The 72,089-nt window shown below is 32.8% G+C and overlaps 2 protein-coding genes across 2 annotated transcripts; both read right to left on the bottom strand.

Moving 5' to 3' along the window:
• Positions 1-26,805: 26,805 nt before the first annotated feature.
• LOC114302987 (nucleobase-ascorbate transporter 6) lies at positions 26,806-34,658 on the bottom strand. Its single transcript, XM_028248132.2, has 15 exons — positions 34,468-34,658; positions 33,978-34,340; positions 32,587-32,684; positions 32,298-32,474; positions 31,904-32,004; positions 31,490-31,565; positions 31,019-31,078; positions 30,703-30,887; positions 30,063-30,159; positions 29,343-29,429; positions 28,625-28,683; positions 28,433-28,524; positions 28,170-28,247; positions 27,402-27,562; positions 26,806-27,281 (listed from the first exon to the last, which is right to left on the bottom strand). The coding sequence occupies exons 2-15, from the start codon at positions 34,081-34,083 to the stop codon at positions 27,066-27,068; spliced, it is 1,593 nt and encodes a 530-aa protein (XP_028103933.2). The 5' UTR covers positions 34,084-34,340; positions 34,468-34,658; the 3' UTR covers positions 26,806-27,065.
• A 3,459-nt stretch (positions 34,659-38,117) lies between these two features.
• On the bottom strand, positions 38,118-60,836 carry LOC145824131 (uncharacterized). Its single transcript, XM_082923726.1, has 3 exons — positions 60,735-60,836; positions 60,484-60,636; positions 38,118-38,933 (listed from the first exon to the last, which is right to left on the bottom strand). Exons 1-3 carry the CDS (start codon positions 60,834-60,836, stop codon positions 38,118-38,120), a joined length of 1,071 nt encoding a protein of 356 aa, XP_082779852.1.
• Positions 60,837-72,089: the final 11,253 nt, after the last annotated feature.

Genomic DNA, 72,089 nt, shown 5'->3' with positions numbered 1-72,089 from the left:
CTTGAATCATAGCATAATGTCACTTGTGACATACTTGAATCGTAGAATATTGTCACTTATAACATACTTGAATCATAGAATATTGTCGCTTGTAACATACTTGAATTATAGCATAATGTCATAAATGCTTGTTATAGTTGGTCAATCATTCATATAATGAAACATAGCATCTCATTGAACAAATCTTACTTCGTAGGCAGAAAGTATCTTATGTTGAACTTAGCTTTACTAAGTTATTACTCACTGTGTTCAAATGCCCGGTTCGCCCTTGTAGTTGACCCTACACAATTCATAATACACATAAAAATTGGGTCACAATACAATTTATTCCGTTCTTTAACTTGTTTAACATTCTTAGGCTTCTCTTATGTTCTTTAATTCATTTAAAATGTTTAATGCATGCCTAAGAGTGCTTTGGAAAGAAAAAGAACGGAAAGCGAAGTATAGAACAACTTTTTAAAATTTTCGAAACAGGGCTCTCCGCTCGAGCGAACCCCTTTGGTCTGAAAAAGTACTGGTTACTTGCATTTTACGCTTGAGCGAGACTTTTGACGCTGTACACCTCCCGAAACTCTCTCCGCGGGCCCTCCTTTCGGAGATGGCGCAAATTGGGTTCTAGTTACTACAGTTCGGACTCCTGTCACGATTCTGAATCTAATCTCATAAAGTGCAATGTAAGACTGATAAATCACCAAAGAGTCCAAATCCAACAAATTATTTTGGAAAATCGATTTTAATCAAAAAGCGTCAAACATGGACTGCTTTGCCAGAATTCAGAGTCACCACCTAAATATTTTATTTTTGGCAAATTTAGGAAATCCTGACTCGTGCCAAAGGCCACGTGTCCGTCATCACCAAAGTTGCCTTGGCTCAGGAACATAGGTACGAGGGGGGAAGGTCATGAAATGAGCACCCCCGCTCGCCCGATCAAAGGATCGACCTTTACTATCATGATATGTTGTTTTATAGACACATGCGTTCTTATTCCGATTATTAAACTAACTTTACTATGTGATGCATACAGTATACAAGTATAGACTCAATCACGATAATTGGAACAAAATAACTTATGTTTGTTTTCGAAAATGGTTTGAAAGTGCTACTCGCAAGTAGGCTAAAGCGCGGATTTGCCACCCTCAAGTGGGCTTAAAACAACATGATTTTGCCACTCCGCAAAGTGGGCTTAAAACTCATATTTGATGAATTATTCCAATTCAGGCAATCAAGCCTTCACCCACAGGCATTCATGCAGTTAAACACTTAAGCAAACAGTCTCATGGCAAGCATTCTAAACATGGCAACACTCACACTCATGCAAGTATGCTAAAGCGTAAACATTTACAGTGTACTCCGAGCCAAAACAGAAAACTAGTTAGAAATATGCATGATCCTAACTATACAATATGCCTAATGCAATAATGCAACCAAGTAGGCTCGGCTATCTAAGATGGCATATGAATGCAACACTTGATAACATGTTTTGAAACACGTATTCAAGTAGGTATTAAAATACAATGCAGTTTGAATGATGCGCCAAGCTCGGTGTATGCAAGACAAATGAATGATGCACGCATGCAAGCATAAGGTATGCTAATTGAAAAATGCCTTAAAACTAACCATCGAAAGCAGTTAAGTAAAATGGAGAAAGAAGTGAGGGTTGGAAGACATGCACACACACACGCACCCTTATTACAACAATGTGCCCTCTCGACGGAGGGTCCGAATGAATTAGCTAAGCTAATCTAAGCTAAGCTAACCAACTAATCTAATTAAGCTAACTAGATTAATTATTACAAACCAATCGAATAACTAGCGAACTACTTACTAATTATTACAACACTTTAATTAATTAACAAATTAACTAATCATGTAAGATATGTAAACTAGGCTGCCTCAGCTCTGTCTTGAATAATGAAGGATGCATGCTCTCGGTTGCTACCTCAAAATGCCTTCCGGTTTGCTCTTGAGAGGCTCTGTTTGCAGTGTGTCTTTATGAAATTTCTGCTCCACCTTACCAAACCAACTCTGGGGAATCCACCAGTGGCCTGCCGGCCATGAGGAGCTTCTGTCGGCCACCTACCGGCCAATGATGTGCACTGCCGGCCACTGGTGTGCTACACCACCATTCTGCAACAGAGCACAAACTAGAGGAAAATGGAGGGTCTCCCAAGGGTATGTACGTACTATGCCACTCCATATCACCTCAAAACATCAATGGAGAGGCATCATTGGATCCAAGGCCATCAATCAAGCATCGCAATGCATGATGGGCAAAGATCTAACTTGCACGAATTCGATGAATGCACAACAAACAAGACACTAAGACCACGGCCTTATCATGGGTGATCAAAGGCAATGGAGACAAAGGGGATTGACTCACTTTCATCACTTTAAGTATGAAGTGGGCTAATCCACCTTGTGTTCAACATAACGTTCGGTTGAACACGATGCAATGCAAACCAACATGCTCATCGTGGCATGAAATGCACGACTCTAACATGCAAACAACGCATGCACAACATGTTAAGAGACTTAATCATTAAAACTAGTAAAGAATACACCACTAGGACCATGCAATACAATGCTCAATGGACTAAACCAACCCCAAACAGACCTCATGCATGCCAAAACAGTGGCCAAGACGATCTGAAATGATAGCATGAAAGACAAGAGAATGATGTTCATGCATTGACTCACAAACAAGGCATAAGGCTCAATTCTCAAACACAATTAAAGAATGATAAACATGAGAGTATAACAAAGCTGTATGCTCTGAAATTATGTGTTAAATGATGCCATACCACATAAACATCACAAATAAGGCATGCTAGAAGGCTTAAAGCACAAGGCTAGTAAAGAGCACTCCACAATAAGTATGCAATACATAGCCCAAACAACCTGTAATAACCCTCACCACTGCTTACCGATAAACATTGATTACCGTTGAACTGAACTGATTATGACTAATAACTGAACTGATTATGACTGATAAGTGAACTGAATAAAGTACTGAACTGACTGACTGAAAACTGGAACTGAATCGACTAAGTATGTATGTTAATTTGTATTCTATCTATTTGATTGTTTATTTGATCTGTTCATATTTTATGTTCAAACTGCTAATTGGAGGCCTTATCGGCGGCCGAACCGGGAATTGATTGATGTTTTATGATCATCATAATTTATGTGATTTTATGGTATATTTATCTGAAAACTGATTAGGTATGATTAAAGTAGATTAAATATTGATGGATTGCAAGTTTTGGACTTAATTACCAAACTAACCCTTAGTGGACCTCTATCTCACTCACATTTGAGCCTTATACTTGATATGAACATTTGCTCAGCCATTTCTTTTGAGCACATCACCGACTAGAGAGAGGGAAATAGGGAGTTAGAGTGAATTCATCTTGAATTGCTTGGAGAATTGAAGTATAGATTACATATTTGAGCTCCTAGTCTCCTAATTCAAGACTTAGGTAATGATTTCATCTTCTCATTCTTGTGTTTGAGCTAATTCTTGCATGGTCCATGTTAAATTATAGAGCTAAGCCATGTTTTAGTTCATACATGTTGATATAGAGCATAATCCATGCATGCATGTTTGAATTGTTGGATTTTGAGTTGAGTTCATGGCAAATTGTTACATGCATGTCCATGATTTTGTAATAGTCCATGTTTTCATCTTGTTTTTGGATCAATTGGCTTCTTAGAGCATCAAATTGAAGCTTCAAAGTGATTTGAATTCATGCATGCTTGCATGTTCATCTTGTTCTTGAAAAATGGTTTGAAATTGAGTTTGAATTAAACACCCTTGGACTTTGATTTCTCAAATTGAGTTTTGAATCATGTTTAACTATGTGTTTAACAAATGTTTTCTGGAAATTCAGCCCAAGAGGTCGAGTTTTGAGTTGTTAAAACTTGGTTTTTGGCTTGGAGGTGCAATCTGGGTTTTCCAGATTTTGCACTCCCGCTCGAGCGTGGAAGTGGCGCTCGAGCGTGGAATCCGAGCATCCAGTATTTTCTCTGCACTGTTTTACAGTCCGCTCGAGCGCGCTCGAGCGGAGGATTGGGCGCTCGAGCGGAGGCATATGTCTCACGATCGAGCAGGCGTCGAGCGCCCGTCGAGCGGAGATTTCACCCATCCAGTACTTTTACAGTACGCTCGAGCGGGAGAGTTGACGCTCGAGCGTGTACCTTTGTTGCATGTCCGCTCGAGCGGGTAAACCTGCGCTCGAGCGGGACTCTGTTTTTCTGAAACTTCTGAAACTGCTTGTTGAGTACATCTTTGCATCCTCATCTCATTCTAGGCATTCTTAGGCCTAGTTTAAGGCATCTTACTGAGGATATAGATGTAGAACACACCGAGGCATTGGGGGTTAAGTTACTATCTTTCCCAGCTGTGTAGCTTAGTGTGTTCAATCTGTTAACTGTGTAGGGTTGGCGACTGGGGAGGCACGCTCTAGCATACCGTAGCCCAAACTCTATGAGTAACGATTGTGTAAAGATATGTTCACAAATGATTATCTTCTGAACAACTGAACTGTACTATTTTCTGAACTGATTACTGTTAATTGAATGAATGTATGTCCTATATTCTGAACTGTATTGTGGCATCCTTAGCACCTACTGTTTACTGTTACTGTGACAGAATTCTCTGTCGGTTCCCTTGTTGGAACCACTACTGTTTACTGACTGATGGCCATCATTACTGTTCGGTCTTTTAAGACCTACTGCTTACTGTACTGTTATGCTAATGGGTGTACCACATATGACTATACTGACTGAACGACTGAAATACTGATTTAATGAACTGTTTTCATTACTACAAGGACATTCATTCTTAACACCTTTACGCATTATGTTATTCACTGGGCTTTAGCTCACTGCTCATATATATGTAGGTGTACAGGCACCAGATCGCGGCTAGGAGCGTCAGGGTTACTCCAGTTTTGTCAAGCCAGCCTATGTGCCTCACTGCGAGGTTCCGAGCCTATCGTGTTAAGGCTTAGGGGTGTTTTGCAATTCCCCCTTCTGTACTGTCTTACTGTTTTGTAATAACCGAATGGATTGTATAGACTGCGTGTTTACTGCACTGTTATGTAAAGGGTTGAGTCCCTAGTCTGAATGATTGTACAATTTGTGCATACTGTTCTGTACTGATTACGTACAAATATATGAAAAGTCTTTTTGCATACAGACTGTCACAGCTCATTGGACATTGTTTCTTTACTGTTTTGGCTTCCGCCAGGCCCTGTACTCTGTTTTACTGTTCTACTGTTCTACAGGCCTTCGGTAATCTCGGATTACTGGCCGGTTACGGTGCTAAACCCATAGGGCCGGGTTTGGGTCGTGACACAACCAAACCAGCTCTAGATAGAGCTCAACCATGCCAAATCAAAAGCCAAAACATGCTAAAATGATAGCCTAAAAGCTTAGATAAGCATGCATACATATTGGCTCACAAACAAGGCATAAAGAACATCTCTCAAAAGCATTGAAAGAGTGAAATATGTGAGAGTGTGATTATGCCATACACACTGAAATCATGTGAGAAAAGAGGCTAAGGCATGTAATCATCACATATAAAGCATGCTAGGGACTTTGAAACTCAAAGCTAGTCAAAGGCCTTTACACTATAGCTATACAAAGCAAGGCATGTATGACCAAAATCACTTAAAACAGAGCTTAAGTATGGAAAAACATGAGTAAAAGCTTGCTGGAGTGCAGCCAAAATAAGCTAGAATGGTGGGTTAAAGCATCAAGCATGTTAGGCCAATTAGCAAAATTACACCACAAGTGTAAGAAGCATGCAAGCAATAGCCAAACCAACCTAAAACAGAGTTATGGCAGGTCTAAAAGGTCACAAAAAAATGCTTGAACAAGCCACAAATAAGTAGAAACACATGCTCATTTGGTAGGCCAACAACACAAGCAAGCAAGGCAAGAGGAGAGGGGACCACATCCTCCCATTTTGGACCGCAAAACCACCTTTCCACCATTGAAATTCCACTGAGTTTCAGTGGTAGAAAGGCCATGCAAAGGCTATTACAAAAGCTTCAAAGGATAGCTCAAGAGCTTAACAAATAAGGCATACAAGGGGTGAAACACCCCCAACTCCCACAAGGCCTCAAACAACCATTTTTAACACTTAAAAATAAAGCCTTTTGTAGTTGAAAGCTAGGCCTAAAACAGCATGCAAAGGTGGCTAATATGGTATACAAACACAAGCTTAAAAGGGAAATATACTCACCCTTGAAGCACAGTAGCAAGAGAACAACTTCTGAGCCCAAAAACCAGCCTTTTGAACTCCAAACAAACCTTGAAGAACCTCAGCTCCAAGGTAGTGGTGTTTGACTAGGTGTTCCTTTGCAAAAATGTGAAGAAAACACACTTTAAGGCATTATTGAGCACAATATATATATATAGAGAGAGAGAGAGAGTGAGAATTCTAGAGAGAGATGGATATTTTGGTCTCTAAACTTTCTGAACCCCTGGAGAGGGAGAGGGGCCTCCCCTTATATAAGCAATGTAAGCAAAAGCTTGCTTGACAAGCTTGAAACTTGTCTTCATCTCTTCATACACGTGTATGGAGGATGGCTCAGTGAGCCACAGCTGGCTCAAAATATCTAAAATATATCTGTTGAAATAATGGTGGCCGGCCGACCATCAGTGGTGGCCGACAGTGCCTCATTAATAGCCGACCGGGCCTATCTGTGGCTGGCAGGGTAGATACCATGGCCGGCAGCCCTTGATCATGGCTGGCAGTGCACTAAAACAAGCACTAAGGAGGGACCAAAGCATGGTCCAAAAATGGGGTAGAAATGAAACAGGGTTTGGAAAGCTCAAATCTGTGACGTTCCGCTGCAAAATTCGAGTGCTCGGCGAACAATCAAACTTGTTGCTGGATGTACCTGCAGGCACATCCAAGTCTTGAGGACGGTAAAAAATGGGATGTCTACAGACGCTCGAGCAAGGAGTCAAGTAAAACAGGGTACACTCAAGCGGACAAGTCAAATTCTGGGTTTTTTCAGATTATGTTTGAGCTTCAAAACTTGGTTCCAACCAATGTAATTAATATCATAAGACTTATATTTCCACCATATAACTTTTAACATGAATATAAGGGCCAATTTTACAGGATTTGAATCTCAAATTTACATGAATCCATCTCACAAACTCGAATCATATTAAACTCACTTCATAACTTCAAAGTTCATGCAAATTAATTTTCATATCATTTTGAAATATACATGCATGTGACTTAGGTTTCATTTTCAACTTAAATAGTACAATTGATGATCAACTTCATGAAATTCAACATTATCATGCTTACATGTGCCAAATAGCCTTCAATTCATTATAAAATGCATGTTTGTACTAAAATATGCAAACTCATGACAATCCTTTACATGCATATAAATACAACTTCGAATTCATCAAATTCAACTCAATTTATGTTCTTCATATCAAGCCCAATTCCAAACTCACAAATTCTAAAACTTGAATTGAGCTTTCAAAATAATTTCAAAACTTGGATTCATACATGGCTTGTCTAAAACATACAAACTCTTCAAAAATCAAGAAAATATGATCAAGTTCAAATCATTTACATCAAAACTCCTTTAATTTATAAATTAAACTCATTGTTCATAAATCCATAAATTTCCAAAGCTTAATTGTTATTTCATCAAAATATGAAATCAATTATTAGAAATGCATGATGCATGTACAATTAGAATATTAAAACTTGTAGAATTTGTCCATGCATGTAGAAATTAGACTCAATTCATGCATGATATTCTAAAATTAAACCCAAAATAATTAATTTCTAAATTAATTTCCATAATCATGAATCTAATTTAATTTCACCATCTTCCCGCTAATTTCTTTTCAATTACATGAAATTGATCTTAAACTCATTTTTAATTTCAAATGTAACACAAGGGTTCTTTAAAATCAAACATAAATTTCATACCTTAAACTTTAATTTTAGCAAAATTAGTTGATTTCTTCCTTAACTCTCTATTTCATCTTCAATTTAACTCAATCTATAGCCAAAACTTAATTTATGATCATAGATGTTCCAAAGTGTGTTTAAATTGAATAAAACTTTTAAATTCAATTTCATGCATGGATCAAACAAATTCATAATTTTCATAATAAAATCAAAATTTTGTCTCACTTTAGGATTAATTCCAAATTTCCATAAGTTAGATCTTTCTAAAGCTTTTTTCTTTTTCCTTTTTCCTTTTTCCTTTTTCCTTTTTCCTTTTTCTTTTCAAAATATGAGATTAAATTAGTCCAAATTCTTTAAAATCCATGATGCATATATAAAACTTGTTGAATTTATTTATGCATGTAACAATGAGGCTTAATCTCATGTAAGATCACAACATTAAACCCAAAATAATTAATTTCCAAACCATAAACCTAACTTAATATCTTCATCTTCGTTGTCTAATTTTTTCCCAATTATATGAAATTGAACTTAATCTCATCATTAGTTTCAAGTGTAATACATGAGTTCTACAAAATCAAGGTTGAAATCCTCACATTTAACCGTTAATTTGATAGATTCTTGATGATCCTCCATTTTCCGTTCTTGAATTTTCTTTCCCTTGACTTGAATTCTCCAACACAAGTCTCTCTCTCTCTCTCTCTCTCTCTTTCTCTCTCTTTCTTTCTTTTCTCTCGGCTCTGTTTTTCGGGCACACACATGGCTTGATAATATATATATATATATATATATTTGTTGCCTTGGACTTCCAACACCAACGTTCCTTTGTAATATAATTTTATTAAAAGTAAATTAATAAATCATTTACATTTAATTTAATTGGACATCATCTAATTTTAATTAATCTTAATCAGCCCAATCACAAATCTCACATAAATTAATTAATTTAATTGACTTCCTTTAGAGCCCAATTAATTATATTTAAATTTATTAATCTGAATCAGATTTTTAATAAAAAAGGCTCCAAATATTAAATTAAACTTATTGTCATCATCAATTTTGATTTTTCAAATCATTTAGACCTGCAATTTCTGCTCAGATTTCAAACTTTAGTCAATTAAATTACATATTCAAATTGGACACTCCATAAATAAATTTAATTCGTAATAATCACAATTCCCAATCTTCATAATTTAATTAACTTGATTAACTCCAATTAGAATCTAATTAATCGAATCTCAATTTTACTAAACTGAATCGAATATTTAATTAAACTCCCAAATGGGTCCGTAATTAAGATTAAATTGATTCAATTTCTTAACTTCACTTCCTTAAGCCATTTGGATCCTTAATTTCTAATTTTAAAATAAATCTTTAATAGAATCATATATGAATCAATCTCTATAATTTTTATGAATCCTGATTAAGTCATAATAATTGGCAATCAAATTTCAAATTTATTTAATTAGTTAAGTGCTAATCATTGGACCCTTAATTTCTAATTTTAAAATAAATCTTTAATAGAATCATATATGAATCAATCTCTATAATTTTTGTGAATCTTGATTAAGTCATAATAATTGGCAATCAAATTTCAAATTTATTTAATTAATTAAGTGCTAATCATTATACGTGATGGTTGTTACACGCGCCCAGGCCCAGTCCAACCTGCCCGACCCACCGAACAGACGGCGGTATGGGCGTAGGCGTGTGATTTTTGTTTTGGGTCCAGTGTGTTTAGCCAATTTTACCCATAATCTCACACTTCCACAAACTTGGGTACCCCTTGGGGCCCATCCCAAGTATCCCAAGCTAAGGTATATAAACCTATTCAAAACCTTAAGCATTTCCAATGTAGGACAAGCACATTTCACAAATGTGTAGGAAACCCACCTAAAGCCATTCCACGAACCCGAAAAAGCGCGTTGAATTCTCATGCATTCGGAAATGGTTTTGAGCAACCAAATACACGGTTTTATTCACTACGCAGTACTAAACATGAACCCAATGAAAAATGTTAAAAATAACGCTTGGGTCCTACTTAATTAATGCTCAAAGTTAGCAAAAAATAAGAATTTTCTAAAGTCATTTTCTAACAATCCCCCACATGAATGAAATTTACGATAATGAACATGTAACAAGATGCAAACAAAGAAATAGTACATTAAGAGGATACACCACATCGAGATAGGTAGCTTTTGGCTTTGAACCTCCTCTAGTGAAAACCTATCGGACTTACTAGTTAACCAGTGGATGCGATGTCTTGAACTATTCAGCTGTTTGTGTAAGTCAAGACAATAGACTACACATAGTGTATTCGCAAACATAGTTTGGTTCTTACGGTTGTATTCATTTTGGTCCTGAACAACGCCTGTTAATTCTTGAGTGCTCTAGAGAAATTAGCCTTCTCAATTCTCACAGAACCGGCCCAGTTCACACTCATATAGGTGATTTCTTATTAAGAGTATCCTGCTATATCCCACTTGGATGTCCAAGCTATAAGAATCATTAAAAGCAAAGCTTATCCTACTAACGCTGCAGGTATCATTCTTCTTATCATAGAAATGGATAGGAGTAAACCTCTTTAACGATACGTGAAGTCATCCATAATTCGGTTATCTCTTTGAATCTAGATATTGAAATCTCCAGTCAACTAGGTTGGATTACCATTATGGCAACTTTTAAGTAATAGGCTTTAATCCTATTCCCCTCGATAAATGGTACACTTGCTCTCCGGCTAGCCATTTAGTCAATGGATCCGCAATATTCGCCTTTGACTTTACATATTCTATGAAAATTATTTCATGCGAGAGCAAATGCCTAACGATATTATGTCTTCGACGAATGTGTCGAGACTTACCGTTATACATATGATTTTGTGCTTGTCCTATTGCTGCTTCACTATCACAGTGAATGCATATAACTGACACAGGTTTAGGCTACATTGGAATGTCTTCTAAGAAATTACGAAGTCATTTTGCTTCTTTTCCTGTTTTATCTAATGCGATAAACTCAAATTCCATTGTCGATCTTGTTATGCATGTCTGCTTAGAGGATTTCCAAGAGACTGCAACACCTCTCAGGGTAAAGACGTATTCACTAGTGGATTTTGAGTCTTTAGTATCCGATATCCAATTAGCATCATCGTACCCCTCGAGTACTGCTGGATATTTGGTATAATGCAAGCCATAAATGCTGGGTATGCCTTAGATACCTAAGTACCCTAATTATCGCTTTCCAATGATCGGACCCTGAATTACTTGTGCATCTACTCAATTTGCTAACAACATAGGCTATATCTGGCCTAGTACAATTCATTAAGTACATCAAGCTTTCGATTATCCGAGAGTACTCTAATTTGATATGCCTGCACTTATATTTTTTGACAAATAAAGACTAATGTCAACAGGTGTTTTAGCAGAACAATCATCATGCTTTTCAAATTTCTCTAGAATCTTCTCAACATAGTGAGACTGAGATAAAGCATATCCTTCAGATATTCTAGTAATTTTTATTCCTAAAATTACATTTTCTACTCCCAAATCTTTCATGTCAAACTTTTTGTTCAGCATTTTCTTTGTGGATTTAATCATGTCATTATTGTTTCCAATAATGAGCATGTCATCCACATAAAGACAAACTATGGCATAGCCTTTGTCTGTGCTTTTAACATAGACGCATTTGTCACATTCGTTTATCTTAAAATCATCCGAAAGCATAGCGTGATCAAATTTTTCATGCCATTATTTCGGAGCTTGTTTTAATTCATAAAGGGATTTGACAAGTTTACAAACCTTTGTTCTCTTGGCCAGGAACTTAAAACCCTTCCGGTTGTTCTATATAGATTTCCTCATCTAACTCGCCATTCCAAAAAGTTGTTTTAACATCCATTTGATGTATTTCCAGATTATACAAAGCTGCAGTTGCAATCAACAAGCGAATAGATGTTATTCTTGCCACTAGCGAATGGGTACAAAAATAATTAAGGCCTTCTTTCTGCCTGTATCCCTTAACAACAAGCCTAGTCTTGTATTTATCTATTAAACCATATGCTTTCATTTTTCTCTTGAATATCCACTTATATTCAAGAGGTTTACACCCTGTGGAAGATCCACTAGTTCCCAAGTATGATTTTGCAATATTGATTCAATTTCACTATTCACAGCCTCTCTCCACAAAGGAGTTTCAGGACTTGACATTGCTTCCTTGAAGTTTTGAGGCTCATTTTCTAAGATACGTTAGAAAATCTGGACAAAACGATTTAGATATCCTAGCCCTCTTGTTACGTCTAGGTTCATCTGCTTTATTATCATTGTGATTTTCATTGCTACCTATAGCAGTATCAAAAGTTCTTTTATTTGAACTTGTCTCTTCAGTTTCCTTGTATAGGAAAATGTGCTAAAAAAACGATGCATTTCTTGACTCAATAATAGTGTTTACATACATATTAGGATTCTCAAATCTATGAACTAAAAATCTATATGCACTACTATTATTTGCATAACCAATGAACACACAATCAACAGTTTTTGGTCCTATCTTAGTCGTTTTGGGACTAGGGACTACCAATTTGGCCAAACACCCCTATACTTTGAGGTAATTGTAGGTAGGTTGTCGACCCTTCCATACTTCATAAGGTGTTTGATTGATTTTCTTATAGGATACCCTATTAAGGATATAGTTAGCAGATAAAATCGCCTCTTCCTACAAGTTCTAAAGTAACTGAACTAATCAACATGGCATTCATCATCTCTTTAAGAGTTCGATTATTTCTCTCAGCAACCGCATTTGACTGAGGAGAATAGGGTGCAATGGTTTGGTGAATAATACCATGTTCAGAACAAAATTCCTCAAATGGTGTATCATACTCACCACCTCTGTCACTCCTTATTTTCTTAATAGTTTTGCCAAGTTGATTTTCAATCTCAAGTTTGTATTGCTCAAAAGCTTCTAAGACTTCAACTTTACTTCTCAATAAATAAACATAGCAATATCGAGTACATTTATCAATAAAAGTAATAAAGTACTTCTTATCTCCTCTAGTTTGAACAAATTTTAAATCACATATATCTATGTGAATTGAACTTAGAGGTTCAGTATTTCTTTCTACTTTATTAAATGATGCTTTAGTGAGTTTTGCCTCAACACAAATCTCACATTTATGATTGAGATCAAACTCTAAGTTTGGTAAACATTCTAAAGCAACAAGTCTATGCAAAGAATTAAAATTAACATGTCCTAATCTACCATGCCATAAAAAAGAAGATTCAACAATATAAACAGAAGATGTGTTCTTATTATTAATAGTCAAATTTGATACAACAGAATTTACATTGAGCTAGAAAAGCCCATCACTCATATAACCTCGCCCCACATACATGTCACTCTTGGATAGTACAACCTTGTTAGATTCAAAGACTAATTTAAATCCATTCTTGATCAACAATGACCCAGAAATCAATTTTTTGCGAATTTCTGGTACATGGAGTACATTGTTGAGTGTGAGTTATTTCCCCAAGGTCATTTTTAGCACGACCTTTCCTTGTCCTTCCACAATTGAAGTGGAGAAGTTTCCCATAAAGAGTTGTTCCCCACTTTCCACCACTTTGTAGGTTGTGAACATCTTCTTATGTACACAGATATGGCGGGTTGCTCCAGTATCCACCCACCACTCCTTGGGATTACCCACCAAATTTGCTTCAGAGACTACTGCAGCAAGATTGATGTCTACTACTCCATCGGAAAGATAAAAATCCTCGGCTATGTTCGCTTGTGCTGGCTTTTTGCTTGAACTCCCTCCGTCCTTGCAAACGTAACAATCCTTAGCGCAATGTCTATCCTTGCCACACACAAAACACTTGCCTTTGAACCTTTTGTTAAACCCGTTGTTGATCCATTTATTGATCTTACTTGTGGATCCTTGTTTGGGACCATTGCCATCATGTTTCCACTTTTTGTTGTTGAACTTTGACCCACGTTTATGTTCCACAACATTTGCTTTAGCCTGAATGACATGGTTTCCTGACTTCTTGTCGGAACCACGGTTGTCCTCCTCAATTCTGAGCCGCACTATCAGTTTCTCCAATTTCATTTTTTTGCACTTATGCTTCAGATAATTCTTGAATTCTTTCTAGGATGGTGGCAATTTTTCAATGATTGCCACTACTTGGAAAGATTCATTGAAAAGCATCCCTTCCACATGTATGTCATGGAGAATTAATTGGAGATCTTGAACCTGGCTAATAGCTGTCTTGAAATCTATCATTTTAAAATCTAGAAAATGGCCGACCACAAATTTTTTTGTACCGACATCCTCTGTCTTATATTTATGATCTAGAGATTCCCACAGTTCTTTAGCAGTGCTTTTGACACTATACACATTGTATAGTGTATTGTCCTACCCATTGAGGATATAATTTTGACACAGAAAATCACCATGTTTCCATGCATCGACTGCGGCAACCACTTGCTGGTCAGTTTCTCCTACGTTCAGTGCCGGTGCTTTTTTATGTGTGAAGCGAGCCAAATTCAATGTGGTAAGATAAAACATCATCTTTTGTTGCCATATTTTAAAATCATTTCCATTGAATTTTTCTGGCTTCTCCCCATAATTTACCAGTACTTCCGGAGTCATCACTGACGTAACAGGTGTGGGGGTTTGAGTAATAATAGTCTCAGTACTGTTTATTTCAGTTGTCATAATTCTGACGAAATAATAATACACTAATTACAAATTTATACACAATATACATTACACACAAATTATATAGAATAATATTTTGTAACAAAACTCCAGTGATAAACAGTATATGAGTACTACGTTATCAAAGAAATCATTAAACAGTATATTACTACTATTTAAGAAATTAAACAGTATATGACTACTATTTAATTTCCCGAAGCAAAATATTCGTCTGTCTGACATAGAAAAAAAAAATAAAAACTGAAATCCTACTTTAAGATTGTTATACCCACAGTAGTGTGTGTATGTAAACTAAATGTATAATTAAAAGAAACAACAAAATAAAATAATTCAGAAAATAATTATATAAATTAAATACTCACAGAAATTAAAGTTGAGGCTTGTGTTGGACATAACCTCCTTAAAGTAGATTTCGCCCTCGCTCCGATGCTTTGAGTTTTAACCGGCTTCGTGTTTTAATCGGCGTCTACTTCTCAAGATGCAATGACTAACACTTGAATTTACAGCACTATAAAATTAAGTCTGGCAAACCAAAACTCTGTTGTGACTCTTTCTCTTTCTTCCTAAAAATTAAATACAGAACAGATACAGAAACGCAGAGAAGAACAAAAGGAGAAAGACAAAATTCTGAGGGAAAAAATTGATCTCTGAATTGCTAGAAGGCTGGCCTTTTATAGGAGGAATGGTGGTTGTTCGAATAGGTGCCAACAGATAGGCAACTATTCGAACAGATTCAATAACAGTTTGGACATATTCAGGTTTTGAACCCTTTGAACCTGTTAGGATGGGTTTGAACTCGTTAGGGATTTGTTTGGGTGAAGGAAAAAGCTTGGACCAATTTATTTTGAATTTTGAAACCAAAATTAAAAATAAAGAAATAAATTACAAAAGTTTTTGGCCCAAAAAGATAAGTATTAGGCCGGACAAGCCCAGCCCAACCCAACCTCACATTGTGCACCCATGCCCATACTGTGTGGTTTTTGTTTTGGGGCTAATGGGTGTAGCCCACTTTACTCATAACCTCACCCTTCCACAAATTTGGGTACCCCTTGAGGTCCATCCCAAGTATCCCAAGCTAATTAAGGTATATAAACACATTCAAAACCTTAAGCCTTTCCAATGTGGGACAAACACATTTCACAAATGTGTAGAAAACCCACCTAAAGCCATTCCATGAATCCGAAAACGCGTGTTGAATTATCATTCATCCGGAAATGGTTTTGAGCAATCAAATACACGGTTTTATTCACTCTGCAGCATTAAACATGAACTAAATAAAAAACGTTAAAAATAACGATTGGGTCCCACCTTAATTAATGTTCAAAGTTAGCAAAAAATAAAGATTTTCTAAAGCCATTTTCCAACGAAGAGAGACTAGGTATAGTCACGGCACGGAGTGGGTTTGTCATCCCCCGCCCCCGCTACAGGTGGAATTTTTTAACTCCATTCCCGTCCCCGCAGATACCCTCAGATACCCGACACTCGTGGATACCCGACTACATTTCAAATAGTCAAAAAATTTGAGAACTATTTAAATCCTTAACACACTAAATAATTTCTTTTATTTCCATATATATAAATAGTGAGACTTTTAGGATTATTATTCATTTATAATTAAACAGAATAACAGATTTTTAGTATTCTTTTCTTATATCTAATTATATTATATATATATATATTATTAATTATATCGGGTCGGGTTTGGATCGGGAGAGACGATATCCGTTCCCGTTGCGAGTGACCAAAATGTAATTCACCCCTGTCCCACATAAGTGTCGGGTCGCTTAAAATCCGCCTGATTCGTGTGGGTATGAACAGGTCCTGCAGATCGGATTAAAATGACCATCTCTAAAGGAGATGCTTCTCATTGCTCAGCGAAGCAAGAGAGGGCATAAAATTTGAGGAGAGAGATGACACCATCCTCAAATAAAAGAAATTTAAAAAATCACATCTATTAGAAGAATGGTAATTTTTCTTAAATCGTGATAGATTTTTTAGGGTTTTTGTATTTTGTTATTTGTAGTTTGTGTTAGGTTTCTTATTTGGTCCTCTGAGATCTTATTATTGTTTTTTTTTTTGTGTGTGTGTTGTTTTTTTTTTTTAGTATCTATATTTGCGTTTAATTTTCCTCAAAAAAAGAAATTAAAAAAAAAATTCCTACGTAAAAGGAGGAAGCTGTTTTTTGTCAAGACAGCTTTTTCCTAGTAGAAAAAAAACAACGGACACAACCTCGCTCCATTTTGATCCTCACTTGCATGTTCGCTTTGTCGTATCATCTCCACTTGTATTTATAAAAAATTTCTTGTCAATATGTCTGCTTGTAAAATGTATACGTCATTTTGGAAAAGGTTGTGCAAAATACAGTTGAAATTTATGATCCGCCTTCGAAATCATCCTGTCCTATCATAATTAATACATTTTTTTTTTACTTCTGATGAAATATCTGTGAATTTTGTAGTTTATATTATTCATTAAGGATAGTTTAGTACTTTAGATTATTAGGGATTATTAGGGTTTCGTTTGAACCAAAACCAAAACCAGCAAGTGAGACGAGCTGTTTCGATGACGACCTTGCGAAGAAAGAGGCAGAGCTGCGAGAAGAGCTGCTTCGATGACCTTGCGAAGAGAGAGACAGAGCTGCGATGGCCTTGCGATTGAAGGAGAGAGAGCTGCGATGTGCGATGAGAGACAGAGCTTCGATGGTCGATGATGACCTACGAGGTATGCTACTGTTTGTAACCTTGCTCTGATACCATGATAACAGATGACAAAACTTGTGTATATTGATTAATCAAAAGAATTACAAAATATATAAACGAAACCCTAATAATCCCTAATAATCTAAAGTACTAAACTATCCTTAATGAATAATATAAACTACATAATTCACACCCCCCCTCAAACTGAGGATGCGAGCGCAGAAAGCATCGAAAGTTTGCCAATAAGAAAACGAAAACGAGCAACAGTATGAGTCTTCGTAAAAAAATCGGCCAACTGAACAGATGAGGGAACAAAAGGGAGAGTAATAGTGCCAGCCTGAAGATGCTGTCTGACAAAGTGACAATCTATTTCAACATGAACAAAACCCTAATAATCCCTAATAATCTAAAGTACTAAACTATCCTTAATGAATAATATAAACTACATAATTTGATACAAATTAGTAATATATATATATATATATGAAAAATATTATATAAATTCGTGTTATATATTATGTAAATATTTAATAATTATTTAAGGTTATTCTTTAATCAAATAATAAATTGAAATCGCCAAACTATGATTTAATTACGGATAACAAATTGTCAATTCATCATTCACAATTTAATTTTAATTTTATTTTCAAACTGCATTGCTCCCCTACTGTTTGGTGTGATACGGCCGACTAAGCCCCACCTGAATCCATTCATGATTTATAAGGTTTGGGAAGAGAAGTCCAACCTGCCCTGCCAATGTGGGCGGGTTGAGAATAAAGTTTAGGCTCGATCTCGACCGATTTCAAATGTTATTATATAGTACAGCTCGGTTCAAATTCATCCAAGTCTGACAACCTATGTCCATTCTTATATCATTAAGAACATTATTTACGCCCACATTGAATTACTGCCAAACAATTTTCTTTATTTAACAAACTTCTCAAAACATTTATTAAAACGGTTTTCAATCGTCAAATCATTCAAGAATTTAAGTACAAAATTACAAACATATCGGATTTGTATGCACCACTAATATATATACTATTTAGATCTTGGACTTTTTATTCCTACAATTTTAGGATTTTTTTTATTTTATTTTATTTTATTTTATTTTTTGGGTTGGATTACATGGAAGTAGGGCTGTTAAATGACTAATTTGATCAAACTTTTGTTTGATATATTTGGGGGTGGTGAGGGTCCATGATATGAGCATGCAGAACATCACCCTGATGATTACTCTATGGTAGATAATCATAGAGTTGAGGGACCATGAAAAAGTTCCATGCTTGGCTGCTGGATTAGGAAACAAACATCTGGCACATATCAATGATTTTGCTTTCAAACCAAAACAGCATGAAAAAAGAAAACATAAAAATCAAGTGAATGAGGAACCAATAAACTGTCAAGGGTTTTCCTGTCTTCAGATCAGACGACTGACAATTCATGCTTGGTGATGGGCCACTTATGCTATGTTATGATCAGATCACTACCATTCATCTAGATTTATAGTTTAAAATAGTAGGATATATAAATTATTTTGCTTTTAAAAAACAGAAAATATCCCAATACAAATTTCACTTTTTTTCACCTTTTTAGAGCCTCTGCTAGTCCGTTGTTAAAGCGAAAGCTAAAAATTAATGATCAAAAGCAACAAAAGGTACAAAGTTTTGAGAATAATGTAGCATGAAGACTAAAGGTTTTTTTTTTTCAAACCGAACCAAAGATGATGGTTGTTCATGAGCATTTATTTTTAGGTCTAATCATGCATGCTAGCTATTTCAACATTGTATAAATTAGAAGTGTGCAGCGAATATTTCGATCTGTTCAAATCAATCGAATCGAATCGAACCTATCCACCGCATTTTGGACGGATGTGTGATGACGAACGGACGGTTGCGAATTGATTTTTTTTAATCCGCCTAGTTTTGGACGGATGGTAGATTTGAGATTCCTTTAACCGCAGAACTGCCAAACCTCGAGCACCGTTAGTAATTGTAAGACTTTGTATTTTCAATTTGTTTAGATATTCTATTTGTGTTTTCAATTGAAAAAAAATTTAGATATTCTATTGTATTTTCAATTTGTATTCAATTTGAAAATCATTTTATCAAATGACAAGTGTTGATATTTAGTATTTTTATATGGAAAATATAAAGCTTAATTTTGTCATTAAAAAAAAAATCAAATTAAATAGTTTTTGAAATAAAATAAAAAAAATAATGAAATAGTTTTGATAATGTATAATTTTCTTTTATGTATTTATTATTAGTATTTGATAATTTACTTTGTAATCTTTTTGTTATGTTGAGTTGGATTGCTATTCAAAAAAAATGTTGAAAAGTTATTGTATTATATTCAAAATTTGTAAAGTTTAAACTAATTCATCAATCCGTTCAATCCGCATTCATCAATCTGACGGACGGATGCGGATTAATTTTTTTAATCTATCAATCCAACGAATTAGAGATTTTCCAATTACAACCGAATTGCGAACATCCCTTGTATAAATGGTTTGTTATCACATCTTCACAATGAAATTAATCAAATCAGATCAAGCCCACAAATCAAGGTCTAGAACTTTCTCCCCTTGGACCTAAATTAATCTAATTTAATTTGGATTGTCTAATTTGGCACATATGGGCCAATTTTTTAGTGCCCTCGTGGGTTTTTTTTTAAAAGTAAAATAGTTTTGGTAGATGTACGGGGAGTAAATATTCGGTAATGCCCGTACTCCTTCCGTCCAAGCTCCTCGTCTGTCCGATCGACCTATGAACACAACGACGGTGAGCTACTCGGCGGTGTGTGGCCGGAAAATCCCTCCGACGGTTAAGTTAGCATACTCTCAGGGATATAGAGAGAGAGAGGAGCGAGTTGAGTGTTTTGGTTTTTCTCACCAAATGATGTTCTATCCTCGGCATGGGGGGCGCAGTTATGCTTATATATTTTATGCGCTCAACTCTACACCCATTAGTCTCTTTACACGTGGTGCTGTTCTCCCATCTGTCAGCACAAATCCAGCGAACACCACCTAACCAAACCGCCAGACAACATTAGTGGGAACTCGGCAGCCCGGCGGCATCACCCTGGCCTCCTTCAACCGAGCTACTTAACGAGTCCAACAGTGCCACTAGCCGAGCTCCATCACAACCGAGCTCGATGACATTCCAGTACGGCCGAGCTCCAGACAGGTTAGGCTGGTCCGTGAGAGACCTTTCTGCCGAGCTACATGCGCGAACAATAAGCCTGGGTTGATAGACGATCATCTCAGCCGAATGGGCCCTGGACCTCAACCGAGCAATCCACTCTAGTTCAGCCAACGTTAGCTCGGTCCAAACACACTCGGACCTCTTTTTAGCTCTGTCATTACCACGACCCAAAGTCAAATTATAAAATCTCCCTCAGTAAAAAAATGCATTGCTCAATAGTCACCGAAGGCATACAGTCCTGACAAAAATCTTAAATTCATATATTGACAAGGAATATAAGGATTCTTAAGAAAAGAAGAGTCACAATGGTCCCTCAGACTACCCAAATCCCATGAGTGACTTGAAATGGGATTTGGGGTGGGTGCTATCACGCTGTCCCACCTTGTGAGGTTTGTTTTGATTATATTTTGATGATTTGAATCGATTGATATTATAAGATTTGTTGAATATATATATTATACAAGAAATAAAATTAATCGGACAAGGATAACTCTATAATCAAGTTAAATAATAATTATAAAAATTTATCAAAATCATACTAACGGTTTATTTTTCTTAAACGTAAATATGGTCCTATTATGAGTTACAGATATCTAATTAATTTAAATTTTTTATAATATATTAAACGAACCTTACATTATGAATAATTTAAATCATCATTAAAATAAATTTAAGACACCCGGACGAGCTCACAACAATGCTAACAAATTTAAATAAGATCACGGAGGAAGATCTCTTGCTGTTTTCTCTATTTTTCTTCTCATCAAAATTATTTCACAACTTGTCAGGAAGGAGGGAGATCACGTCGTGATCATCTTGAGACTATTGATACATTGCTCTAAAAGCACAAAATAACCTCGCACATTAGTAAGAAGATGATCAGTAGCGGAGTCAAAAAATTAAATTAGATGAGACACTTATTAATTATAATATTAAATAAATTTATAAAAATATTTCACGTAAATTTTTACGATTGATTTCGAGAAATATAAAAAAAAATATTATTTATAACTAATATATCATGAACAATTCAAAAAAAGAAAATATGGATACAAGTCTTAAAATAAATTATATAATGATAAAAAAAAATTTATACAAAATTTAATTAAAAATTCAATATAATGGTAATACCACGTTATCATTGGTATACAGTATCACCCACTAATAGTAAATAAACACATAGCAAATGAACTTCACATGTCAAATGTAATTAACAATCTAATAAATTTAATATATTTATAGTGAAATTACTTATATTTGCATGTTATTAATAATGACATCACCGTTACATTCAAAAATTTTCATAAATAATATGATTTATAGTAGTCGTTTCATTTTCAATCAAAACAACCATTATTATTCTCATAATTTTTAAAATGTCATTGACATTTTACTTTAATAATATTTTTGTAATTTTTTTATTTAAAACATTTTTTTTAATGTTTGCAAAATAAAAAATAAAAAAAATCCCAAAATACAAGAGACACGTGACCTCCCTGGTCTCTTACTCTCTCTGCCACTGAAGATGATGTTGCTTACGAAGTACTTTGGCTCATTTTAAAAAGTGGGTTGAAAGTTAATTCTCAACGTTTAACCCACTTCTCCATTCACATAAAAAAACCAAAAAATCAAAAAAATTAAAAAAAAAAATTTTAATCACCTTTTCAAAACACCATTTTGTGAGTTTCCTTCATAAACCAATGGAAAGAAGAGTTTGCCATCCGAATCATATGCCCAATTTCATTGTGGACTTGCTCTTTAATGTGAATGTGCCTTGCCATATTCCAAGAAAGGGCCTCTACATTTATTTTGGTTTGATTATAAAGCCACACTGATCTTTCAATATCTAGTAAATTTGACTTTTGCAAAATGTCATTCTCACAATAAATGCCTAGGAATCTTAATATTAGATGACAAAGGTAAAGGTAAGGAGAAATTGTAAATAAATGTAACAGTCACAAAATAATTACATTATGAATGAATATGTTTTTTGGTATAACTTTGACAAACAGAAGCGTTACATTAAACACATAAATAAACTTGCACCATGTGCTCTTTTGGGAAGCTAATAAAAAGTCAATTTTCAATTTTTTATTAATTTTGGATCATATCACCTCTCACATAACTTACTCACAAAAAGACAAAATAAGTTAAAAAAGCCAAAAAGTCAATCTTTTACCAACTTTTCCACAACACCAACATGTACACAAGGGAGTTACACCATTATGAATATGTAAGCCTTGTTTCGTTTGATTTTGGGAGAGTTGTTTTTGAAAAAAATTTCCAAAATTTTTGGTTTGTCGTTTTTCTCAAAAAAATTTCAAAATTACTTTTTCTCTCTTACACATCAATCAATCACTTTTTTTTCTCTCATCTCTCATTCTCAATCACTTTTTCTCTCACACACATTTACTCAATTATAACAAAATATCAAATCATCTTAAATTCCCAAACTCCAAAACTACTTTTAAAATATACAACCAAACAAATCAAAAAAAAAATTAAACTCTCTCCCTAAATTTTTTTTGAAAATCATTCTCTTAAAAACAAACCAAACACACCCACAATTTTTTTGCCACTATTCCACTAAAATATAATTTTTCCAAAAAATAAAGCCACTTATTGTACCATCCACAATGCCTCTTTTGATAAATAAATAGAAGTTTAAAAAACATAGAGAAAAAAAAAAACATAGAAAGGGTTTTAAGTAAAGTTACAATTTAGGAACAAGACAAGACAGTTAATTCAGCGGTCTATATAATTATCGCTTTAGAAGTTTAAGATTCAAGTCAAGCGACTATAACTTTTTTGTTGTAATAACTTACTAGCCCCCTAGCATACATAGTTAAAAATAAAAAATAAAAAATTAAAGGTTACAATTTGATTTGGATTAACTAACAACAATTAGGTTGCCGAGATCTGATCAATAACTCAATCCAAATTTATGGATGATTTGGACAACATCAATGATGTTGTTGGTTACTTTGTGACATGATTCCCATGCCCATAATAATCTTAAGCCCTAATCAACTGGTTCATGAAAGGTCCATCTATCCAACAACTTAAAGAGCAAAAGAAAAAGAGTGTTGTTATTTAGACCTAAAAATTTAATAATGTGTCACTCTATTAAAATATCTATATTAATTCTATCTCTTTCATTTATTTTCTAATCATTAATCAATTATCTTGTTGATACATCATTAAATTTAAAAAATATATCTAAAAAATAAACTTGTATATCATTTTCTTAAAAAAAAAAGAAGTTAGGCACACAAAATGGACACTGCATTTGATTCAGACAATACCATCTCTACTTATTCTAACACTATGTTTAGTTGGAGATTTGGAAATAGATTTAAACAGGAAAAGAAAAAAAAAGTAAGTGAAATATGAATAAAATATATTTACATTTCACTTAATTTTGCAAACATTTTTTTTTTTTTTTCGAATTTCTTTTCAAATTTCCTCACCAAACAGAGCCTAACTGATCCATGAAAGCGTAATAGAAACCATGTGTACGGGTTTGTACTATGTATACTTCCCTAATTCTAATTGATCCGCGTGATAGATTCAGCTTGTTTAGTTTCGTTTTTCTAAAAATAATTTTTAGAAAATTTTATTTTTTTATTTTTTGTATTTTTTGTATTTTTAATGAATTTTTTTTAATATTTTAAACATTTTTTTTAATTTTTAAATATGCCTAACATAAATATACCTAAAAAGTAAAAAAATTATGAAAAAAAATTCGCTAAATACCAAAAATATATATATATATATAAAAAAAACAAGAATTCAGTACATTTTTTGTATTTTTATGTATTTATTAATTTTTTAAAATATTTTTTTATAATTTTTTTACTTTTTAGATACATCTAAGTAAGGTATATTTAAAAAACTAAAAAAATATTTAAAATTTTAAAAATATTCACTAAAAACAAAAAAATACGAAAAATAAAAAATTAAATTTTTAAAAAATTTAATCTAAAAAATTTAAACCAAACACACAGTGTTTGTACTGTGTACTCTGTGTCTGTACTAGCCCCGAAAGAGCTACAATCACAAAAAATGAATGATCATGTATTAAACAACGATTTTTTTTTTTTAATATTCTAAAGAGAAAAAAAACAATTTAGAGAATTGATTCACTTCTCAAACTATTTAGAAAATTAAGTTACTTTTTAAAATTACATTTTGAAATTGAAGTTGAATTTTTAACATGTAATTTCAAAAAGTGAAATCTATATTATCGTAAATTACATTTTCAACTTGCGATTTTAAGATGAAATTAAATGTTGAAAATACAATTTCAATTTAAAATTGTATTTTCAAAATGCGATTTTAAAAAATATGCTAGTTTTCCAAATAATTTGAAAAGTGAGTCAATTCTCTAAATTATTATTTTTTTAAAATATTTAAAAAAATTAAAAAAAACTCATTAAACAACCATAAGAGGGAAATAACTACTAAGAATTTGAAATAAAAAAAAATAAATTTAACCCCAAAAAAAAAAATACACAACACATTCACATAGGTGTGTAAACTTACACGTGTTCCTATTGTTGACACCATAAATAATAATATTATTATTATTGCAGTACATATGGCATTTTCTTGATTAATCAGGAGTTAAGAGAAGTTACAAAGTTAATAGTCTTGCATAGTGGGACATGAAAGACAAGGTAGATGAAGTTAAACTACATGTGCAAAATATAATGGACAAAGTGATTTGGTGGAAGACATGGAGAGATATGTGACATTGTGAGAATAAAGGTGAAAGAGTGGATAGTTTAGATGGTTATTTGGTAGTTATTGCTAGAAATTTTTTCCTATAAATAGCCATTGATAGCTACATTTACAAGCCCCAAAACCAGATCCAAAAGACAGTTTATTTACTTTACATTTTTCTTGCTGGTCCTTTATTTTTCTGTATTGCACTTCGAATTCCTAAGAATAGTTTTAAGATAGTCTGTTGCTATAATCTCCTTTGAAGCTGTAAAAGTGCGAAGGTACAACTGTAAACTCTTATTTGCTTAATAAAATTTGATTTCTAACACTGTTTTTTCCTCTTTCTTTTACTTTGATTAGTCTTATTAATTTTCTCCTAAAATCAAGTCACCAGTAAAAGTACTATTCATTGAGGCTAAAAAAAACTTCAAAGCAATCATCTAACTAATTAATTGGCATTTACTAATCTTTGTAAAGATTTATTAATCCTTATTAGTACGCTCAAATTACATTTCTAACCTTCGAAAATCAAAAAAATCGACACATTTTTTTCCTGTTTAATTGTGTATTTAAAACTGCTTGGCCAAAAAAAATATATATATAAACTAAGAGTGAGGACATCAATATTTCCAAGCGTTTTAGGACACATGTTGACTTTAATACTGTATTTGATTGAAAATTTTGAAAAGAGAAAAGGAAAAGTTAAGTAAAATGTGAATAAAATATACTTATATTTCATCTAATTTTACACATCTTTTCTTCTTTTCTTTTCAATTTTTTTTTTAAAATTTCCTAACCAAATAAAGCGTAAAATGCATGAGTGACTTCTAGCCACCGCCATTGATCAATTTCCACATATTTGAGCAGTCTAAAGCCAACAACCAGTCAGTTTGCACTAATACGCAATCACTTTCGATGGCCTCCAAATTACACGTATTCTTGTAGGCCAAAGGCCATTGTTGCTCTCCTTTTCACAACCTAGGGCTGCTATTGCCCAGGTCAACTAAATCAAAGGCATCTTACAAACACAATATGCTTTCAAAATCAATGTCGTATTAAGGATTTGGTAACAACTAATCCGGATTGATAAAACACAAAATAGTGAAAAATAAATAAACAATAATTGTAATCACATGCGCACACAAGAACACAAAATTTATGTACTTCAACTCAAAATTAGAGTTACATCCATGGTCGCTACGGGTTTACAATAATCAGAAAGTGAGAATACAAAAGATTGCCAACCCCTACATATACATATAACTAGGGCTACATGTCACATACGGAATTACCAAAATAGCCTAACTACAAATTCAGGCAAGGGGTCTTTGGCCTCCCTACAATGCCCACCAACTTACCGCAAAGTTGAATCCGTGGTCGAGAGATTAGTGTCAAATACTTATCAAAATCTAATATATATGAGTTCCTCATAATACTGATTAAAACCAAATCGAAAATGTCGAGCTAGAATGAAAATTAGATTTCTACGGCATAACAGGTGAAAATGAGAGCTGAGAGAAGCAAACTTGTTTCATTGCTAATTTTTAAGTCCTTATCATCCATTGGATTTACAACAACAACAACAAAATTAAATTAACAAATGTGCTAAGAAATCCTGTGAAGGACGGCTAATTTATACGACTTTAGCATGTAATAAGATGAGAGATGAGAAAAGAGAATTATGGAATAGCTTGTCCCACAAATAGAGCTACACAAGAGCCCTTGAGGGAGCAAGATTTCACAAGACCGCATTGTAGCTCCACGACACACAGTTAAACAGACGGGAAATATTTGTTGAGATTGAAGGGGAGGGAATAGAATTCCTCACTTCGTGTATCAGTCTTAAAAGAACGGAATTTGTCCCACCAATGCTTACCCCTATCTTTCCTTATTACAGGATCCTTGTGTAATGTGTTGTCCAGGAAATACGCCAACAAGCCCGCAACAAACGCCTCAGATGAGAAAGGAACATTAACCATATCATTAAACTGCCAATTAACAAATAAAAAATAAAAAGTTAAAACATTTTTTGTCAGTGGAGCTCTCGAACAACCATAACATGATTCAAGCAAAACATATAAAAATTCAACGTTGGTGGAGTTGCGTACCCATCTTGCTGTTGTGTGAACCGGGCCATATCCATTAATTGCAGTGTACTCGTTGAAGTACTGGGGTATAGACAAGCCCAAAAAGATAGAGAAGCCCAGTATGAATTTCGTTCGGAAGCTGTTGAGATTGCAGAACTGAAGGAAACTTAAACCTACTGAACCTGCACTCACATGGTGAAAGCAAAGATACATAGTTAACAAAAAATGATACTGGAGATGCATAATCTAAAAACAGATCAAAAAATCGGATTCCAAGAATGTCTGCTAGCTGCTAAGAAGCATGGACACTACTAAGAAGGTGCGTGCGCGCCCATGTCATGTCTGTGTTCGACATTGACACCCATTGGACAATTCTCGACATTAGTCAGACACACGTCCTAAAGTGTCATTATTTTTTAAATTTTTTTAGACCCACACAAGCCTCAGACACTTGGAGAGACACACATGTCCACTGCTTAGACAAATATGAAACATTATAAATCTAAAACAAAATTACTTAAATGATACAATGTTTAAAATATATATATAAATTTATACTTTTAATTCTTCCCCCTTTAAACTTTAAGAATTAAAGTTATGTTACATTGTTCTTTATCTTTTAAAGAAATATATATATATGACATAAAAAATATATAAAATCATATATCCAGTGCGTGTACCCCATGTGTTGTGAGTCGTGACCTACATTTTTAAATTGACATGTCGGCATGTCAGTGTCCATGTTTGTGCTTCTTAGGCTAGCTAACTAGTAAAATCATAGAAACTTACCCACATAAGCAAAGAAAAGGCAATATAAAGCAGCAACTATAGGTGCTGGAATTGAGGCAAAGACTGCTCCAAATTTTCCTGAAAATGTAGAAATTATTGATAATTAACCAAAAAAAGCTCTCTCTCTCTCTCTCTCCACAATAGACTAATGATGAAAATAACTTCTCTCTCTCTCTCTCTGTTTAACAAACATAAAATTCACAATAGACTAATGATGAAAATGACTTTTCATGTTTTAAAAATCTCATTTGCAAACAACTCACCAAGAATGGAAAAGAAAATCATGAACGCGGCAGATATTTGCACAACCCTTCTACTGCCAACACGAGTCAAAGCTAAAAGACCAGCATTCTCACTGCAGATAAATGAAGCAAACTTGTTGGTAAGTCAGTGTTTCAACTGATATAAATAGAATGCTAATGAGTTACAAAGGGTTTTCATTGTTAACGTCTTACATGGATACCGAGGATCCATTCACAGTTCCAAACAACCCAGAAAGTAAAATTCCAATTCCCTAGACAAAAAATGAGTAGTTAGTTCAAAGCAAACAGGTATTTAATCTTCACCTGACAGAAGGTTGAGAAATTTGCATTTTGTTGTTTTAGGCAGCAGAAACAGAGAAACTTGGCCAATATAGGAACCATCCTTGCAAAGGTTATATAATAGACAATTTCAAAACTTTCATTACGATCATCTTTTGCTTACCAATATTTCAACATTTTCAAATATATACAGATTATATGTCTGCTTGCTTGGTATAGTGCCCATTTTCTATGGTTCACCAACATTCAATTTGTCTTTCTTCTTTCTTTCCTGCTTTTCAAAATACTAATGCCAGGGTGGGGGAGGGGGAGAAAAGAAAGAAGATTGACAAATTGTGGCAAGAGACGTAAGATACTTGGTGCAAATATTATCAATAATGCGATTCTGAATCATTTTGCAAATAGTAGATCTTTCTATCTTTTGCATGAAAGAATACTTTTTCACTTTCAAACACTATCCCGCACCCAATCATTGAGGATGCAATTTTTACCTTATTACTATAGAAAGAATATTATTAATGGTGCAAATTTACTTTCAATAATGTCTTTCTTTTTCAACCAGGAATCTAAAACTTGTAATCTTAAGCACAATCATACTAACAACAAAGAACGCAACAAGTTCTGAATTTACCTGCCAACCGACGCCTCGGCTGAGAACAGAAGGCGGCAAGGGAGTTGCACTCGCATATCTTGAAACAGCAATAAAGCCTCCAGTGGACTGCTCAAATCATTGAAAGCATATAAGAAATAAGCTATTTATGCGGGATTGATATATGAAATGAGACCCAAGAGCTGAAAATTTAGTCTGGAATAAAGAGACACGGACAATAATGATGATGCAAGAACAATCTAATGCCCATTAAGACATGTGCCTGTCTGGTCATAATGGATATCAACCTTTACGAAATGTTTTCGAGGTGTTGAATAGAAAATAGTTGAGTTTCCCAACCAACAACTCATCAACAAAGCATCAAGATGTGCAACAAAGGAATCGAGGAAGAAAAGTACTCCTAAACCCTAATGCTCTGTTTGGTTCATCGTAATATTCATTATCATGATTGGTTCGCTAAAAAATGATGGTAAATGTATTACAAATGGAATCATCATCCTTCACCATCATAGAGATTAGTCATTCCATAAGGAAGCTAAGCAATGAACCAATGAACCAAACACTACATATTCCATTCCATTATATTTGATTCCAATGAACCAAACACTACATAAGGACCTATATATGCTGTGGAGGATATTGATCTATAACTGAAGATGATGGCAATAACAATCACTAACACAATAACAATGACAATGCACTTTGGTCATTCATTAAGTTGCATCAAGATGAGAAACAAACCTCTACGAGAGCAACAAATGAAGTAAACATCATGGCAAAGGCTTCACCAGCATCAAACGAAGGTGGTCCCCATTGAAAGGGATAGGGAATGCTTATCCTGGAAATGCAAACATCAGTACAAACATAAGGAATATTCTTGCAAGCCATACCATATTTTCATGTACTAATGCATTAAATGAAGCAAACAATGGACTCTCATTCATCACACCTCAACCAGAATTTTTATTTCAAGACATACGTAATATGGAAAACAAATAAAGAAAACAAGCATTTTGGTAAAAGAGAAGCTTCATTTAAACTTCACACAACAGAATTAGAATGCAGTGTATAGCCTTTTCCATTTGGATTATAATCGAGATAAACACTAAACCCTATTAGCTTATTCAGTTTGCTTGCATGTAAGCTTATAGAGCCATAAAAAAAAAAAATCTACATATACATATATATCTTCTTCATTGGTGATACTCACTTTCATGTATTCAATAACAAAACTGCATGATACAACAGCACCAGTTTCTTGTGGAAACCTCATTGAATGAACCGGAAAAGTTTGAGGACATAGTAACAATACCTCTAAATGTGGAATTTAATCATCGACAATGCTAAGATAACCAACTGGCAACAGGGAACATGTGCTTACCAAGGAGCACCATCAATAAGTCCAGACCGATCAGTACGGCAACTAATCTGTGTTTTTGGTGGTTTACCATTATAGGCCCCGCCTACAGTGAGTAGAAGAGCATAAATCCATACAATAACCACTGAAAATATTACAGCAAAACGTTCAAAGATGTGTTGTCCTCTGCGCAACACATGGGACAGATACTGCAGATAACAAATGAGAGTGATGCTTTTAGCTTAAATTTTTCGGGATATTTTGAAAGCAAAGCAGAAAGAAAAACAAATGGTTATTATAAGTAATGGAATAAAATTTGTAACGCATCAAAAGACCTTACCTGTGAGAAAAAAACTAAAATGATAAGCTGTGGCAGCCCAATTTCGATGCATTTAGCGACCTAGACAACAAAGTCAACAGTTCATATCCAATAGGGATACAATGATAAACCAGATGGAACAACTACGCATGCATGCCCACAAGCAACAACCCCAACCCAAACCCTTCCACCCCGTAATATACACCCAGAGTAAGGGCCTGTTCGGTGCAGCTTCTTGCAAGCTAAAAGTTGATAATAGAAAGCAGAAACTAAAAGCATCTCTTCCCTTGGTTCTGAATAATCAGCCATTTTCAACTTATTAAGCTATTTCTGTCTCATAAGTTGTAAACAAAAGATACAACAAACAGTTTTGCACATAATTCCCCACCCCCCCAAAAACAAAGGCTATAAGCATATCCCAATAAGCTGCACCAAACAGGCCCTAAAACCCATGAATCCATGATCATCCAAGTGCAGTAAAAGTTTACCTACCCCAGGAAAACCAAACTCATAGAGTCCAAAGCCAGCAAGAGCAACCAAAGGAACAGCTGAGAGTGGACTCAAGAACCTGAAAAAACAGAGCATGGATTTGGGACATTTCAGTAGATGTAATATTAAAATTTCTCAGCTCCTGGTCAGAGCAAAGATTGGATTGCACAAGGAGAAACAAAAGGCTATGTGTAACTCAAGAAATAAATTGTGCTTCATATATCAGATTGACTTAGAGCAATTTAGCCAACACAAACCAACCTGAGTAAGACTAACTAGAATGATATCATTAGAACTTGACTCAAAAAAATCCAAGCTGACTATGTACTGTAATTACAAATTTGAGAGAGAGAGAGAGAGTCCAAGTTGACTAAGCATAGTCTAGAGTTTCATGCATTTTGTAGATTATGAACCAACCTTGTGACATTTCTCCAAAGACCACTGAAACCTAGGACAATCTGAAGAGTTGAAGCAACAATGAGTGCACCCTGGATTGCCCGCATTGTCTTTTTAAATTTCTGAGAAGGCAATAAAAAATTTATCACAAGGTTAGAACCAAATATCAATAAGATTAATCTAGAGTTTGAACATGCAATTCCAAACTTCCTTTCTTTCCCTCTTTTTTTTAAAAAAAATCTCTGACCAAAAGAACATACGTAATGAAATGAAAATGTGTGCACTTAAACGTTGTGCACCAATGCTAATTTAATTATGTGCTTTTATGTTTAATAAGCATTACGAGTTAACACAAAATTCAATGTGCCATGCAAAAACCACGAAATATAACACAGCATGGATCTAGATCACAAACCGCTGTAGGATCTGACTCATTGTTGAATCGACCAGAGAGGATAATTGAAATTGTGGCCGCGACAAATGTATATGACCCTCCAATCACAGCAGGCAATCTAGTCCCGAAAGTTGTCTGCAGTATTGTGTTCAATCCAGCAACAAAGAGTAGTGTCTGGATCACCTTTGCTTTCTCCTCCTAGAAGAACAGCAAACGAGGTTCAAGATAGATTATTAAACATTAGTAATTGCAAAAAACGCATAATAAAAGAAACCAACATGAAATGAATATTTTCATAGTTAGGCCTTACATTCCCTCCCCCCATTTGAGGAACGAGAGCAGTGGGAATGATAACTGTTGTCCCGAGCATCACCAAATAATGTTGAAACCCGAGGAGGATAGCCTCAGCTGCATCAGAAACGCATCACAAATTTGATGATTTAGGTGAACCTCGTGATGATAGATAAAGGCATAATAAGAAACAAAATGGTCGTACCAAATTTACTAAAATCAGACTTGAAAAGAACAATATATGTAGATTGGCACAATCTTTTATCAAATTTAAGAAAGATTGTAGTCAATCCCAAATTGTTCTGATAAAGTTAAAATCACTGGGGTTTTAAGTTTTACTGTTGTGAATCGAGTCAATTGACAATGGAGATACCAAAAAGAATATTTAATGTATAACAAGGATTCCAATAAACATAGAAAAAGCTTCAAATTGGCAAGGATAAGCACATAGATTGAGTTGCAAGAAACATTAAACAAAACCCAAATTACCAATACATCACACTGAAAATAGGCCCAAATTGTTGGTAAAAAAAAACGCCACACCCAATTTAGCCATGATATTATTACTATAAGGGTTAATTCCCCATTTTTTCTATTTCATCCCTAACCTATCAATTTCATCTATTTAGTCCCAAAAGTTTCTGATTTCAGTTCATATGGTCCAATTGCAGATAATTGTGTACAAATTTTAGTAACTGTTGAAGCTTGATTTGACGGGGCAAAAAAGGCATTTCAAAATTTGAACAACTTAAACCATATAACCAAATACTTAATTTTCTTACTATTTTTGAACAAACTATACCCCACAAACGATTTGATGAGTGTTTCGCAGTAAGGTTAAATTGTTCAAATTTTGAAATGACATTTTTCACAATCAATTTAGACTTGACCCATTTGTACAATCGTCTTCAATTGCACTAAATTTATTCAAATTAAAATTTTAAGGACTAAATAGATAAAATTGATAAAATTAAAATAAAAAATAAAAAATAAATAAAAAACTTTAAGAACAAAATAGATGATATTGATAGTTTAGGGATGAAATAATGACATAGAAAAATAAATGTGAAATTAACCCCTAGTATTTTTTGAACAAGAACAGATTATTTGGGTTAGTACAGGCATAAAAGATAAGGAAAAAGGACACCAACCAAGAAAAACAAAAGATTGAAAATGCAAATACATGGGAAAGCTTAACAAAAAAAGAATTACAGACCTTTAAGAAAAAGAATCAACTAGATTCAGAAAATTAGAACCCCATAGGTGGCTAGATTCAATGTTAACACATATATGTATAGATATGTACACACGTAGTTATATCTATAAGAATCAATCTAAGAATATGCCCAAAAAAATCAAAAATCAAAATACAGAATCTAAGTAAACAAACAGTGAATGTCAGATACTCACGCCATGGGGGAGGACTAGTAATGCAGTAGGAAACATTAGGAAGTTGATCCTTTGGTGGGTGTGGCGCTGGCTCATCTGCCTTTGCTGGAGCACCTCCTCCTGCCATAGCTTTCTCTCTCTACTCTCTCACTCTCACTAAAAAAGTTACCCCAAAATGTACTGAATCTCAGAGCAGTCCCAAAACCCAAATCTGCAAACAACCCAGATCCTAAATCTCTCAGAAACCCACGAAAATGGGAAGAAATTTTGAAGAAAAAGCTCAAGGTTTTGAGTACCCAGAAAGCTCAATCAGTGAGAGATGAACCAAATAACACTGACAAGATTGGAACAAACAACCCACATGTCACCCACTATTATATGGAACTGTAAAAAAATAGAAAAGAAGAAAAAGGGAACCAGAAAATGAAACTGTAACAATCTTGCACAATTTACTATTATATATAATTGTAATTAGTGCATGAAAATGAAAAAGAAAAGCAAAGAAAACAACCTTGTAGTAAACTTTGAGAAGCAAAATCAAGTGGGGGGAGTGCAATAAAGTCTAAATCAAAGATCCCACTTTTATAAAAGTTCAATAAAAAGGGTAGTCGGGAAAAGGGAAAAGGAAACTTTGGATGTGATACAGCCCAAAAATCAAAAGTGAACAAAAAAAGGTCCGTAAAAAAAAAATAAAAAAATAAAGTGAGCTAAGTGAAGGCTTGGGGTTTAAGTCTCAATGGTTCAATTCTCTTTTTTTTTTGGGTTAATTTTTTGGGTGACACATAGTTAGTTAGGAAGTTCGACTTTAAGTTGTCTAATCAGTACTTGGTGTGGGTTCAATAGTCCCCCGCTATGCGCTCAAGTTGTCTAATCAATAGTTGATGTGGGTTCAATAGTCTCCCGCTATGCGAGTCCTGACCAAGTTTCTAGGTTATAGTCTCCTCGCTCGGAATGACTAACAGGACACCCTGGGACGCTACCTTGGACCTGCAGGAAGGTAGAAAAGATTTTCCTGTAACAAAAAATAAAAATAAAAAATAATGATGGATGTGTAAACACCTCTCTCTCTCTCTCTCCCCTTTCTCTGTCTAAGAAAAAATTTGATGAAGAATCTCCAACAAACTTTATTTTTTATTTTGAGTTTTTATTTTTTTATATAAAAATTTGATTTTATTGTTTTATTATTTGTCTGTTTGTTGCATCAATTACGCTCCGCGCCGTTTATACACGGTCCCACACAAAAAAAACTACATAATGATAATGATATTGACAAGGCCAACTTTACTAGATGCAAGGTTGTGTTTAAGTGTTGTTATTTTAATTGATCTGAGTGTGCCTTCTTGGTCCGAGGTAAAATCTGCCTTGGCAAAATCAGTTCCTAGTTCCTTAAAACTACACCGTTTATAGCGAGTCTTGGGGAAGGGGTCAAACGCTCAATTTGGTTTTTTTTTCTATTTATAGAAATAATAGAAATTATATTAGTAAAAATAAACTCTATAACAATAATTTTAAATTTTAAAAAAGTTATCACCTCTTTAAAAAAATGATAGATTTTAAGAAAAAAATTAGTTAAATTAATTTTTAAGATTTTAGAAATAATAAAAAAAAAAACAAAATCCAAAAAGGAAACCTAACAAAGCAAAAGGTTTTCCTAAGGAATGAGTCTTAGACTTCATTTGAAAATTAATTTTTTAAATATTTTTTAACTTTTTATAAGAAGACGTGTAAAAAATAAAAAGAAAGAATTAATTTTTTGTATTAACTTTTTTTTCCAGAGTACAATTTGTATTGGAGGGCACTCTTGTGACACGAGTAGTTTATTTTGTATATTATTAGTCATAAAATATAATAAATTATGACATTTTTGTAGATTTTTTTATATGTAATTATTATAAATATAGTAAAATTATGTGGTTAGATGTATCTTATCAAATTTATATCTTTTTTAATAATCTACATATGAGATTAGATATCTTTTTTAATAATCTATTTATGAGATTAGATAAGATGAATCATCCAAATTATCAAAATAAAATTAATTCAAAATTATGTAAATAGTAGAATTTTTACACACGTTATTGTTGAAATGACACTATTGCCCCCTTTAACGCGTGTGTGTGTGTGTGTGAGAGAGAGAGAGAGAGAGAGAGAGAGAGAGAGGGGAAGACTCCAAGCTCAACAAACTTATCAATTATTTAGAGAAATTGGGTAAAACTTTGACAATATGCGATGTTGGGATGCCAAAAGCTAGAAAACAAAGGAGGAAAAAGAAAGAACACCGACACATCTTTTTATTATCCTTTTGAATTTTAATATACAACTGGCAACCTCCAAATTTTTTATGGCTCACTCAACCCACAGTTTCTAGGTTTTGTTTTTTTTTTTTCCTAGGGTTTTTATATGTACCAAGAAAATAAATAGGGTTTTGAATTTTTTTTTATTTATTGTAATCTCACTAACAAGTACTCACAATTTTTTAAAAAATAATAAAAAAAATATTTTTAACAATTTAAAAATACTTTTTAATTCTAAAAAAAATTCTGATCATTTATCTATTATTTAAATATTTTTCACTATAATCTTCAACATTAATCAATACCTCTAGAAAACTACGAGTTAGCATTTAATAATGCGACACTGAATATTTTTGTATATTATAATTGGTTTATTATGTGATGTGTTATCACTTTTATTGATAATAGACATCGATGATAATTCGATTTTTATGATCTCGATCCGATCCAGTCTGATCCAATAACTTATAAGAGAAATTGAGATAGGTCTTTGGGGCACTAATGTAGTGTCGGCCAAAAACCCTCCGATGTTTAATTAGTGTTGTAGATCTACAAAGAATAGAGATGGAGAATTTAGGATTTTTTTGTACATATTTTGACTTTTTATAAAGGGTCTTTGTCTTGATTCATTGATGGTAGTGGGCCTTAATTTCGTTAGGCTATGGGTTTTATTGGTTGATTTACCCAACTCGAATCTTAACTAATATGTATATACATAAATGATGAGATCTATTAAACCAATATAATTATAACAAATAAAATATAATACATAAATATAATCATTATAACATTATTAGTTAGTATTATTCTCTAACAAATTCATCTGGTTAGCTCCTTCGTAACGAAGGCAATGTCATTTTCTTTTTCTTTTTTTGGGAACTTCAATAGTAGGTGTGGGCGCATGTATCATAACATGCTTAGTGAAAATTGTTTTAAGTATTCAGGTGTCTTCAACATTTCTTTTTTTTTTTTGGAGGAAAGTGTCTTTAACATGGGATTAGTAGAATTGCAAGGTTATTAACCTTTGTGACACTTGGCATGTAACAGTGTTAGGTCTCGTTTGGGAACAGGTTATTTTAGTAATTTTTTGACTTTTTGATTAAAATATGAGTAAAAAAAATAATATGTTTGAGGTGATTTTTTGACTTTTTATAAAAAAAATGTGCAAAAAATTAGAGAGAAAAGAAAATCTTTAACTTTTTGATATAGATTATAGGTTTTTTTTGACTTTTTTTAATAACTTTTTAACTTTTTGATTAAAATGTTAACTTGCCAAACGAGACTTAGGACCAACTTAATTAAACATAGTGGTGTTTTGAAAACTTTCTTAAAAAAAAAAAAACTAATTTTTTAATTTTTTTTACACAAAAGAGTCAATTTTTTTACACAAAAAAATAAAATAAAATAAAAAGTAAAAATCACGAACAATCAAAAAAAAAATTAAAAAATTAACTCTTAACCAATTTTCCAGGACACCTCATTTAAACTCCAATTACAAAAATAATTCAGTAAAACATCATTTAACAAAATTTTCATTCCAAATGACGTCCCGCTAGCATCTTTTCAAGATGTAATAATGATAGGTAGTTATTTTGTCACGTCAGATCAAGAGATTGGGACTGTAATTAAGTGTTCTTTTATCAATCATGGCTTCTAAATTTGATTTTTACTAATGTATAATATATTTTTTTCACTAAATTATCTCCAACCAATTATGGACCTGTTTAGCGAGTTTTTTTTTTATAAATATTTTTAAAAAAAAATAATTTAAAAAATTAATCCACTTTTAAAATTATTTGAAAAATTAACTTACTTTTTTTTTTTTTTTTTTTTTTTTAGATTGCCAAAATAGGAACAAAGAAACAAATCAACGAGGCGCCTCCCTCCTAACGAGGGAGCGCAAAGAAGGCGGAACATCCTCCAGCCAGATGGAAAAGTTATCCATAGCAAAAGCCATTCGAGCGAGACAGTGGGCTACTGAATTTCCTTCCCTCTTCACGTGCTGAACAACCCAGGAATGGAATCTGGGCAGCAGAGATTTTGCCTGCTCCACAAAATGCCCAAATGAGGCCAAGGATTTCGAAGTGGAGTGAAAAGTCCGAACTATTCTCATCGAGTCACCTTCAAGAACTATGTGGTGGAGCCCCAGATCCAATGCGAATTGAATAGCAGCCAGCGCTGCAAAGGCCTCGATGCAATCCACCGCCATCGTTGACCCTCGTTTGGCTGACATGGCAGCAATGACAGCGCCCATATGGTCCCGAGCCACAATCCCAACACCAATAAAGCCATCAGCAGTAGAGCAAGCCCCATCAAAATTAACTTTAACCATTCCTTCTACTGGAGGAGTCCAACAAATTGGCAGGGGAACGGCCAGCGGCATTTGAGTACGATTCTGGACAGCGCAAAACTCTTGATAATAGTCAGATGCATACCGAGCAAGTTCCACCTCAGTGTGGACCGTGTTATTGAACACCACTTGGTTGCGGTGTGTCCAGATGCACCAGCATATTACCCAAAACAACTCCCCCGTTACTAAATCGACAGATGAAACGAACTCGGAAATCCAGTCGAACAAAGTCCCAGACCATTTCCGGTGAGCAACCAGCGCAAGACTACTGCAGGCCCACACCTTTTTGGCAAAAGGGCATTCGAAAAAACAGTGGTGAGTGGATTCTGTAGCCTGACATAAACTTAAAATCGTATGTTGAAAATGTAATTTAAAATTGAAATTACATTTTTAATATGTAATTTTCCTTTAAAATCGTATGTTGAAAATGTAATTTATGATGACATAAACTTCATTAAGATATATTGCATTTTTAACATGGGATTTCAAAGTGAAATTGCATATTGAAAATGCAATTTAAATTTTAAAATCTCATTTTCAAAATGCGATTTCAAAAAGCAAGTTAATTTTTCAAATAGTTTGAAAATTAGGTCAATTCTCTAAATTATTATTATTATTATTTTTAGAATATTAAAAAAAATCCCTATTTAGCAAGTGGGCTTTTGATTTTTTTTTTTCCTTCATAAAAAGATAAAAATAGATTAAAATAATTAATAAGACAAAATATCACATCAAATTTATAATCATTTTATTTTTTCTCTCACAAATATCGTATCCAACTACAAAAAAATCTAATTATTTTATCAATTATAAAAATTTTAATCTACTAAAATAGTCAAAAACAAAACTAGCCTATTAAAATGGACAACTTCCTAAACGAGACCTATATATATAATTTTGGTATAATGATTGTCTTCAAGTTACTAGTTCCTCCCCAAACTTATCTATAGTTGAGGTACCATTATAGATGTTTGAATAGCAATTAAATTGATTATTATCAAAATAAAAGAATAGTAATTGCATTTGTGTGCTCACAATGGGCATAAAATGGAAATACAGTATTTGAAATGTCTATTTGTGCTATGATGCTATCTCTCCAATGATTTCCCTCAAATGAAATTAAATTGCTAATTTACACATTAATCCCACTAAAATCAATCAAAACATATATCATTATTATAAGCACAAAAAAAAATGTTTTGCCACTTTATCTTGAAACATTTTAGAGAATTTATTGAAAGATTTGCTTTAAATCATGCAACAAAAAACACACATTTAGGTCAATGAAAACATGATAATTGTAACATATTAAAGCATGCACTTGAGTTATGTGTGCTAAAAATTAAAAATAAAAAGAAATTGCTAACTTTGCATTTATTAGCAATAAATGGGTTAATTACAACATCTCACATTTTCCTAATATATTAAGCACAATAGTAGTATATAGTAATTCTTGAGTAATTAATAGTTCTTTAACTTAAAGAAAGATATATAGCTATTTAACTTAAAGATCAAATTAGCAATAAAATGGATTAATTAGTTCTTGATACTTCCACTTTAGGAGGGGGTAATAAGAGAGATGATATTGCAAATGAGGTACAATGATTAACAAGTGATAATATTAAAAGTATTAAAGATGAGAGAGAATTAGACAAAGTAGTCATATATAAATATTTTGGTATTTTATTTTATTATAGGTAACAAATTAAATTATATATAAAATCATTTAATTAATATAATCCATGCAGAGGAAGCAAATCTCGTTCCTCTCTATGTTCTTATCAAGATGTGACAGGAATGAGATAAATTTTCATCCCTCGCTAAAATATTCAAAGATTCGGTTACACTGGATCACTAACTTTTAGAACGCTGACATGGTGGTATTCGTAAATTAACAAAAACATTAGTCATGGTGTTGATAGAGGCATTGATTCAATGGCACGTCCAGCTTAGCCCTTCTTTAAAGGCTTGGGATGAATATTTAGTTCGTAGAGTTGGGCTTGATCATGAAATTTTCATTTTTCTTTTTCTTTTCGTAGCCTAACCTAGTTTGGCCCAATTCAATCGATGTCCACCACTAAATGAACCTGATTTGACCTAATTTGGTTTGCTAGATGGGAGACAACGTTGAACTTATATTCATTCTCTTTCACTTGATGTCATTACTCAGAAACACCACATGTACATAGGCTGCAAATGAACTGAGTCATTTGTGAGTAAGCTCAAGCTCGGCTCGATAAGGGCTCGTTCAAACTCAATTTGTTAAATTATTTTTGAGTTCGAGTTCAAATTCGAGTTCGTTAGAATCTTAATAAACGAATTCAAACATATCAAAATTCAGCTCATTAACTCAATTTGTTTAAATAATAGAATAAATATATTATTGATATATTAAATAATACAAAAATATGTTTAAAAAATACGATAAATATGTTATTTATATATTTAAATAATATAAATAATGGCTAACTATAGATAATGCAATTATATAATAGTGGTGGTAGATATTATCATTTTGGTAAGATATTGACTTTTCTTTTAATATTTATATATATATTATATATATAATTGTATAATCAAAATTTCAATTGTAATTTTAGTTTTATATTCAAGTATGAATGTATAATTTATTTGGCTCCTTAAGACTCGTGAACAAATTTGAGCTCGAGTCAAGCCTTAATCAACTCGGTTCAAGCTGAATTCGTTAAATGTTTATTAAGTTCGAGTTCGAACTCACTAAAATCTTAATAAACAAGTCTAAATATATTTAAATTCGATTCGACTCATTTGCAGCCTTACACTTACATATTATAATGATATTCTGTATCTACTTAATAATTTTTCATTATAATTTGTACAATTTCGCAAAAGTAAAAGGGTTATCACCAAACCAATCGACAAACAGATGCTTAAGGAAACAAAATGCTAACATAAACAATCTTTCATTTGGTAGAATGTCAGCAAATTAATGCAATTGTTTCGATATATGTGATGAACTCAATGAAAGTTAGTGGACTTATATTGAACTCACAAATAAATAAATAAAAATTAATATTTTAAAAAAATCACAAGGGCAAGTAGTAGCACATGACCTTGATCAAAGGCCTATTCCTTGGGAGGAAATTTATTAGCATTTCTCTTATGGTTGTACACATCAACAGAGAAAAACATAGATTTGCTCAACAGACATTATTTATTTATTTTATTTTTGAGTTAATTAATATTGTTAAGTATGTATATGTATGGATGGATGGATTGTCCACAAAGTTAAGAAAAAGATTTTGAATCTTGTCCCCTGTAAGAGAAAAGTGGATTTATTCAATTAAGCCTACTAGCTTGATTGTAAGAGAAAAGCGGATTTATTCAGTTAAGTCTGCTAGCTTGACGACTGTATCTAGTTTAAATTTTTGTTTGTATATAATTAATGAAAAAATGAGATTGACTTGATAATTGTAGTCACATAATTATATCAAATTTATCTTTGAAAAAATAAATGACATATTTTTTAAAAATACTCATCATCTATTCTTTTGAAGACAAATATAATAAAATCATATAATAATCAAATTAATTCAATTTTTTTCATTAATAATTTACTCATAGAGATCTAGAAGACAAACAGATTAATTAATTATAAAATAGAATTATACTGAGCTCCCAACAAATAAACTGGACGCTCCAGTATGTTTGAATGATAGGAGTCAAACATTTCTTTAATTTTTTTTTTTAAATAGCATAAAATATATGAAACTCGATAAGGAATAAATATAATCGGGACTTTTGTCCTAGTGACTGTGTAGAACCAATTTGTAGTGTGAAACTGCTGGTTCAAATTCCTTTTGTTGTTCCATTTCCCTGCTAATAACTAACAAGTTAACCCCAACTAAATATGGCGCTGTCTGGGAAGCACGGATTGAGGTTAGTATAGCCTCATTTGCAAAATAAGCCAAAAAGTCTCACTATTCAACCTTTTTCATTAAAAAATATATATATATATATATATATAGGTGTAGCTGCCGGCAGTGTAGGCACAACCTACATTGTTAGCTAGACAACTTGTTACATCAATGGATAAATTACGATTTTACCCCTTTACATCAATTTAAAAATATATATTTTTAGGGACAAATTTATCATTTTAACTTCAAACATCATTTCAACACATTTTTCAATATAAAAACTCAAATAAAATCCATCTCATCTTCCCAAACACAAAAACTAAAATAGCCTACTAAAATAGTCAAAAAGTCAAATAACCTACTAAAATAGTCACTTCCCAAACGATACCTATATATGATATGATAAAAAATATATATAAGTATACAAGGTATATCTCATCATTATGTTGTATATTGGCATTAAAAGTTAAGATTTTTACAAAAATCAAAAAATATTTCACTTTTTTGAACAACAAGCCAATTAGAACTTAGTAACATGTTCGCTTCCCACTAAGATTGGGTATGATTGTTCCAATTATGTTATAGCCTCCATCAAGATTTCACATGACACTTCAATTATGCTAATCTTGAATGTTGTTAGTTGGGCCTACATTCTTTGTTGATTGGTCCCACACAATTTTCTCATTTCTCATAATTTAGAAAGAGATGGGTAAATAAAACTTAAAATTATCACATAGGTCCATTACATCCATGATCCTTTTCCATTTTATAGTGTTTTATGATTTGTATGATCTGTCTATCAAATTATTTATTTTCGATTGATGTTAACATTTAGCCTCCATATTGTGGAATAGACACACAACTAACACGGTATTCTCAAAACATATGATAATTACTCTTTTAAATGGCAATAAAATGTATATGGAGAAGTTATATAGGGCTTGTAAAAAAATTGATCAAATCAAATTAGTTATTTGTTTTGGTTCTCAAAAATTTATACCAATTTCAATCAAACTATTAAATTTAAAATATGAGTTTAGTTAATGAGTTTCCATGGAGCATTTGATAAGAAACTTAAAATACTTATACATAATATATCAGTGTGCATGCAAGCATGTAATGTATAATCAAGTTAAATATTGTTAACCAATATCCTTAGAACACTCGTTAATCAAACCCTTTAAAAATATTTCTTATATTATGATTATTTGAGCATTAGAAAATAAGTGGCTATTACAACACATTTAGCAATAAAAATTAGAAAGGGAGACATTTAAAAAGCAGTCCCTACCCTTTCTCTTCATTTATTTCTTATGTAAAATATTTAAAATCTTTTATAAATCCCCATCTACATTAAACTTAATTTCTGATAAAATCAAACCATAACATATGATCTTAATCTTAATTGAACCAAAACAAGCTGATTACACCCCCCCCCCCCCCCCCACGTTACGTAAAAAAGAAAATAAAAATAAACGGAAAAGTCCATGTATGACTCAAATTTATTATAGTGGTAAATCTAGCCACATTAATTTTTGTTTCTACTTTTCTTTGAATTTTTTTCTTGCCACTATTTTTTAGGGAAAATTTAAAAAATAAAAATAAAAAATCTCAAGGTTTGACCATTGTAACAAAATAAATTCTAAATTTTTTATTTTGTCAATTTAAATCATAAACTTTTTATTTGTTTTCAATCTAAACCATTTGTTTATTTTCATTAAATAGAAGGGGACTTACGTGTAGGTCCTAATAAGTGGAATTATTGTCCAATAGGTCCAATAGGTGGATTCATCAAATACTATTAAAAAATCACTAATTGTTAATTTTCAGTAACAGTTTAAAAATTGTCATAAAAATGTCACTAATTATAAGTTTTAGCAACAATTTTAAAAAAATCGTCACAAAAAAAGTCACTAATTTTAACTTTCAGCAGTAGTTTTAAAAATTTGTCACAAAAAAGTCACTAATTATAAGTTTTAGCGACAATTTATAAAAAAATCATGAAAAAAAGTCGTTAATTGTCTATTTTTAGCGACATACGCAAAAAATTGTCACAAAAATTATTTTTAGCAAAGATTTTACTAAGACTTATTTTCAATAGGACTTGATGGGAATTAAGCCTAACTATTAGGACCTATTGGTGGTTTATCTTAAATAAACGAGAAAATAGTATTTTAGTCATTAAACTCAATAAAAAATGATTTTTTAGACATTTTATATACCTACATTGAGTTTAATGACTAAATTATCCTCCTCTTTTTTTTCATAAATTTTACTTAGATTATTTGAGAAGTAATTATTTTAGTTGATTTTTTTTTATTTTTTTATAAAAAAATGTGTAAATAAGTAGAGAGTGTGATGCAATTGGGTGTTTTGGTGAAAAAGCCAACCCCCTAAACAGGGCTTGTAAATAGATTGATAATATATATTGAAAATAAGTAAAAAATATTAGATTTCAAATTGATAAAATTTAAACTTTAAAATCTATTTTGTTATAAATGTCAAATGATGAGACTTGTTTTTTATAATTTTATAATTTTTTATTTACTTTCGGTGAATTTTTTCTTTAAAAGCTAGGCACTATTGAAATGGGAGATGGTGTGGTTGTTGTGCGCTAGGCGTAATAGTCACTGTTGTGCAATCATTTGAACCCATTTTAAAATCTGTTTTGATAATTTAAATTATTTAATTTTTAGGGTATATTAAATAAAACATACTTACAAAAAATTAAGTTGATCAGATATCGTTAACCATTTTATTAAATTACATTCGTATTTAAAATACAAAATCTATTTTATTATAAATGTCAAATGATGAGATTTTTTGTATAATTTATGTTTTTTATTTGTGAATTTTTTATGTAAAGTTACACCCCGTTGAAATGGGAGATGGTGTGGCTGTTGTATGAACATTTGGGTCCATTTCAAGACTCGTTTTGATAATGTGAATTGTTCACTTTTTAGGTTATATTGAATAGAATATATCTACAAAAAATCAATGAATGACAAATTTAATTTGAAATATAAAACTAAATACAAATACTATTCAATGATAGAATTATTGATATCCAATCAATTTAATTTTTTACAAATATATTTTACTAAATATATCTTGAGAAATAAACTTTTAAGATTATCAAAACGAGTTCAGAAATTGATCCCAATAGTGACACACGTAGAGTAGCCACACCATCGCTATTGAAATATTAGATTTCAATAGAGATGGCCCTTGCGACTGCCCTTGCGATTTTTTTTCTTTTTGTGTGCCTGCGACGAGTCGAGATATCAATACCAATATAATAGTTGGGGAAATATTATAATACACACTTTTTGAAAAGTGTGTAGTGTATGTATTTCATAATTAAAATATAAAATTACATAATTTTATATTTTTAAGTTATAATTAAAAAAAATGTCAATACTAAACATAACATGAAGTGTAACTAAAAAATTCATGAGTCATAACTAAAATAATGTTGTAAGAGGGATTAACTTGAATCCACTAATTAATTGGGCCTAATCGAAGCCCAATCAGAAAGTCTAAAAATTAGTGAGCTTGGATAAATTATTGCCAAATGGGCCAAGTAAATTCTATTGAACGAGCTCATAAGAAAGTTAACAAATTTGGCCAAGGAGAATATATTTTAAGCATATATCTCTAAAGAACGCTCAACAAGCCCATTCAAGGAGGTCTAAATCATACGGGTGTCCGAGGAGGTTAACCTTTGTTTTCAAAAGAGATGAAACCCTCAAAGAAGATCTATTCTCTGAAGTATTGACTTAGCCTTGAAAAGGTTTGGAACCACAAACCTAGAGACCTATTTAAGCTCGAACTCGAAAGGGTTTGAATATGCGAACCTAGAGATCCAAAACGCTTAGCTTCAAACAGATTCGAACGCAATCTAGAAGCCGCTCCATTAATGAGTCCTAGAACACTTGCGGGCTCGGAACTTTCCGAGATCTACGCACCAGGACTATGGGCGTAATGGAGTCCGAACAAAGGATCTGATCTCGAGGATGGTGAGTGGAAATAAATTCACTCTTCGGTTAAACTAGCCTATACCCGGGTCGAGGTGGCACGATGTAAGAGGTCCCTAAGACTTGACAATATTTGTGGTAGGGTGTTTCTCTTGAGCTACCCTTGACCCTTCTGCAGTAGGGCATCTTTTGGAATTACCCATGACCCTTTGGGATGATTGGGGATCATTGGTTAGGTGTGACTAAAAATAAGGATTCGCCGATAGATTAATCTTCTCTTCGGGGTTTTCCTCATCCTCGGAGAGGTCACCTCCTCGAATAAGGTAGTTAGAAAAATATTTCACATGTACATTGCATATGGGCTCCATCCTATATCATGAGGTGCCTATAAATAATATCCATTCATAGCTTTACAATGGATAGATTTTTGAGATACGACTCTTGGGAAATAACTAATTTTTCTTCTCTATTATTTACCTTGAGAGTGGAAGTGGGAGATTCATAGGAGAACCTTGCCATTATTTTCTCTAATTACTTTGTCTTCTTCTTCACCTAATCTCTTATCTTTATCATCTCTTTACTATTGTATTCCTGGTTATAACTGTTAAAGAATCTAAATCTCTTATCATTTCTAGAGAATTTGAGTTTTCTTTACAAATTTTTGAATTTTTCAATAGCATTCTTAAATCCTTTTATCCGAATTTCTTAACTAAAGATAAAAATTGATTATAACTAAATATATATTTTTTAATATGTATATAATACACATTTTTAAAAAATATGTATATTAAAATTGTCCATAGTTGTTTAAAACTTTTCACAAAGTAAGAAAATAAAATAAAATAAAGTTACTTTCAGTCATATGTCGTGTCTCATACAAATCACTAGATTTCAGGCGGTCGACCAGGATATATTGTATTTTATTGTATTGTATTGAATGACTTGATTCAAATAATTAATTAATCAATCAATTGACAGTCTGATTTGATTTAGTAATAAATCTAACAACTACTAGTGATGGGATTAACTGAGACAAAGACAGATGATAGGGATCGTCTCCACTAGTGATAGGTACTTTTTTTATTTTAATTTACTGTATTACTTTTAAATGATTCTAATGTTGTTAATATATACTACCCTCTTTCACAAAAAAAACAATTTTTAATTAATTTTTAATCAAAAAATTAATTATAATTATCTTTTTAAAATAATCCATGGTATTGAGATTAAGGCCAAGTTTGGCATGACCTAAATAATACAAAAAGTCAAAAAGTCACTATCCTATTTAAGTCATATCATCTTATTTAAATCACATCACCTCTCTAACACATCACATCAAACCCAACCCAAACCAACTCATATAAGCCAATAAGTTAAAAAGTGCACTTTTTTAGAACATCCCAAACCAACCCTAAATTTTATATAAAAAAATATTTAATAAATTAAAATTTAACATTTATTAAATATATTATTAAAAATTATTTTTAAATAATAAATTAAATGCCTTAAAAATATTTTTTTTAAATTTATTTTTGTCCAATCATCTTCTTGTTGAAAATCGCCTGACGGAAAAAGCTTTGGACCCAGTGGGGGTACTGAGAGTTGCGTGTGATTGGTCCAAAAAAAAAATTTGTTTTTTTTTTTTTTTTTTATGTTTTCCGCTAACCCATGCTGCCACGTCACTGGGGATGTGACCCCCGCTGGGGATCCGAAGCACGGCTCATCACCTGACAAGTGGTAATTTGAAAAAATTATTATATATGTACAAAAAAAAAATATTTCATAATTTTAACTATTAATATTGATAAAATTTATCATTAATTTATAACACTGATCTGAAATTTTTTTTCTTTTTTATTTAATTTTTTTTTTGCCCCTACGCTTGCACTGAATAATTTAACTAATCAAGTTTAAAGTTTAAATAAAATAATATTGAATTACAATGTATTTTGTTAACGACACATCCTAAGGTATTGTGCCTGTTTGGCAGAGTTTAATTACAGCTTATTTCAGCTTTCAGCTTAATTTAAGTTATTTTGATGTGTTTAGTTTAGCTTATAGCTTATAACTTATAGCTTTTTGGAAGTCAGAAATCAGCTTATTCTTTGAGTGGGGCATGAAATGCTTTAAGAATAAGCTGAAAATCAGCTTAAGCTGAAAGTTATAAGCTATAAGCTGTTGAGACATAAGCTATAAGCACTTTCCCACAGCTCTACCAAATAGGGCCATTGTCTTGTAGTATTTTTATTTGGATTAGACTTTTTTTTAAAGTTTAAATTCGAAGTTGAGACAGTTGTGCAGTCTTATTGGGCCCACCGTAGGTTATATTTGGGACATTCTATTTGAACTCAAAAAATAGCTCAGTACGTCTAATTTAAATTTATGAATTCTAATTTCTATTATATCTTAATGTGAATTTATCAATGAGGGTAACACATATTAAATCCTAAAATTATTTTTTTTCCCTTCATGGTACACCTAATCTATTATTCATATTCAAATCTTTACATATTCTTCCACAAGAGATCAAAGTTATTTTTGTCTTATTCTTTTTGTTCTTCTTCTTTTTCTTATTTCTCACTCCAAAACTCTAACCCACCCTATCAAAACTCACCATTATCATTAATATTATTGTTTTTTATTATTTTGAAACCCTAAATTCTATAAGAAAGTTTGAACAATCAAACAATGAATGAAAGTGATAATTAAGATAATTTTTTGAAGCAATCCATCAAAGAGGAGGTAAGCATAAAAATTAAAATAAAATTATTAATTTATGTATTTTTTCACATGTCCCATTACTATATTAAATTTATCAATTTTCAGAATCATATAAATAGCATTACAGCTTTTAATAAAAAATTATTTGAGATAATCTTTGAACTCAACGATCATATTCGTATCCTTCACACAAAAAACGAGTTATATCTTGCGGCACTTTTTTAATAATTTTTTTTTAAAAATCTTTTTACTCTTTCTTTCTGTTGAACTTTATGTTTGTTTTTTAAAAAAAATAATAATTATTGTTTCTATTATTTTCTTCTTACGTACTTTTTTTATGCACATTCACTTAAATTGTGAAAAAATATAGAAACAAATTCAATAAAAGAGGTAAGCCATACACTTAAATTGTGAAAAAATATAGAAACAAATTCAATAAAAGAGGTAAGCCAAGCAAGGTAGTAGAGTGTTTTTCCATTCAAGCATTTTATCAAACACATAGTAATCAACAAATTAGAAAAGTAAACCAGCAATAGAATTGTCAACACACAAGGTAATCAACAAATTGTTATAGCAAAATAGCAAGAAAAGAAAGAGATACAAAAAAAAGAGGTAAGGAGATGAAACTTGTCAACGGTGACTCTGATTATGGAGTACTTCGTCGGTGTCTCCTATGTATCAGTTTGAAAGGTTTTTCAAATAATTTTTTTTAATTTGATTATTATTTATTATTTGGGTTTATTAAGGGTAACTTGTGAAAAATTATAGGGCATACTCAGAATAACATAAAATTTTAAATAATTGAAAAGGGTGTATAAAGAAATAGGGAGTAGTTAATGATTTTTGAGGGGTAAATAGAATCCCTCGTTATATTTCTATAGTATGAATTGTTCATTTTGTAAGACTTTTTATATATATTATTCATAAAAATTAAGTCGATTTGATAATCGTAATATTTTTATTTAATTCTATTTGTCTCCTAAAGACTAGTCAAGAAATGAATGATTTATTTTCAAAAGTACACTTACCGACAATTGTTTTTGAGATAAATACAATAAAATGAAAAGATTACAATTATTAGATCAATTTCCCTTTGTTCTTTGGATGATATATCCAGAGGCCTATGAAAATTAACTGTTTAAATTATAGAAATGAGACTCATGGTGAATCTCACAAACTCGAACGATTCTCTCAAGTTCAAGCCGAACTCTTTTTTTTGGGGGGGAATGAAAACCAAATTTGTTTGGTATTATTTTTATATATTTTTTAAAAATTGTATTGATTCTAAAATTTTTAAAAGCGAACAAATATATTTTATTTGTTTTTAAAACAAATTTTCACTATCTACTTTCTCTCATAACCCTATTATTAGAAGTTCTCTAACGAGCTGCAACCACCTTCAAATAGGTTACATTGATCAAACTAGTCCTTCCACTATGTAACCTCTCATCACCTTGTAATCACTATCAACACTCTTACCACCTTTGACAATTTATCAAATATATATTTATTCATTTTTATTTTTATTTATTAATTTTTGTAATAAAAAAATAAAAATCTTACAACATTGTCATATGACACTTTAAAATAAAATAATTTTATTTAATTTTAAATTTTGATAGTTGAATAAATTACCAAACCAAATCAAAATACGATTTTTTTTATAAGGAATTCGAGCAACTTTTTTACTTGTTAATTATTGATTACCTAATACATAACCCTCCTTATTTATCCGGTCACTTGAGACCGACCGAGTTAGTTAAATAATTATCAAACTAAAATTATTTGAGATTAATTTGAAGATGATGATCAAATAAAAGGACAAGTTCTGATAATAAAATAAAATAAAATAAAAAGAGCAAGGGGACAGAAAGGGTGGGTGTCGTTTTCGTTTCTTTTACACGACCCCCCCGTATCAGATTCAACACAAACCACATCATGCCACGTGCCCATGACCTGGCAAATAATATGGCCTTTTCCTTTTAATAATTTAAATAAATATATTTTTTAATTTTTTACAATAAGATGTATAATATGATTAAGATGTAATATGATTCAAATAAAAAGTGATGTAATTTAAATAAGATAAAGAGATAAAAAAAATGTACTCAAGTAACACATGCCAAACAACCTCTTATTATGACTTAAGTCATATGCTTGTATTTTTCACTCGGTGGCTTTTTTGAATTGAGTTTTGGAGAATTTTTTTAAGATCTTTGAAATTAAGATTTTATAAGATAAATGACATATAATTTTTTCATAATAATTAAGGTTCATCAACATTTTTATAGAGAAAATTCAATTCAGAGAAATTTTATTTGACTCAAAGAAGTTTTGGAATTTCTCTGTGATCATATCAGAGAAATTTAAAAATTTCTCCAAGTTGGATAAAAAATTTTTGAGTTGAATTTTCTCAGTAAAAATGTTGAAGGATTTTAATTAATAAAAAATATATCTTGAATCTCTTCTACTACACAAAGTTTGAGAGAGATGTCTCACTTATTTTTCCTTGATTTTTAAGTGAGTTTTTTTTTTAATTTTTTTTTCTAAGTTTAAAAAAAAAAATCAAAAAGCTTAGGCCTTGTTTGGTTTGTATTTGAGAAACATGTTTTGAGATAAAAAGTACGAAAATTTGTTTTGTTTGATTTTTTTTCAAAAGATGTTTTGAAAAATTATTTTGAGAGAGAGTTTTGGAAAAAAAGTGACTGATTTGATGTGTATGAGAGAGAGATTTTTTTGGAAAATTTGTAAACCAAACAAGTTTTGAAAAAATTTGTTTTGTTTGATTGCTTTTGAAAACTTATTTGTAGAAAATTTTTCTCAAAATTTTTTGAGAAACACAAACCAAACAAGGCCTTAGACTTTTAAAATTTATTTGATTAGATGAATTAAAAAAGTAAAAACAAAATGAAAAAAGTCCACTACAAAAAAATGTTCTTTTTTTCGGGAGGTTTTTAATGAAGGTTTTTTTAGATATACTAAGTTTTTTTTTTTAAAAAAATTTAATATTTAGATTATTCTACATTGAATGGACTAGAAAGTCTTCTTTGGTTCTAATTTTCTACATTCAATTTTTTAAAACTTGAAGTTTTGATTTTTTGTTTTTAGTGATTTTTTTAATATTTTAAATAATTTTTTTATTTTTTAGATATACTTATTATAAATACAATTAAAAAGTATAATATATGTGAAAAATATCTTAAAAAAATTCACTACATACAAAAAATATAAAAATATATAAAAATTCAGTACATTTTCACATTCTTGTATAATTATTAGTTTTTAAAAATATTTTTTTACAAATATTTTATTTTTTAGGTACATATAAATTAGGTACATCTAAAAAGGAGCAAAAAATTACTTAAAATATTAAAAAAATTCACTAAAAACAAAAACACATGAATAACAAAAAAACTTAATTTTCAGAGAATTGAATTCAAAAAATTGGCACCAAACAAGGTGAACACACATTTAAAAAATAATAATAATAGTAAAAGACAGAAACAATTCAGAAAAAGGAAAAAGAAAAAAAAGGGTTCTTATTTAGTTGGTTGCCAAACAAGCTCTCATTCCCTCTCTACATAATATGCATACACATATTAAGGGATTGTTTGGAGTGTCCTAAATAAATGCACTTTTTAGACTAAAAAATTGTGAAAAAAAATATGGATGTTTGGGTTAACTTTTTGACTTTTTATGAAAAAATGTGTATTAAAAATTGTATAAATTAGTGTGCAGGGAAAAATTTGGATTGGAAGTTGTGCAGCCGTAATTTTTGACTTTTGATGAATAATAATAACTTTTTAACTTTTTGAGTAACTTTTTGATTTTTTGACTTTTTTTCAACTTGCCAAACTTGGCCTAATACTGTGTTCCAAATTGTTTGTTCGATACAAAAAATAAAAATATATTATTTCTCATTCTCTTTCTACATATATGCATATGTATATTTAATATTTGTCCAAAATTGTTTGTTCGAAATGGAAGATAAAAAAATAAAATATTTTTCTGTTAAATTTTTAGAGAAATTAGTGAAACATCCTTTTCTAACTTTAGACAGCAGGAAAGGTCCAATATGTTTTTTCTCATTAGTTAAGGTCCATCAACAATATTATTAAAAAAAATTCAACTTGTCACAGTGCTAAATTTTTTTTGTGAAAATGTTGATATACCCCAACGATTATGAAAATGTTACATGCCTTCTGTCTTATAAAATCATAATATCAAAGACCTTAAACTAAAAATTCCTAATTATTTAAAAAAAAATTCATAAATTAAAAGTAATTAATGAAATCTTTTAATTACTAAAAAAATTTAAAAATTTCAATATGACAATATGAATACATTACTTTTAAATTCTTATTTTTATGACAAACAAATAATTTAGAATGAAAAAGGTTCATTCTTGCACCAAAAAAATATTTAAAACATTTAATAATTTTACGATGATTAAATGTGGGAAGCAAATTTTGGAATAATCTTTGTCACTTTAATAATATGTTGGTTTTAATGACCAAACCTTTTTGTTTATTGATTTATTTTGGTTCCAACTCATGTCACATAATATAAGATATAAAAAAAATGCTAAAAATGTTTACTAAAAGAGAAATGATTTTTCCCTCGAAAAATCATTCCCCCGAATCTGAATAAATCGAAGGTAAAAGAGAGAGAGGGAGAAAGAGAGAAGAAATGAGAGAGGGAAACAGAGGGAGAGAAAAGAGGAGAAGAGAGGAGAAGAGAGAGAGGAGGAAGAGGGAATGGAGACAGAGACAGAGAGAGGCCCCTGCATTCCGTCGATTGCCCAGTCGATCATCGCAGCTCGTCGCAGATCGCCCGGTCGATCATCGTAGCTCATCTGCCTCTGCCTCTGCCTCCGCCCGGCCGCCGTCGCCTCTGCCTGTGCCTCTTTCTTCTTCTTCTCTTCTTCTTTCTTTCTTCTTCTTCTTCTTCTTCTTCTTCTTCTTCGTTTCTAATTGAACAAAAAAATAATAATAATTAAAAATTCAAAAACGACGTCGTTTTTCATATTCGGGCGATTCGAGGGGCTGAGTTTCGAGCTACCAATCACGGTTATTACTAAAAAAAAAGGCTAAAAACGGTAGGGCCGTCATCAATATTAAAATTATTAATATTTTATATGGTCCCATTTCATTCCTTGCATTTTTAAATTCAAAGGTCACATATCATCATCAAATAAGAGTCAAAATGGTCGGCAACATCAAGTAAGAGTCATAATGGTTGGTAGGAAAACCATCACTAATATAGGTTGTTTTAAAATTTCTGAAAAAAATTAATTTTTCGGCTTTTTAACTTTTTTTTTTAATACAAAATAGTCATAAAAAAATAGTTTTTTATACACAAAAAAGTCTAAAAATTTAAAAAAATAAAAATAAAAAAATTAACTTTTTACCAACTTTCTAACACCGTTATGTCTGTTAAAAAATTTATTCAAATTTCACTTTTATCTTTGTTTTGAGACTAACCATTTTAGTTTAAAAAAGTTAAAAAGTAACTATAAGTTATCATACCACTTTTTTTTATTTATTTTTGCATTTTTTATGTGTTGGGCATATTTTTAACATTAATGTTTAATTTTTTTTGTTTTTTCTATTAAGTAAAAATCATAGTTTTATTCATTTTATTTTTATTTTTTACATGTTGAGCATTTTTTTTAACATTAATGTTTATTGTTTTTGTATTTTATATAAAAATAATTTAACAATTCCTACACTAACAATTATCATCAAAATAAACATAATTTTACTTAATCCACTCACTATTTATTTCGTCACTACAAATCTCTTTCAGTTTACCTCTAAAAACAAACGGACACTTAAAATATTAAAAATTCGACTCTTTCTTACTTATATTTGTTTTGTAACTTTCTCACTCACCTTAAGAATTTATTTGTAATTATAATTTATATTGTAATTGTTAATTCGTTTTATTTTTTTGAATTGAGATACATTGAAATATATATAAATAAATAATATAAAGTAAGATGAATTCCATCAAATGTTTTTTTTTTTCAACTTTTCACATTTAAAGAATAGTAGCCTTGGGAAAATGACTAATCACCTGTGGTAGATGAGACATTTGTCCCCACAAATATGGGTGTTTGGCAAATGTTTTTAACAAATTTTTATTTATTTATTTGTTGGCTTTGAAAAAACATTTGCTAAAATTTTGATGTGTTTAGTAAATTGCTAATTTTTTTTATTGGTTTTTGATTTAAAAGAAAAGAACTAGAAAAAAGCTTCTTTCTTTTCTCTTTTTTTTTTTTCTTGGGGGGGGGGGGGGGGGGGGTGCGGATTTACCACTTAAAAAGGCATTTGCCAAGCAAGATTGTCCTTTTTATTTTGAAAAACAAATAAAATGCTAAAAAGTGTTTGCCAAACAAGTAGGTTGATGTGATAATTAAGGAGAGGGGGAGGGGTTGGCTTCTAACAATAAATGTGAAGAAGAAGATGGATGTGGAAGATATTTATTTATGAAAAATAATATTTGTTACCAAATCAATTTAAATTATTTATTTTCTTCACTTACTATTATTGAGTGTAGTTTACACTTTAGACAAACAACCAACATGATCTGTGCAAGGACAATTGATTGGTGATTTTGACAATAAATACCTTTCTCATGATGAAGAACAATGGAAATGTCCATTAACAATTTGGTATAACACAAATGAGGACCTTATGCATACTTTTGTTTCTTATTTCAATTGATCAATGATAATATGATATGATTTTCAATCCAAAAAAAAAAAATGATAATAATAAACAAGGGAATCAAGATTAATGTTTTATTCTTACAAATTGAATCATTTACAGCTTACTAAATTTGACCAAATCAATTTGTGAATTTAACGAGACTGTCACATAATTTGCCAATTCACCTATCAATGGACTTATTTGGTATAACTTATTGTAAATTAGAAGTTGATAATCAAAAAAACAAAAGTCAAAAGTACTATTCTCTTAGCTTTTAGATAATAATTTTTTTTTCAATTTATTTAAATTATCTATGCCTAATAAGTTATAAGTAAAAATTACATAAAATAGTGTAGCATAGACTCCCAAAATAAAAATAAGCTACTAGTTGCTCAAATAACCTATGCCAAATTAATGCTATGGTTTGATGGAGGATAAAAAAAAATATGAAATTACTTTTATATCAATCAAAAAATAAATTGGTTAAGGAATACCTTTTATTTTGTTCCATTTTTATATTTCTACCAAACAATAGCAAATAAGTTATTATTATCTATACTATATATTAAGTAAAAGAGAGTTTTTAATCCTCAAGGCCTGTGAGAGTTTCAATATGTCAATCCTAATTTTCTAATTTTAAAAAAAAAATTAACCTCAGCATTTATTAACTTCTCTCAACCCACAAGACTTTTTGACTTCTCTCATAATTACTGCAGTACCTTTTCCAAAACAAATAATTTGTATATTAAAAAAAATTTAAAACAAATATAAATATCTATATCTATATCTATATCTATCTATTTATTTACATCTATCTCTAACCCACAAGTTTTGTGGGAGTTCCAATATCTAAACCTTAATTTCTTTTTTTTTTTTTTTTTTTTTTTGAAATAAAAAAACTTAGCTCTTATTAAATTCTTCCAAGTCTTTTTAACTTCTCCAATACAAACACTCTTTTTAACTTTTCACATACCTATTACAAACAGTGAGTCTCCTTTTTGTTTTCGCCTTCTTGACTTCTCACTTCTACACTTTCAGTTTCAGTGACCACGTATACAAACAGTAAGTCTTCTTTTTGTTTTCTCCTTCTTGATTTTTCCTTTTGTTTACTGTTTTAATATTGTAGTTAGATAGCGCATAAAAATATTTGTGATTTATCTAGCGAATAAAAAATTATAATTTGATTTTTTAATATGATTGAAGTTAGATAAATATAAACCTTCATAAAGAGAAAAATGTGATTGTAAGTAGTTGAATGATTCTTTTTTTTTTTAATGTGATTGTAGTTAGTTTAATAGTTTTTTTTTTCATTTATTTATCTTATTATGTGAAAAATGTGATGTGATTGTAGTTTGTTCAATGACTCTTTTTTTTAATATGATTGTTGTAGTTAGTTCAATAGTTTATTTTTTAATATGATTGAAATTAGATAAATATAAACCCTCACAAAGAGAAAAATGTGATTATAATTAGTTGAATGATTCTTTTTTTTTTTAATGTGATTATAGTTAGTTTAATAGTTCTTTTATTTATTTATTTATTTTATTATGTAAAAAATGTGATGTGATTGTAGTTTGTTTAATGACTCTTTTTTTAAATATCATCGTTGTAGTTTGTTCAATGATTTTTTGTTAATGTTATTTAATCTTTTTATTTACTATTTTAATTTTATTTTTGATTTTTTAATATGATTGAAGTTAGATAAATATAAACCCGCACAAAGAGAAAAATGGGATTATAATTAGTTGAATGATTTTTTTTTTTTTTAATGTGATTGTAGTTAGTTTAATAGTTTTTTTTTTCATTTATTTATTTTATTATGGGAAAAATGTGATGTGATTGTAGTTTGTTCAATGACTTTTTTTTTATATAAATATGATTGTTGTCGTTAGTTCAATGGTTTTTTTTTAATGTTATTTAATCTTTTTATTTACTATTTTAATTTTATTTTTAATATGATTGAAGTTAGATAAACATAAACACTCACAAAGAAAAAAATGTGATTGTAGTTAGTTCAATGGTTCTTTTTTTTTTTTAATGTGATTGTAGTTAGTCGATGGTTTTTTTTTTTCATTTATTTATTTATTTTTATTATGAGAAAAATGTGATGTGATTGTAATTTGTTCAATAGTTCTTTTTTTTAATGTGATTTAATCTTTTATTTACTGTTTTAATGGTTTTTCTTTACAATTATTTATGAAAAAAATATGATTGTAGTTAGATAGCATAAAAATATTTGTGAGTTGATTTATTTTTTTTCTGATTTGATTTTTAAAGTACCAATTATTGATAATGATTAGATTGTATTTTGAAAAAAAAATTGTAATTGATTTTTTTAATGTTTTTTGAAAAAAATTATTGTGTTTTTTTAACTATCAATTCACTTAATTTGTGATTTGATTTTTAGCTCACTGTGTTTTTTGAAAAACAAAATAGATTGTACTCATTAGGGTCATATAATGTACCAATTATTGATGATGATTAGATTGTATTTTGACAAAAAAAAAATTGTAATTGATCTTTTTATGTTTTTCCACATGCTTGCATTTATTGATTTGGTCAAAATTTCCTGATCAGCATTTAAAATCCCCTCATACAAATAATTATAGATACAATCCATATATAGTTACTGCAGTACCCTTTTCAATTTCTCCCATACACTATGGTTAGTGATAAGATTGTTAAATTATTTTTATAAAAAATCTTAAAAAATATAATTTGTATATTAAAAAAAATTTAAAATAAATATAAATATGTATAATTATTCCGTGAGGTGATAGGTTAGTTGTTATTTTATACAAAAACTTGGTCTGAAACAAATGGTTAGTGATTGTTTGATAATGAGTTAGTGAATATTTTGTATTAAAATCATAATTCACTATGAATTGAACTCGTAACTCGAGAACTGGCCTATCTGAGGCCCATTTTCGTATTGATTGGGCCTCTCGCTGGAGTTACTTTAAGGTGAATTTTCCCATGAAAATGCCATGAGTGATCAATCTCTATTTGTTGAGTTTTTTTTTTTTTCAAACTATTTGATAAATTAATCCGTTTTTTAAAATCTCAGTTTGAAAATATAATTTTAAATGAAAATTATATTTTCAACATGCAATTTTATCTTAACATCGTATGTTAAAAATGTAATTTGTGATGACATGGACTTTACTTTTTGAAATTGTATTTTCAACATACAATTTCAAGATAAAATTGCATGTTGAAAATGTAATTTCAAAAAACAGGTTAGTTTCCCAAATAGTTTGAAAAGTAGGTCAATTCTCTAATTTTTTTTTTTAGAATATTAAAAAAAAAAACTCCTATTTGTTTGTTTGTTTGTTTTTTTTTTCCTTGCTTGAGAGTTGAGAATATGATCCTCAGTCATGTGCAAGTGATTATGAATGAAATTTTAAAATTATGTGGGAAATTTAGCTAAAATTTCTTAGGCCTAACATGTTAGTGTATAAAAAGTGTTGACTTTTTTGGCTTTCGAAGGTTAATAATGTAAATTTAAGTGTGCCACAAATGATCAATTAGTCCTTACAGAATATAAATTGTTAACCAATTATTAGACGATTGTGATATAGTTCTTTTAGCCTCAATGAAGAGGACTTTTACTAGTGGCTTATTTAGGAGAAATTAGTAAATAATAATAAGTAAAGAGTAATTTCAGAATCTGAATTTTATTAAGTAAATGAAAACTTACAATGATCTTACCCAACTCGTAGAGGTTCACAACAACAAACTATTTGAAACTACTCCTAGGAAATTAAGTGCAGTATATGAATTAAGTGCTGGAAATATATAGAACTGGAAATGTAAAACTGGAAAGAAAATGAAGTAAATAAACTGATTTTTGGATCTGAGTCTGAGTGTTCATTCTGGGGCCTTCTCTGCAATTTATACTCTTCAATGATAACCGTCGAAGTGGGCTTCCAACCATCGAATAGTTTTTCCATGATTGCTAAACATGTTCTCTCACAGTCAGTCCCATTACTCCACTCTTTGCAAATAGGCTTCCTTCCTGATTTTGAATTTAAATTTATGAGTAACCGTTAGGTCACATCATCTTGTATCTCTCGACTGTTCCAGTGCTATGCAGATCCGATACCGCCAATACGAACTGCCACGTGTCTGTCTTTGATTTGAGACTTGCATTAATTCCCTTCATTGCCCTTTACATGCCACGTGTCACTCTAAGATTGGCTTTTACAAATTATACAGCCAACATTACTCCCTGCACTAATATACCCAATACTTTATGATATTAGTGGACTAGTGCATTCTATCCACATTCTAGGATGTGCATGGACTCTATATATTCTGGAAGTATAATTGCTTTTTGAATAATGAAGCAGCGAACTTCATTAAATCCTGGTGCTTTGCATTTCCATACTTTGAATAAACGAAAAGACTGGTACGTCCCAAATGGCCTATCACACATTCTTTTACATTGATTGAGTATACGAGGAATCTTTGGAAGATGATTGTAGGCCTCGAAAGAACCTCAATGCATTTATTGGTGACACCTATCCGCCTTCATTTATACAAGTCGTGGAAGCTTTTGCAAATTACCAACCTTTGGACCAAAAATCTGCCAAGTACAAACCCTTGGACCAAGCATTTGCAAAAATAGATCTTGGAAGCTCATCTTCTGCCCCACCACTTTTTGCATGGGACAAAACCACTTCTTCTTCCTCCTGGTCAACTGGCTGGGAAAGTTGGCCAAAACCTGATGAACCCAAATTAAGGAAGTAAATTCATCATCGATTTATTGAATTCGATGATCCCCTTTCTGTTCCTTGTTCTGCTCGGAGCTCAGTGGTTTACCCTTATGTACCCATTGATCATCGACGTAGTCTGGAGGAAAACTTGCTTGTGGCGTGGTACATGTCTTCTATGCCAGCGAAGATAGTGTGAGAAACTCCTCATCTAGACGAAGCACAGGGATACAATTCATCATTCTTGGCTAAGAAGGCAAAACTTTGCTCTTCTAACTGGCTCGAATGCCTGAATAACCCCCAGTTCCCTTCTTCCTTCAAGATGGATCCCTCTGCACATCCTCTCCCTCAAAATCCTCATTGGATGGAGGAATTGAAACTTATTCTTTTCGAGAATCAGATTTTTCCTTTCTACCAACCTCCAGCTCTTCCAACTACATTTGAGCGATATGAAGCTCAACTTCTGCTTGGTGTATTCTCTCACTTGCCTTTCAGTGTTCTTAGAGATGAGATTCCTCTCAAGAACTTCCAATGGGCCTGTGATGTTATGACTCGGGGTCATGTTCTCAACCCCATCACCCAGGCAGAGCTTCAAGCTTTTTTGGATCAACTTTCATTCCTTCTTCATTGGTAAAAAATTTCTTTAGCTACCAGTGACACTTTGGACGAAATCACAGCCAATCGAATTCAGACTCAGTACGAAGCAGAGAACCTTATTGAAGAATATGATGAATTCAAGAATAAGGATTCAGTGTACTGGGATGATTTAAATATGGACGAAATGGAATAAGGCTTGAAAGAGACAGAGTTCCAGGTGAAAACTGAATAGCCTTTTCACCAAATAAGAGCATACCAGTTGCAACAACCTAACTTTGATAGGATAGAAAATAGAATAAAGAAAGAACATAAGTTTATTGAACACTGTTGGGTTAAATTTAATGAACTTGTTACTTTTTCTATTCAAATTCGTAGCCAATTAGGCTTTTCTAATGTAATTACTTACATATCAACAAAACTAGGGTTTTCTTTCCCTGTTTGGCATGATTTGGTTTTATGTTCAAATTGCATGCTTGTGACCATTTTATTCACACAATTCAAATAAAATTAGAGCTTCGAATTAACCAGTTTTTGCTTCGAAACCTGATTTGAACATCTCCAAAGTATGGAATACTTGAAACCTGATTTGAATATTTCCGAAGTATAGAATACAACTGACAATCTTTGCCTTATATCTTCTCATTCTAATCGCATGGTAAACATAATTTAATAGTTTTGAATTAACCAACCTTTGTATCAAAGTTACTTTTAAGTACTTCGAAGTACTTTTAAAAATAACAATGTTGTTTCCCAAAAAAGGGTTTATTTTGACAGAAAATCCCAAAATGAATTTTTCATGTTTAGGCAAGTCTTTTTGGATTTTGATCCTTTACTTGACTTGGTATTGGCTTTGCAACTTCGAAGTCTAACACATTAAATAAGAATCAAATTCCAGCTACAAAGTACTTTAAATTCACTTTGAAGGATTTTATTTTTTATAAGAAACCTAAGAGCAAGTCCCTAATCCTTTCGAAGTAGACCAAACCTAAACATTCTTGCATTCTTACGCATAAAATGTGCTTCGAAGTCAACTACCTACTCTCGAAGCCCTAGCTAGATGTTTGACATCTGGTTTTAAAGCCAAATCCTGGCTTCGAAGCCAAATATTTGTTTTCGAAGCCAATTTGAGTGTTTGAGATACGTTTCCTTCCCAAACAATCGCCCTTGAGAGAAACTTTTCATGTTGTACTTTCAAGACTCCTATGAATTTTAGGACAAAGGCTTAAACTTATATGGGTTCCAAAATTAGTCAAATAATTATCTTGGGTCTTTTTACCCATTTAAACTGATTGGGCATCTTTCGAACATAAAGGTTTTAAAAACCCTTTCCCTTTGCGCTTTTAAATTACTTGCTCGCCCAAAACACAAACCCTTCATTTCTATTGCTCTCTCATTTTCTTTACTCTTTTTCTCAACTTCGACCTCCGAAAACTTCTGCTAATGGCTTCTTCCTCCTTGAAAGTACCAGTTGTGGAGCGCATGAGCCCATCTGTAGCTTTGAAGAAGGTCATTGTTGAAGAGTGTGAGAAATACAAAGCTAGAAAACAAAGTGCTATCGATGGGTGCATTTTCATTTCCCGCCGTCACGATGTAGACACCCCATTTTTGACTGTCCTCAAGGCTTGGACGTCATCGTTTGAACACGCGATGATTATCCATACTTGTGTTTGTTTTGAGTTTCGAAAAGTCTTGGTTGCGCGCCTTGCCTTAGAATCTCTTAACTTCTTTGTTTTGTGCTTGGTTGCACCAGGAGCTTGTGGATGTGTTCCTGAGGGAAGGGGGGAGCCTGTCGACCAAGTCTCCTGCCCACCGGCCGTCTTGATTTTCAATCGGCCAAATGTGATGGCCGGCCGGCCAATTTGACTGCCGGTCAACCACTTTGATGGCCGGCCGGCCAAATGTGATTTTCAACAGATATTTCTGTAGACAGCTAGCAGCTGTCATTCCAGGCCATACCCCAGTCCATGCCTGGACGTGGGAGTTCTGAGGGGGGTGCAGATTGATATATCTATATCAATCAAGCTCTCTTACAAGGAGAGGAAGAGAGATACAAATTGGAGGAGAGAGATACAACTGAAAAAAAAAATTCTCTCTCTCTCTAAAATTCTCAGCTCTCTCCTTATCTCTCCCTTCCAAACCCTTCAAACTCTAAGGTTCTTGCCCCCTTTACTCTACAACCTATAGCACAACGCCTCCACTACTCATTCCAGCACCTTGGAGGCCATTTGCAAAGGTTAAAAGCTCAGAAATTTGGACCAAAAGCTGCTGGAAAGCTTCTCTTCAAGGGTGAGTCCCTATTTCCCCTTTTCTTGCCTTATTTTGTATGATTGGTTAGCCTTATTTACAAGTATTTTTGGGCCCCGAACTGAACAGGAAATAGTCATATTTTGAGCTCCTTTTCATGTTTGATCAAGGGTCTTTCCCTGTTTGAGGTCTCCTCCTCCCCCTTTGTGTTTAAACTCTCTTTTAGGCCTATTTTTGCATGATATTTTAGGCTTATTTGTGAGCTGTTTCGGACTTGGTCATAAACTATAAAGTGCTTGTTTTTGAGCCCCTCTTCAACTTTGTTGAAGGGCTCTTCAACTTTGTTGAAGGGCTCTTTACTGTTTGAGGCCAGCTGTTGTCCCTTGTCTCTATTCTCTCTTTTAGGGCCATTTTTGCATGATAGATTAGTCTTACTTGTGTTTGTTTTTGAGAGTTGTCATAAACTGAAAAATATTTTGTTTTAATCTCATCTTCAAGTTTTTTTAAGGTTCAAATTTTTTTTGAGGTCATATGCTTCCTTGTATGCTTGATTGTCTCCTATTTTGAGCCTTACACCTAAGCCCTTATTGCATGCTTTGTTTGACCTTCTAGCCACCGAAATCCAGTGGATTTTTAGTGGCTAAGACACTATTTTGAGCTTCCAAATTAGAGGGGGGTGACCCCCTCTCACCTTGACTTGTTTGGTGGTCATTTTTGCCTTCCAAAGAGACCCTATCTTGCATGCTTGGGAGTCACTTTCCAGGGTCAATTTGGTGAGTTTTGGGACTACCATATTTGATTTTCATAGTTTTTTATGCCATGCCAAATGCCTATCTTGCATGTGCTTAATGACTCCTTGCATGGCCCTCTAAAGTAACTCATCATTTTTGCATGCCATGGTTGTATATCAGTGGTTATTTGGGCCTATTTTCACATGTTTTATTCACTGATTTTTGCTGGTTTGGTGAGATTCCATGTGCATCCTATACTTGCCATGTAAACCATGTTTGCTAGTCAAAATTGCATGCTATTTTAGTCCATCTTGCTAGCATCTTTTGGCCATGCTTTGAACTGAAAATGTCCATGTTTTGGGACTGCCTTGGCTCTGTCTTCATGCTTCATGATCAAATAATGCATGCTTTGTATAGCTATAAGTCATTCCATGTGCCTAATTTCGAGTTTTGGGTTTCATCTCATGCATCGGGTGCCATTTTTCCATGTTTTGGGGCTGTTTAGCATCATATTTCAGTGTTGGAATTTGTGAGTTTGCATGCCATCTTGCATCCCTTGCCATGTCTTGTTAGAGTTACATGTTATGCCTTAGGTTCGGTTCTCGGTTTGTGTGCATGCGTGCACGCATTTTGAGAGTCTCATTTTCACCTAATGGCCACTGATGTGAGTGTGGCTGAGGTCCACTCACATTGGTATAAGTCCATCCTGCATTGTGTATGCCATGTTTCAATGCGTTGTACATGTTATGTTGTTAGCATTGGTGTGTGCCATGTAGTTGCATTGCATGTTTGTATGTTTGCTTGCATGCTTAGGTCGCATGTGCATCGTTGTGCATTGTCTCGCCTCTTGATCAACCATGATTGAGGTTGGGTCCCTTGTATGTTTTGTGTGTATTGCATTTGACATTAAAATGCATACTTGGCTTTTGGGCCATAATGCATTGAAATGTGTAATTGATAGCCCGAGGGTCGAGGGCCATACTCCTTTGAGTCCATTGCATGATAGGGAGAGTGGCCATGCATACATTGCTTTGAATTTCCTTGCCATGCACTGTCTGCCCTCTGCTGCTGTCAAAAACAGGTTCTGCAGGAAGCTTTGGCCGGCTGGCCACCTATACTGCCGACCGGCCATTCATTGTTGGCCGATGGATTTAAAAATGGCCGATAACCATCCGGACATGGTCGGTGGTGATCCCACTTGGTTGGTGATGCTTCCCAGTGTCCAGAGAGTGCACCTTGGGAGTTGCACAATTTTCAAAGGAGCAGAGCAGTGTAAACAGAGGCAACAGTGGCATGGCACGGGTTTCCGAGCAAGGCGAGTCAAGCATGCATCATCCACGCATTCCGAGGCGGGGCTGCGGCCACCTTTCTTCAGCATTTAATTTGTTAATTAATTAGAAATTTTTGTAATTAATTATTTAGCTTGAGAGTTAATTAATTAGGAGGTTTGTAATATTTATTCGGACCCTCCGAGTGAGGGCAATTGTGTAATAAGTGTGCGTGAGTGTGGTGTATGTCTCCCAACCCTACGTCTTTCTTCCCTTTTATTTACTAGCTTTCGATGATTAGCCTAGGGCATGTTTCAATTAGCATACAGTATGATAGCATGCGTGCATCCATACATTTGTCTTACATGCACCGGGCTCGGCGCATCATACTAACTGCATTTGTATTTCAATTCCAAAGTTGAATACATGTTAGTTGTAGCATCATCACATGCCATCTTAGAATAGCCGAGCCTATTGTAGTTGCATCTTGTATGTGTTGCATTAGCCATCTTAACATGAGCTAGGATCATGCATTGATTACTAACTAGCTTTTGTTTTGGCTCGGAGTACTAGGTAAGCATTTATGCTTTAGCATACCGCATGCGTGTGAGTGTTGCCATAATAACATGATTACCATGAGGCTAGATGCTTATGTGATATAAACTACTTGAATGCCTGTGGGTAGGGCTGTTCAAAAATCCGTTCAAACCGGTAATCCGGACCGAACCAGACCGAATTGTACGGTTTGGTTCGGTTCTATTAAGAATTGGTTCGGTTTCGGATTAAGAAATATGAGAACCGTAAAAACGGTTCGGTTAATGGATTTTATGAAAAAACCGCGGTTCGAACCGAACCGAACCGAATTTTAAAAGATATATATATATATATATAATATCAAGTTTTATTTTTATTAATTGGTTTTTTATAATTTTAATGATATTAGGATGATATAGATATGTAATATTAAGTAATGCCTTAATATTATTAGTTTTTATCATGAGTTAAATGTAATTAGTTTGAGTAATTATTTTGCTAATATTAACAATTTGTTTTTGTAAATAGAAATTTTTGGAACCGTAAACCAAACCGAAACCGAACCGTTTTTTCGGTTTAGTTCTGGTCTGGTTTTACAAGTGTAACGGTCTGGTCTGGTTCTCAAAATCACAGAACTGTTAGGATTGGTTCAGTTCTTGGATTTTCTCAGAATCGAACCAATCCGGACCGTGTACATCCCTACCTGTGGGTGAAGGTTGGATTGTTTGAGTTGGAACAACTCGTTGAAGTCCGTGCTTTAGCCTAATTGCGAGTAGCAAATTTCAAACTATTTTTCAAACAAACGGATATGCAATGCTTCGTTCCAATTCAGGCGATTTGGTCTATACTTGTTTGCTGTGCGCATAACGTAGTAATTCTAGGCTAATAACTGGAATGAGAACACATAAACGTTTTCAAAATCGGATATCACGGTTAGTAGAGGCCGATCTTCGGATCGGGCGAGAGGGGGTGCTCATAGCTGACCTTCCCCAATCGTACCCAAGCTCCCGAGCTGAGGCAACTTTGGTGATGACGGACATGTGGCCTTTGGCACCGAGTCAGGGTTTCCTAAATTCTCTCATAAAAAATATTTAGGTGGCGACTCTGTATCTGGCAAAGCAATCCATGCTTGGCACTTCTTTTCAAAATCTGTTTCTCAAAACAATTTGCCGGATTTGGACTCTTTGGTTCAGATTAAGAACCGTGACAATTTGAGAGTCCGAACTGTAGTGAACCCAAATGAACAGAACGGGACCTCATTCCTCCCGGGGCGTTCGGGGACGTCTACACACGAGCAACAGGAATATGTTCTTGGGTCCATTTTTAGGGAGGCTCCTACTCAGCTTCCTACTTTATACCCGTGTTTGGAGAATCACTATCTCCTCTATGAAGGTGGTCTGGATTGGGAAAGCTAGAGGATGAACTGACCCCATTGCTGTTGGCCCACAATAAGGCTAGAATGGGAAGAATGGTACGATCGAGTTATTCCCGCTAGGTCATTGGATCTCCAAAAACTTTGTCTTTTCGACGCCCTTCAACTATCCAGGTTCACTATTTCAGAGGATCCATTTTTAACATCCGTTGCTCTTTGTTTTTGGAACTCTGTTTTTAATTTCTTTCAATTTAGATGTGGTATGTGGCCCCTACTGTCCTTGACATCTGCCACCTTTTACGGTTATCCTCTATTGGCACTCTCTTTGGTCTAGACTAACTTGACCTTAACGTTTCTTTTTCTATTCCTCCTCTAAACTCATTCTATAGTGACTTTGTCAAATCCGAGAACAAAAGGGAAGGTCCTGTAACTGATAGGGAACTCTTTTTTTTTTTTTTTATTGTATTGGCTTTGTAAATTCCTCTTTTGTACTTCTTATCAGAGAATTATACCTGAGTTTGCCCATCTCCCGCTAAAGCTTTTATTTTGCATAAAAATGTAGCTTTAGCTCCATATGTTTTGGGTCATGTCTATAGAACTTGCTCCTAATTTTGTGACAAACCCATGGATGCCAATCAAGGAGGCCCATTTTGGATACTCCAACTTTGGCTTTTTACATACTTCACTGACTTGCACTCTAAATGTCTAAGATTTTTATCACCAAACCCTACCTCTTATGGCCTGAAGTTTGCCAGGGTCTCTCTTTACCCTTCCAATTTTGCCTTGTACTTTTCTTTTTTTCATCGACTTCTGGCTTCCCTTTCTAGCCTCTTTTTCTGTCCTTTCGAAGCCAACATTGGACCAGCCTGGCCGAGGGCCTTTTTGGGTGGCAAGTCTTGCTCTAGGCTTCAACACAAAGATATGTGGGCTTCCATTTTGATTCTGAGGGTGCTTTTCATTGGCACTGTGAATCCTAGAGCTTATAAGTGTATTCTAAGTCCTACTGCCCTGCCCAATTTGCTAGGCAAGTTGGATTCACTCAGGGGATTCCTATCCCTCTCTGCAGCCAATCCAACTCAAATCTTGTAAGCAGAGAACCAAAAGTTCCAAGGTCCAGATTGGAGGAAGCAACCTCCAAGTTAATCCAAGACTTAATTAATTTTGAATACTTACCTTCATTCCTCAAGGCAATATATTAAAAAGATACCAGAATTGGTGGACAAACAATATGAAGGTGCACTTGGCCATCCCTCCTTAAGATTTGTTAGTGGGACTAGATGTGCCTCAGACCAAGTCCAAAGAGACTGAGCTCATTATTCTTTTTACTACTCCTGCTATCCCAGCTCTTACTCCTACTGCCATAGAGACTGCTCCTGCTGCCTCTCCTCCTCCTCCTAGAGTCACCAGGGCTGCTTCGAAGAGAGGCATGCACTTACATCTCTTATTTCTCTTCTCTTTATAATGCCTTGCTCATATACTTATAGCTTCTTTTTGATGCAAGAGCTTCATAAGTAGACTCTCCTCAGAAGGCCCAAGCCCTAAACATTTTTAAAGACAAACAGTGACAGCAACAGAGGAAAAGGAAACTTGTGCTTGATCCTGAAGAGAATGAGGTACCTGAAGAAGCACCACTTAAGAGGAGGAAGAAAATAATAGTCTCTCCCTCTGATTTCATTGATGACCTTACTCATTAGGCAACTGCCAAGGCAGTAGAGAGGAAGCAAACCAAGGAATTGGTGTTTTTCCAAAGATCTGAGAAAAAGAGGCAACAACAGATATTAAGGAATGAAGTTGCTGTTGTTGATACACTTCAAAGGAAAGCTGGAAGGAGGCAACAAACTGCCGAACATTATGCTCTTCGCAGTTCTCCAATCATTACCACTACTACTTCTGAGGCTGGTAATTTCTTTTAGTTTCTCTAGTAATTTCCTTTCCTAAGTTTTCAGCAATAAAACTTACTATTGCTTCCTATTTTCTGTCTTGCAACAATAGTTACTCTACCTCCTCCTCATTCGACAATGGCTTCCTCTGTCATGTTTTAAGTTAAAAGGCCATTAGAGTCAGCCTTGAAAAGGAGGAAGAAAATCAACACTGAAGTGCCCTTAAATGTAGAGCCCATCCAGACAGTACTTCCATTTTCCGGCTCTACACTTTCCATACCTTTTTGAGGCAAGCCATCCCCATTTCTTTATGCTCGGGCTTAACTCCATATCTACCTCATCTAACCTTTACCTCAACCCAATTTACTCTTCCTGCAATCTTGGCTGCTCCTTCATCACCTAAGAAGGCCCTAGTTGTCACCTCATCAGTGATAGTTGGTGCTTCCAGAGAAGATATTGGTAGCTTGCCAATTTCTTGTCCACCACCACCATCCAGCTCCAGTCCTTCTTCCCTTAATCTGTTGGTGGCCAGGACTATAGATACTGCCAGGGACACTTCAATCCCTTCTCTTATCTCTATGCAACCATCTTTCCCAGACCTTTCTGCACCTTTCATATCAGTAGAAGAGATGGACATTTTTGAAGCCCGGTTGGCTAGCCTTTTTGACACACCCTCAACCACTCTAGTAGCAAGTAATAAAGTTGAGCCATTGGTCCTTGCTGACTTCCTCTTGGAAATTTTTTAGAGCTCTTTAACCATCAGCAGAGTTTCTTTGCCCCCATTGGACTTGGGCACCTGTTTGGAATTGCTGACATCATTTTCAAGGATCTCATTCGAAGCCTTACAAAGACTCATACTTAAGAATGGTTTTCTCCAATGCTGCAAAGTTATTGAGCAATCCAATATGGCCATTTCAAGCCACTTGTTCCAGGCAGCAGCTACCATAGATTTTGTGATAACCCTGTCCCGTATTATGTTAATTAATCTTGATTATGATTGTGATTATGTGCTTAATATGATTTTGAGTGCTATTTATATTATTATATGTGTTTTTGAATTTCTATCTGTTCACCGCAGAAAAATTTGTGTAACTTTCTACTATAGAATTTAAATTGGAGATCGTAGAGGTTTCAGAAACTGAAATTGACTGTATTTTTGTAATTGGCATAATTTTTAGAGCCTATGGTGAAATTTAATTAGAAATTGATTCAGATAAAAATAATTAGATTCAGAATGATTAAATTAGAGCATCATTACTTAGCATTAATCAATTTGATTAGCCAAGCCTATAAATAGGCCTATATACACTCAAATTCCTTCTTTTGAACTCATCTTGGCTGAAATCACATTCTAGAGAGAGAGAGGACTGGTTTAGAGAGAGAGAGAGAGAGAGAGAGAGAAACCATCCTTGTAGATTTTTGCAAGAGAATTCAAAATTTGAAAGGCTACACCCAAGAACTAGCTAGAAATTGGAAGATTGGAGCCTCTAGGTGAGTAGTTAGACATGAATTTATGAATTTGAGTTGTAATTATATGAACTCAAAGATAAATTATAATCAAGAATATGAATTGAGTTGAATTTGATGAATTTGAAGTTGGTATGTACATGCATGTAAAGAATTGTCATGAGTTTGCATAATTGAGTACAAACATGCATTTTATGATGAAATGAAGGCTATTTGGCACATGCAAGCATGATAATGTTATGTTTCATGAAGATGATCATCAATTGTATTATTTAAGTTGAAAATGAAGCCTATATTTCACATGCATGTAAAATTCAAAATGATATGGAAATTAATTTGCATGAGCTTTGGAAATATGAAGTTTGGTAACTTGTGTTTATGAGGTTGTCAAGAAAAATGAGAAATAATTTGGGATTTGAATTATGATTTTGGACAAATTAGACTCAATTTGCTTATGTCCTCATGTTGTATAAAGATTTCCATGATTTTATATCAAGAACATGGGCTTTGGACATTTGAAGATGTGTTTTGAAGCTTAGACAGAATTCTAGAAAACCCATAATTCGACCTGTTCGCTCGGGCGAGGAAAGTCTTGCTCGAGCGTGAAAACTTAGCTCCTAGAAGTTTTGCAGAGATTGCATGGTGGCTCGAGCAGCGGAATTTACGCTCGAGCGTACCTTGCTTTGCACGACTCATCGCTCGAGCGTCAATAGTCTTGCTTGAGCATAAATTGCAAGTAACCAGAACTTTTGTGGGCCAAAGGGGTCCGCTCGAGCGACCAAAGCTGCGCTCGAGCAGAGAGCCCTGTTTCAGCACTTTTGAAAAGTTGTTCTACGGATCGTTTTCCATTCTTTTTCATTTCTGAGCACTCTTAAGCATGCATTGAACATTATAAATGAGTTAAAAGGATAAGAAAGAGGCCTGAGAGGAGTAGATAAAATTTAGAACGGATTGGATTGTTTGTGACCCAATATGTTATGTTTATGATATAAGTAGGGTCAAGCGCAAGGGCAAATCATCTGCCAGATCACTGTGAGTAATATCTTATTAAAGATATGTTCAAGTATGTTATTTTCCAAACGTTACTTTTGTATGAGCCTTATGGATTTGTATTTTGAATTGTGGATAAATCAGTCTTTTGCATAAGACTAATTGAATATGAATATGATTATGATCACAGATGTGCGACACACATAAATACGAATATGAAAATGAATTGGGCTTAAGGCTATTTGACATGAATGATTGGGCCTAAGGCCGTTTGACATGAATGATTGGGCCAAGGGCCGTTTGACATGAATGAATGGGCCAAAGGCGGTTTGACATAAACAAATTGGGCCCGAGGCCATTTGATAAGAACAAATTGGGCCT

The sequence above is a fragment of the Camellia sinensis genome, chromosome 4 (assembly GCF_055761805.1).
Source record: "Camellia sinensis isolate YWXY chromosome 4, ASM5576180v1, whole genome shotgun sequence".
NCBI lineage: Eukaryota > Viridiplantae > Streptophyta > Magnoliopsida > Ericales > Theaceae > Camellia > Camellia sinensis.
This window is presented reverse-complemented; position numbering and strand designations above follow the sequence as displayed.

Coding starts and splice junctions, on each gene's coding strand:
- LOC114302987 (XM_028248132.2), bottom strand. CDS start 34,083: ATGGCAGGAGGAGGTGCTCCAGCAAAGGCAGATGAGCCAGCGCCACAC. Junction 31,079..31,489: donor ATGAGTTTGGTTTTCCTGGG/GTAGGTAAACTT, acceptor TTTGTTGTCTAG/GTCGCTAAATGCATCGAAAT. Junction 28,248..28,432: donor GATTTTCTTTTCCATTCTTG/GTGAGTTGTTTG, acceptor CTACATTTTCAG/GAAAATTTGGAGCAGTCTTT.
- LOC145824131 (XM_082923726.1), bottom strand. CDS start 60,836: ATGAGGAGTTTCTCACACTATCTTCGCTGGCATAGAAGACATGTACCA. Junction 60,637..60,734: donor TGATCAATGGGTACATAAGG/GTAAACCACTGA, acceptor TGGGTTCATCAG/GTTTTGGCCAACTTTCCCAG. Junction 38,934..60,483: donor GGCAGATTTTTGGTCCAAAG/GTTGGTAATTTG, acceptor AGTTTATGTCAG/GCTACAGAATCCACTCACCA.